This window comes from Phyllostomus hastatus, unplaced genomic scaffold, assembly GCF_019186645.2.
Source record: "Phyllostomus hastatus isolate PE091 unplaced genomic scaffold, TTU_PhHast_1.1 phas_scaffold_21, whole genome shotgun sequence".
Classification (NCBI taxonomy): Eukaryota; Metazoa; Chordata; class Mammalia; order Chiroptera; family Phyllostomidae; genus Phyllostomus; species Phyllostomus hastatus.
In genome coordinates, this window is record NW_025334017.1 from 3,567,012 (window position 1) to 3,639,100 (window position 72,089).

At 37.5% G+C, this 72,089-nt stretch overlaps 1 protein-coding gene and 1 pseudogene across 1 annotated transcript; one reads left to right on the forward strand and one right to left on the reverse strand.

Annotated features, from left to right (window-relative positions):
* Positions 1–3,227: 3,227 nt before the first annotated feature.
* BPNT2 (3'(2'), 5'-bisphosphate nucleotidase 2) lies at positions 3,228–38,670 on the reverse strand. The gene is made up of 5 exons (XM_045861042.1): positions 38,016–38,670; positions 25,321–25,483; positions 23,905–24,000; positions 10,654–10,815; positions 3,228–9,167 (listed from the first exon to the last, which is right to left on the reverse strand). The coding sequence occupies exons 1-5, from the start codon at positions 38,400–38,402 to the stop codon at positions 8,899–8,901; spliced, it is 1,077 nt and encodes a 358-aa protein (XP_045716998.1). The 5' UTR covers positions 38,403–38,670; the 3' UTR covers positions 3,228–8,898.
* Positions 38,671–45,190: 6,520 nt separating this feature from the next.
* On the forward strand, positions 45,191–54,030 carry LOC123833235 (annotated as a pseudogene).
* Positions 54,031–72,089: the final 18,059 nt, after the last annotated feature.

Here is a 72,089-nt window from a genome sequence, read left to right on the forward strand (position 1 = left end):
AATTTAGAAATGTAAAAATACCACATTACTTTCCTTGATCTTGACTTTTCCAGGTACAACTTTCCAGGCACAATTCATGACAAAGCCAGTTTCAGTGCAAGATGCTTGACTGTAAGTAGTCTCTCCAACTCTGGAGGAGATGAGGGCTATAGGAAATGAAGCCACTAGCTTATGCTGTTTTCAAGGAACAGGAAGTCTTCTTTTTCATGTCAGGATATGAACATAGCATAGCAACAGAAATACCTAGGAGAGCCACAGAGCTGCTCCAATATTCCATGAAATGAAAATGTACTATGAAGAAAGCTCTCTTGCATTCATGTAAACTCTTGATATTTTCTGGATAGACGGCATGAATTTGAAGTGCTTGCCAGGGTTTTAAATTTTTTCTGTCTCACAGAGAAATAAATAAAGAGGGGAGGACAGCTAGATACACAAAATATAACACTCACACCTGCCTTTTCCTGAACTGAGCACTTACACTAAGTACAACTATTAAGGTATATTTATAGAGTATCTAATACAAACCCAATACTGGGAAGGACTCAAACAATGTAAAATCAGATATGTCAGAGTTCTAAAAAGCATCACAAAGAAATCTGCTCCTTTATGTAATCAAATAGCTACTTTCTGTCTCCTAGATGAGGTCTGTCCAGAAAAAGTCCAGCCTTTGTTAATATAAAAATAGTTTGCGTGACATCGATGTAACCTGGCAGCCAAGGAGAGTGGACTGGAATGCACATGAACAATGACAATTTCACCGTATTAGTCAGTGGGAGCAGTAGATGCCATTGAGTGAACACGTGTACTGTGTGGCCATCACATTCAAAATGACTGAGCAAGCAGAGCAATGAATCTGCATCAAATTTTGTGTTAAGCTTGAACATTCCTCCGCAGAAACTATTCAGATGATTCAGAAGGCTTTTAGGCACGATGCAGTGAGTGCAGCACCAATAAAAGTGTGGCACAAATGCTTCAAAGATCGTTGAGAATCTGCTGAAAGGTATTCACATGCTGGAAGGCATGCACAAGCAGACCACCTGAGAATGGTGAACGTGTATGGGCTGCAATCAACAAGGATCAGCGACAGACAGTGAAAAAACTGGAACCTGATCTGGGATTACAAAAACTACTTTTGATGAGATTTTGATGCAGGGTCTTAGCATGAAACCTGCTGTGGCAAAATTCATTCCACAGCTTCTGCTTCCAGAGCAGGAGAAACATGGTGCTACAGTTGCTAATGCGTGATGCAAACCACCACCAATGAACCAGATTTCCTCAAGGTCATAACTGGAAATGAATCATGGATCTACGACTGTGATCTGAAAGTGAAGGCCTAGTCACCCCAATGGAATTTACCTGGTTCTCCACATCTGAAGAAAGTACGGCAAAGTCCCAGCAAGATCAAGGCCCTTTTAATTGTGTTTTTTGATTGGGAAGGTGTTGTCTATCACAAATACACCCCTCCAGGTCAAACAATTAATGAGTACTACTTCCATGTTCTTTGTCCATTGAGAGATGTAATATGACTAAAATGGCCACAGCTATGGGCAACTGGTGATTGGCAGCTTCATCATGACAATACGCCCACTCATGCATCATCTTGTGCAGTTTTTTGGCAAAACTTCAAATCACCCAGGTGACTCAACCCCTTACAGCCCCGATTTGGCACAGTGATTTCTGGCTTTTCCCCCAACTAAACTCACCTTGGAAAGAGAAGAGATTTCAGATGGTCAATGAGATTAATAAAAATATGACAGGGGCAGCTGATGGTGGTTGGGAGAACTCTGTGAGGTCCCATGATGCCTACTTTGAAGGGAACTGAGGTGTCATTGTCCTGTGAACAATGTTTCTTGTATCTTCTTCAATAAATGTCTCTTCTTCATAGCACATAGGTGGATATGTTCTGGACAGACCTCATATATAAATGTAGCCTAGAGAGACCTGCTGAACCTGGAAAGAGTGGTAGAACATTCCAGAATATCAACCACTTACAAATTCCCAGCCACAACAAGGATCACTACCTTTAAGAGCAAGCCCATATAGCCCTGGCTGGGTGGTTCAGCTGGATGGAGCATCTTCTCGTACACCAAAAGGTCCCAAGTTTGATTCCTGGTCAGGGCATATACCTAGGTTGCAGGTTCAATCCCTAGTCAGGCTATGTATGGGACACAACTAATTGATGTCTCTCTCTCACATTGTTTCTCTCTCCCTCACCTTCCTCCTTCTCTAAAAGCAATAAACATATCCTCAGATGAGGATTAAAAAAGAGCAAGCCTGCAAGCCCATATACCTCCCCTGCTCTGCCATTTAAAAAATACTATAGTTGACATATTACACACATATACTCAGAATATCGTAATAACGTATGATGACAGATGATTACTAAACCTATCATGATCACTTCATAGGGTATTTAGATGTCAAATTATGTTGTACACTTGAAACTAATATTTTGTATGTCACCCTGTCATTTTTATAATCCACTTTGTCAAGAGGAAAATGCTAATCTGCAAAACTGACAATATTCAATACTCAGAAAACATTACAAGCAAAATTTTATAAAAATTATGTAGCATCTGAAAGAATATCAATATGTAAGTGTAGCTAAGGAACTTAAACATTGTAGCTAAAAGCAGCCCAGTAGAGGGTGATGTGTGGTTTGCCAGTGATAGAATGAAAGGTCCTATTGTTCTGAAGTTTGCTTTATTTTGTCCTCAGAAGAAACTAAAAACTAAGACATCTTAAGGGATCTGGATGACCTCTTATCATCTCCAAGATTGAGGAAAAGGAAGGCCTTGGATATCTTTTTCATTATACGTTTTTTCCTTACCACCTTCCTATAATTTTGTTTTCTTCTTTTGCTTTTTCTATCTTCCATTTGTTATTTTTTTAAAAAATCTAATAAAGGATTCAAGTTATAATTTTGTTATAGCTATTTTTGTCACATACACAGTCTCAAACACGAATTTTGTGAAAATGGTGAGAGAAGACAGAGAATCCCACATAATTGAGTTTAAAAGTAGATGCATTCATGGAGGCAGAAAGCAGGTGTTGTGGGGGCTGGGAAAGGGTTTATTAGGAGTGACTGTTTAATGGGTACAGAGTTCGGGATGAGCAGGTTCTTCAAATGGATAGTGTGACAGTTGCACATGGTGACTGTATCTGATGCCCCTTGAACTGTATACATAGCTAAGAAATAAAAGGAAAAAAGCAGATGTGACACAGCATTTCAGACATGACCAATTTATTCAGAAAATTCAAATTTGTTTGGCAAAGTATATCCAAGGGCAGAGTTTGGGATAACCGTTTCATTGGAGGCAATCACATTTTCTAGAGCTAATTGGCCGAGAGGTAGTATCCAAAGCAAAACTTTAAAAAGTAATTTAGTGTGTGGGGTTGATAATCATAAATATTTGCAGAGAAAATAAAACAAGCAACCAGCTTACACAACTGAACCAAGAGATGCTAATGCTAGTAGGAACCCTTTATGCAATTTAGTTCAACATACATTAAGCACCTAATTTGTTCAAAACACTGGGCTACCAGGGTTGAAGCAGAAACATAAAATTCACCAAGGTACATAATCCCTATCCTTGACAGTTTACAACAGCACGTCTACAAATGAGTGTGATAGGTGAGGAACAATAAAACAAAAGCAAAAAACAAATGCTCTGAAAACAGGGAAAGGGGAGAGTTCTACTTCCCAGTAGACACTGAAGTCTGAGGTTGGGACTCCCCCTCCCTTCCTTCAAATTGGTGGTGCGGGCGAGGCAGGGTACAGCATGCCAAGTAAACTCTGGTGTCTAAGCATGTCTTGGCAATAGGATGTGGCCTGGTTCCTCTACAGCTTTAAATGTATGAAGGGGTAGGGGTGTTCAAAGATATTTTTACTTTAACCCTGTCATCAATAGCCCATTATATGAAAGAGACTGACAGAAAGTGAGGGTGATTAAAAGCAAAGTCTGAAGTGGCAGGAGCATAGGCTGGAAACACCACTTCATAGTTTTAGTGTAAATTCAACCCCTTGCATACATGCATCTAGTAGTGCAAGTAACACCATCAAATGGGGGAAAGTCACTGGCAGCACCACAGTTCATCGTGGCAGAACGTGGTCTCTCCTGTTGGGCTATGAAGCTACCTTTAGCTACTGCCAATGGTGGATGTAAGGGCAGATGAATTTGAAGTCCACATTTTACACATAAATCAAATCCCATAAACATTCTCTCTTTAACTTAACATAAATGAAGAAGAGGGCTTCGCCTTTAGGAGAAAGATGAAGTCTTCGTAGGCTAATAGATCTAATGGTGATTTGGTAATCTATATTTTCTATTTAAAAAAATACAGACTCTTCCTTGAATAATAATTTACTATGTGTATAACATACACCTCAAAGAGAATTTTAATGGAACATTATAACAGTCAAAGATCAGTTTCTGCTTTTGCAATTACACAAACTACCTTAATTATAATAGTTTGGGAACCATTACAAACACAATATATAACAAGATGTTTTAATACCATTCATCATCCTTAACTCCTGAAAGTTTGGATTATATTATTTTATCTCAAAGGAAAACTGTATTTCACTTTCCCACAAAATTAATTCACTACCAAACCTTAAAATTAAACAAAAGAAAAAGCTTCCCTGAAGCCTTTACCAATGAAAACTTGCAATAAGAACATCTGCCAGGCTTTGAGGAAATAAAAATCAACAACTTACATAACCAGCACCTCAAATCACAAAAGCAAAACCTCCTTTTGAAGTATGAAGTTTAATTCTTCTTGCCCACACAGTAACTGGTAATCAGAACCCTCCCCCACCTAGAAACTGCTCTGGTTTGTTATGTAATACGACATATAGTATTTTTGAACATTAATAAATTACTGATATGGCACAATGAATAAAGAGCTATTTTTTTAATACCGAAGTGACTCAATACTAGGAGAACATATAATAGCATACTAAAAGTGATTTAAAAGTAAAAACTTTAAAAATGTAATATATTTTGATCTTATATTAATTAAAATTAAAAACCAAAGGATAAAGTGTTATTTCAAACCTATATATCAAGATAGATGCCAGTTATAAAAAACGTACTTTTGTTGTAAATGCTAGATTATGCAAAAATAATTTTATATCAGTTTTATTTAACTTTAATGAATTTTCCCAACTCTAATGTTAAAAACATTTTAAAAGAACTTAAATTTTAATGGCAAAAAGTTCCTATTTTCCCTATCCGTTAAAAAAAAGGTTTTGTTTTCCCTTAACATACAATGCCCTATTGTTAAGGCACATTTTTTTAGGATAAAAATAAAACCATAGATTAGGTTTATTTTATGCAACAGTTACAAAATAGACTTTTGTAGGCATATACAGAAAATAATCAAAATGAAAAATTGTTTCTATCCGGGAGCAATCAGCACATAACTAAGTAATTGCAGTTAGAATAACCCAAATAGTTTCCATTTTTAACTTGCCAAAAATGGTATCCATAAGGCCATTTTCAAGGTGTAATCTAGGAGAGACAAGCTGGGTATTCTCTTTTCTGAGGAATGGGAGTGCACTCCTGCTTTCCTTTATGCTTGGGCTATCAGGGATAGTTGTCACCTTCAATGCCTGAGTGAAATCCAATATTTCAATTAAATATCTGAGACAAGGGCTTGAGACAAAGGCAGAGTTCCTGATCACAAGGGTCAGGGCAGATGTGTGCTTTGCCTCCTCCCTCTGCTACCCTTCCCCTGAGCTGTCTTTCCTCTTTCCCACCCTTTTCTTAGCCACTGACCCTCCCCCACTTCTCTGCCCCAGTTTGCACAATATTGAAAGGGAGCACCCAGCAGAGTTTGCACAATTGTTACCTAAAACACACCAAAATGCTTATTTCATTATACAGCTATAAACAATTCACTTGAATATTAATTTAAATTTTTTAAAAAACCCTACAATTGAGGAAAAGGGGACAATTGAATACCAAGGACAGACAGGACCTACCTTGTAGGTCCTTGTCATCTCAACTGAAATAAGGAGTCAAGCATGAAAACTAAAAGAAAAAGCAAGTTTTCTCAAACAGGCTTATATACCCAACTCTTGTATTTTCTGCATTTCCATTCTTTGAAGGATAGGTTGGAAGAATTGCTTTATAAAGACAGAGGCACTGGATTAGATTTAACAGCCCAAAGCTCTGTGGTTTTGAAGTGATTTTACTTCACTTTTTTCAGGGAGTCTGAAAATGGTCAGCTAGGATTCCATCAGGATTGATCTATCACTGGGAACTACCAGAGTCTCAGTTCTACTGTAAGATTCCAGCAGCCAATTTTAAGAAAAATATGTCTGTGAAAGAATTCCTGGATAAGGTTTGGGGAAGAGTATATTGGTTAAGAAAGAAGAGCAGAAATAAAATGATAACATTAGGGGCTAGGGAGAAAGGGAGCGAGGTAGAAATGAAGAGAGGAAGAAAAAGGGGATAGCTGATGGCTACTGAGGTTATTCATGCTGCAGCTTTTACTAATGTGATGTGTAAAACTCAATTTTAAGGGAAAATGACCCTCTAAATAAGGACAAAGATGAAGGAAAGGGAAGACCAGGAGTTGGGGAGGTGAGAGTCACTAAAAGTAAACTCTAGTTATTTTGCTACATTTTAGAAATAATTTATGTAATCCTAGGTGGCAGTACATGCCTCACTTATTCATGAAGGTGTTTGGCTATGTGCTGGCAAATAATGTCTTACATAAATAAATATAAATACTGTTCTTTGTAGTTATATTAGTTCTGTGATGTATACTGACTTTCAGAAACAAAAAATTTAAAGACTTTCTATAAAAGCACTTGCAAATCATTAGTAACTAGACTATACCAAACAAATTATAAAAATAATGCATTTAACTGACAGCCAATATCTTAATTTTTGCACACAATTCCTTCACAAAGTCATTATCTACATGCAATTAATAAAATTAAAAATAAAACCAAAACAATTATACTTACTAAAGTTTCCATATAATATTGGGTAGAAAACCCCAAATCCAATTAAAGAAATTCCATTTCCTACTACACTAGTCTTATTTCCCTAAGTTTAATATTACACTGACAAAAATACTTCTATACTACAGAACTCTGGAAACACTATATGCATTTTCTCTATGTCTCCTGAGAAAAAAAGGATTTTCTCATTTCGTTGCAAAGTAAAAAGATGAAGTAAGTTTTCAATGATCTGTTCAAAATTCCTAAGTCCTGTTTAAATATCAAGTATTCCAACTACCCAAATTCTTAGATAAATTTTCATTAAATAAAAGCCTATGTAGTGAGGCCTATCAGATTCTTGGCCAGTCACTAGAGACTGGGTGGAAACATGTGCATCATGCTATATTCAATTTCCTAATGAGGAATTAAAGGGCTTTGGATGACAGTGTTATATGCAAACCTAAAACCGTATGCACATTCCACCAGGTGAGGCTGTTCCTTCTTTGGTCAAGTTTACCTCCAAGATAGGAAACAAATGGAAAATTGCTTTAGGGGAAGGAAGGGTGCGGGGAGGAAAGAAACTGTGAGAAATTCCTCTCCTTATCAGTGTTACAAAATACAAGGATATCAAAGTCACATGAAATCATGGTACTGCTTGCATACATGAAGTTTTCAGATATCACAATGAGAGAACTCAGACGTCCCAACGGTAATTCACAAAGCAAGGTTCTAATTACAGTGACACTGTGAACATGCCATAACTGTTCTTCCAACCACATCCTGCATACTGACTAGAAAAATAATGCTTCAAAAATTCATTTTAACCTGCATTATTTTAATCTGAAGGGCAATTATAAAATAGCTCAAAATTTACTACTTTGAGTTTGGTTAGGTTAGATCCATTTATTAATGATAACAGCAACCATAACTCATTCTTGATGATGAGAGAATATATACAGACCTGGCAAAATTTTTAAAAAGTACTTAAAGCTTTTGAAAATAATGAAATCTAGCCCAATTTATATAGTGTCAACTTTCAATTAGTAATAGAATTCCTTATATTTTTGTAGTGCCTTATAGCATATTTTGTCCCTAATGAGAAAGTGTACCAAAAAGGAATGCTAACCCTGAAGTCTTAATCCAAACCTTACGAGTAAAAGGCTAAAATGTTGGTCAAGAGGGAAAGGATGGAATCATGCTCTGTCTATAGGGCAAATGAAAATCAACAGCAAGATGTCAGAAAAGTTGAACCTATGGGTACAAACCTATTGTTCATTATAGAAACAAAACACACACACACAGAAATTACAACACAACTACCATACATCTATATTCTCTACCAGCTGGTGAACCTGCTATTGAAATTTCAAAGAAAAAAAACAATTTAAGCTTTTTCTATTTTAATCCATAAGAAATATTCAGGAACAGATAAATAGAGCATTTGTTGCATACTAACGAACATGTGGCTTCTTGTGCTTTCCATCTGAATTAGGGGTTAAAAACCCCAAATTACTTTATTTTCAATGAGATATAAGTATAAAGTAATATTAAACATCTATATGAAATCAATCCTTTCTTCAGCCCAATTCTACATGAAAGTACTAACAGTGAAGATTCATGATGTTGTGTGAAAATGGTGACTCATCACAATGTAGACTCAGTTATAGATTAATTCACAAATATATATATGTCTTGTGTGTGACAACTGTACGAAAATAGTCTCAAAAATAAAGACAATACTTGAGACACGAAGCAATCCATCTTCCCTGATCTTGCATCCTATTACAGGGAAAAGAAGTCTCCAATGCTTCATAAATACTTTAAAAAGTTTGGGATGGCCTTAACCATGCATAGTTTCCACTGATCGTTTGAAGCCTCCACCGTGTTAGGCTGACCATGTCAGCTCTGGAAGAGCTGTGATCTATAATCAACGTTGCTTATTAATGTCCTGTCTTCTCTAGATCTGGGAGTTTTCTGACTAGAGCTTGGTGGTTCATTCTGATGCTAGCCAGGAGCCCTCCTTCGATGCCGTCAGAACCAGTATAACTGATTTCTTCACCACTCAGGGTAGTCATATGCCCCCCAAGGGCTTTTAAGATGGCATTGCCAGCACATATATCCCACTTTTTGATGTATGTCACATGAATATATAGATCGGCTTTTTCTTGACTCTTATCAGGCACATCCAAGAGCGCTAAAACTTTATAACCTAAAAGATAAACACAAGAATTAGGTGATTGTGGGAAAGATTTAAAGAAAGTAGCTTCATTTTCTTAGTGCATTGTTAAAAATAGCAGCACAGGGTGTGCAGGAACTCTTTGTACTATCTTTGCAAATGCTAAGTCTAAAATTATTTTAAATAGGTATTTTTTAAAGTAACAGCCCAGAAATTAAACCCAAATGAAAAAAATGTATAGTGTAAAGTAAATAACTTATTTAGTTATTCTCAAGTACAACCAAATATATGTCTACAATTTTTAAAATTTACATCCATGTTGTGGCTGTTTTCTATGAAATAATACATTCAGTACATATCATTTCCTATTGAATATTATACTGAAATTAAACACACACAGGTTTCACTTGAAAATGTGGTAAGGCTGGATTTGAAAGAAGAAAATACAAAATAACACTACTATCTTATGTCCTCTTTGTAAGAAGTAGAATTTAAAAATAAAATAATAAAAAGACCATAGAAGAAACTAGATCATCTACAACCTAGTTTATCCTATTCCTACTGAGCATTTTGGCCACTATTGTTCTTAATCAACCTAACAGACAGACTATTACAAAATGATAAAATTGTATTAAGAAAGGCAATTATATGTGATCAGTAAAGTAAAACTATTAGGCTAAAAGTTAGTAAGCATTATTTTCCCCTTATTACTGTGCTTAAAAGGCTTTCAAACACAAATGTTCTTGACCATTATTTTCATTAAATCACTTTTATAATATTAAATTGTATTCAAAATAAGGGTGGGCAAACAGCCCATGAGCCAAATTCACATTTATATAGATCTCAAGCTATGAATGATTTTTGTATTTTGGAAAAGTAGTTTAAAAAACAAAAGAAAACAAAGACCTTATATGACTTACAAGGCCTAAAATATATACCATCTGGACTTTTCTGAAAGACTAAGCCCAGCTAGCCCCTGATGTATAATTCGGGCAATATAACAATACAGAATATACATTAAGCTAGCTGGGTGGGCACCTGACTCTCTGGCTCATCCCAGACATGCAAGCCAAGAAGTTCACAGGTGTCGAAAGTCCTCCATAGATGAGCCATGTAACAACACTTATGATGATTCCTGGCATCCTTCTGCCATATGAAGCATCATGAAGTACTTGGAGCTTTCTTTCTCTCTCTAATATTCCTACAGTTAAACTAGTAGGAGAGTTATTTTTGAATCAGATCATATATTTAAAAAAAAACTGACAGTACATCACTGACAGGAACAGAAATCACTACTGTGAAATCGATTGTTTCTACTGGAAGAGTGTTTCTTAACAAGAAGGCAGGTATGACTGAAATCCCACTCTAGACACAGCCAAGCAGGAGACCATGTTTCTCTTGAAGTTTCTTCCCAAATGCATGGCAACCAAACCTTTCTCCTGACAGGAGCCTTGACCTGTCAAGGTCCCTGCCAAGGCTGGGAATACTTTATAGGCATCACAGGGGAGGACAAACATACCAGCACCACCAGCCGGGATAATTGTTGTCTGGTTTCCAAAAGTCTGAAGAGCAACCTGTTTGACCATTCCTGAATGGGAGCGAGACACAACGATCCGTGGGGTCTTCTCATTGTAGGCAGTGCGGGCTTTCACATTTGACCCACCATCTACCATTGCCCAAGCTGAAAAGCAAACAAAACCCATTAATAGTACTTGAGTTTTTCCTTGTACCTTTATTCCAAAACAGAAGTTTTGTTTTCTCAGTAAAGAGAAATATTATATTGTTTATTATATTAAGACAAAGCTTAAAAAGTTCATAAAACCCTGCCCGGCCAGAGATTAATAACTACTAAACACTTGGCTTAAGAAGTCTTAGTCTCCAGAGCTCCCTGTGGGGTGGAGGCTGAGTCTTCACTGGAACTGCACAGCAACGCAACACGTACCTACACCAACCTCCTTACCACCCTTCCCAGGGTGAAGCTCAAGAGCACCCCTAGAAAACATTCTGCATGCTAATCTCTATCTCAAAGTCTGATTCCTGGAGAACCCAACCTGTGACAACCTATGACACAAGCACAACTAATTACCTTGAATAATTTAAATTTTAAAATTGTTAAAGAAGTTAGGTTTACATATCTGCTTTGTCAGACAGTATAAAAAGAAAAAGTTCTAGGTTTCAAAGTAAAACAGAAGTTTTTAAGAAGATGGGTAGACCCCAGAGATGACGTGAAATGTTTTTCTTGGTTTAGAAGTTTTCTTCATTGTCTATCCAACTACACAAGAAAACAAACTTGCTCAGAATGATCCCAATTAGATTGTTGTTCTAGCAGTTACTCACTGTGGGCTAAAATATAGTCAACCATGGCTAGCAGTGACAGCAGCTGCATTACTACATATTCCTGGATGCAGAAAAAGAAAGATCAAAAAAATTAGTAACGTCTGCACTTCTGAGTTCCTTAAGGACAACGACAGTCTCCCAGACTCTTCTCACCTTTCTTTATGAAAACCCCACATAGCATCAAGGAGGGAAATACACACAGCCTTAATCAATATCTACAGGTAGAAGAGAGAAGATAGCTCTCAACCAAAATTTCTGAGGAAGAAGGGGTTCAGCTGAGTAAGTGCTGTAGGTGACCCCAGTGTGGAGAATACAGCAGGAGCTTCACAGAGGAGCCAAGAGGTCGGAGGATCTCAGTGGTGACAGGACATCACACAGGATTTCTTCGCAGGAGGAAAAGACCCCATCTAAAATCAGAACTGCTAAAAGCAGGCCCAAAACTTGGCAACAGAGCAATGAGAAGAAGAGGCTTGGAGAAGACATGGAACCAAAAGTGATGTCTCAATAATAACATACTGGATGATGTACAATATATTTTAGGATGTCTCTCCAAAACAGAGACAATTTGGAAGCCAGTAAATAGAACTAAAGAGAAGAAAGGAGTTGAAAAAGATTGGATTAAACAAGAGGAAATGTGAAAAAAAAAAGACACCTAATAATAAAGATAATGCCTTCTTCATGCTAACAAAAGATGGCTCTTAAATTGAGAATCATTAGCCTCCAACTGATTCCAGAAGCTGGTCCAAATATGAAGAAGAAAACCAAAAGTAAAACCACAATGTCCATTGAAAAATATAAGAAGAAAACACACAAAATAAAGATCAGGGGACTAAATGGTAATGGAAAAAATATAATAAAGATTTAAAAAGAAAGAAAATAAAGGTTAAAACATTTCAGGCTACTTGAAAATTTCTAGGAAAACGATAACATTCCAACATGATTATAAAAATAAGCAACAAAAATAAAAAAGAATGCTATGATACAAGCAATAAACTCAAGAAAAAAATGAACAAACAATACAAAGACGTGAAATGGGAACTTGTAACACAAGACAGAAAATAAAGACAAAATCAATGAAGACTTAGCACTCAATTACAGAATATACAAAGGACAACAGACTTGTCGAAAAGCACAGCAAGCAATGAGACAAGCAAAAAGTGAAACAAGTAAATAGACAAAAGGAACTAGAGAGAAAGTGATAGATACAAAAGTCAGTGAAAAAGTCAATAAACACACAGTAGGAGTCCCTGAAATAAAAGACCTAAATGTTCATACTGAGAGACATGCTATGTGGACACCTGTCCAGATGCAAACTCTGAACCTGAAATATATCATAGCTCTATTATTATAAAGTTCTTCATCACTCCAGGCAAAAAGATCAAGCCCCTTACAAAATCAATTACCAGCCTTTTTACCAAGTAGAATTAACACGTGCCCACACTGATCACAGCAGTTCGACAGTCTCTATGTTAACCAAAAAAAAAAGGGGTATATGATGGGTGCACTGAATAAATTTAACTGTGAATTTTATAGGAAACCAAAGATAGGAAAAAGGTGGGAAAATATAGATGTGTAAATGTTATATCACAATTGAATGGTGAGAGTCAAAAGATACCACCTTAAATCTGAAAAGTAACATAACAGGCAGATAAACATCAAAAAAACCCATGACTGATTAAAACAGAATGGCGGTTGAGAAGGAGGCTAAAATAAGCTGACTTGATTTTTGGAGAAAACCAACAGATGCTACCTAAAGAAAAGGAACACATAATGGTGAACAAAGTCTGTCCAGAAGGTATCCAGCCACGTACTATGAAAAATAGAGACATTTATTGAAGATATAAGAAATATTGTACACAGCACAATGACATCTCAGTGCCCCCCAAAGTAGGCACCTTGAGACCTCACACGATTCTCCCAGCATCTCTTCCACTCTTCAAAACACTCTGCAAAATCCTTTGTTGGAATCGCCATGAGCTGCCCTGTTGTATTTTTCTGAATCTCATCGGCGGTCTGAAACCTCTTCCCTTTCAAAGGTGATTTTAGTTTTGGGAAAAGCCAGAAGTTGAAGGGCACCAAATCTGAGATGTTGTGGGACTGAGTCGCCTGAGTGATTTAAAGTTTCATCAAAAACTCTGCACGATACATGATGCATGAGCCAGCGTGTTGTCATGATGAAGCTGCCAATCACCAGTTGCCCACAGCTGCGGCCATTTTTGTTGTATGGCATCTCTACACTCACTGCATCGTCCCCAAAAGCCTTCTGAATCATCTGAAGTTTCCACAGACGAATGTTCAAGCTTAACACAAAATCTGATGCAGATTTGCTCTACTAGCTCATTCATTTTGAATGCGATGGCTACACAGTACACATGCTCAGTCAACAGTGTCTACTGCCGCCACTGATTAGCACAGTGAAGTCATCATTATTTATACTAGTGCATTTCAGTCCACTCTCCTTGGCTGACAGGTTACACTGAAATTGCACAAACTGTTCTTATATTAACAATGGCTGGACTTTTTCCAGACAGACCTCGTGTATTAAGGTGTTAGTAAAAGTGAAGAACAACAGAAATTTAACTTAATAAATAATAACTCTAGTTTGAATTGCACTGAATATAAATGTCCATGAGATCATAAAGCTATATAAAAAAGGAGACAGCCTGCTCTTTCCCCTAACCTCACAATAATATTTGTTCTCATTGGAGATAGTTTCTACCCTAATTCCTTAATTGAAAACTAGTGCAGGAAAAGAGTTAAACGTTTATCTTGTTAAGAACAACATTTCAAGATAAACAAAATTACTTTTATTGATGGAGAAATTTCCCTTATAGAAGAATTCTAGCTAGTATACGTAGGGGAAAAAAGGCAATTATAAAGTCCCATTTTACATCTTTAATGGATCATAAAACTACTATGTAAAAAGTTTAATAGAAATCTTGATTATTCATTGATGCTAAAATCTCTCCAGATTACCCAGTTTGGTAGCAAGAGAATTAAAATAATTTTATAACAGAAATTTCATCATGACCCCCTTAACTATTTTTAGCATTATCAATGATGATATTATATGTCATGTAATATTATGCAGCAGGAAGTACACAAAGAATATCTACAATGTCTTAACAAAAATGCTTAACCTTAATTCAATTAAGGCCCCAGAACTAATTTGCACTTTATAAGAAAAAGAAGATGTAATAAGTTAAATGACACCCTGAGGAAAGAGAACAATCCAAAAGGTAGGGCATTTTATAAAAATTGACCTGGTCTTCTCAGGGAATCAGTGTGATGGGGGAAGGGAGCTGGAGGTTGTTTGTCCAGATAAGAGAATGTAATGCAGAAACCTAACAACCAAAGGAAATGCTTGTCACTTGACTGGATCTTGGTTTGAAGCAATCAGTTGTAAAATTATCTTTCGAACAATTGGGAAAAATGTGAATATTGGATCAACTTAGGAATGATTTTTAATTTTATTATTATATAAATAGCTCTGTTCTTGCACAGAAACATATTTTTTAGAGATGCATACTGAAGTGTATCAGGGTAAAATGTCATGATCCCTGTAATTTTCTTTAAAGTACAAAGGTCAAAAAAAAAAAGTAAATATATAAGCCCTGGCTGGATGGCTCAGTCAGTTGGAGCATTGTCCGATACACCAAAAGGCTGTGGATTTAATTCCAGCCAGGGCCCATTCTAAGGCTATGGGTTCAATCCCTAGTCAGGGCAAATAAGGGAGGCAACTGATCAATGTTTCTCTTTCACATCAATGTTTCTTTCTCATGCTCTCTCCCCACTTCTCTCTAAAGAAACCAGTAAAACAACAACAACAAAAACTCATATTCTTGAGTGAAGACTAAAATAAAAAGCAAATATATAAAAATATTACCAACTGTTACATCTAGAAGAAGGAGTACAGCAGTCTGCTCTTATTGCCCAGGACACATCCCAAGACCCCCACTGGAAGCTTGAAACTGCAGGTAGTACAGAACCCTTTTTATACTATGCTTTTTTCCTAGACACACATAACTAAGTTAAGTTTATAAATTAAGAGCAATAAGAGATTTACAATAGTAACTAACAATAAAATAGAACACTTAAAACAATACACAATAGTAAAAGTTATGTGAAAATAGTTCTCTCTGGCAACCGAGAAGGCTACTAAGTGACTAAACAGGTTGAGATATACAGTGTGGAAAAAAAGGATGACTCACATCCTGGCTGCGACAAAGCAGAACCACAAGAGATTTCATCACACTACTCAAAAGGGAGAACAATTTAAAACTTACAAATTGTTTAGTTTTAGAATTTTGCATTTAATATTTTTGGCCTGTGAGTAATCTCAGGTAACTGAACCACAGAAAATGAAACTGAGATGAGGAGAGACTACCATATATAAAATTTATTATAATTTTGTGTTTGAAGTTATTTATAGTAGAAGTTTAAAAGAGAGAAATGAAACAGAGAAAAAGACAAAACCTCTAAATTCATTTTAGAAATGATCCCAAAATTTCTTACTAAGAAGTGAATTTACACTGCTGTACCTCTAGAGGTCAGTATTGTGTAAGAGAATAAAGAGAACATTATCTCAGTGTATAGACAATACCAGAATAATTTTAGATAATTGTAGTTTAATATTTAAAAAAATATAGTTCATGTTACATAAAGTCAATACATTCAGTCATAACACTTACTACAAAATTTTTTCAATCAGCTTAAAAAATACAGGAGGTACTTAAATAAATATTAATGATAGATGATAAGGTAATAGTGATAAGGTAAAACAACTATTAGAATGTGTTTATTCTCTCTATAAGATATGCTAAAAAAAAGGTTCAGCACAAAGTAAAAAGAAGTTGGTACTTTGCTCTACAAACTTCAGACATTATAACTTATTTTAATAGCTACAAATTATTGAGTGGATATACTACCTATACACTTATTATACTACTTCATTAAAATATTACTGAAGTATTTCTCTAAGATTTTCAAACCCAATGAATTCATTCTAATTAAATCTGACAAGAATTTTGGTTAACTTTGCTCTAACTGCTGCCAACAGTATCTACTTCCCATTTTTATAGTCAAGTGTTGCTAAATTCTGGTAAACATACAATATTTGATGGTTGGTGCTCTGCCGACATCAATATACAGTCTAGATCTGAAAATATTAATAGTCCCCAAAAAGGACATGCCAAACAAACCTTTGATCCAGGAATAGAAGGTCAACCTACACCTGGTTAAGAACTTAGTGATTCTAACGAATATTCGCTGACCAGCAAGCACCTTATGTTCCAGTACACTGGGCCAGAAAGCCACATCACAGAAGGACAGGGCATTTTACTGGTAACTTACAAAGACATTTTTGAAACATGGCTTATTCATACAAGTTAGACACTTTTGGCTTTTTTATTTTAAGGGATTAAGCCTACGGGGAGAAATACATATTCTTATAAAATACAGATTTTAAACAATGGGCATTTTATTATGCCAGTTTCACCCCCTAAAATGAACAGATGTGAAAAATAGGACCCAAATGTGAATGTATTTGCCTATCTGATACCAATTTCCTCTGCATTCCCTTTATTATGGTTCTAATTCTCTTTGAAGTAGCAGTCTCTGTTTGTAGCTAAGGGTGATATGTGACATCTGGCCAATGAGAGGAAGCAGAGGGTTGAAGTTAATACAAAGAATAGCTGATGTAGATCTAGATCTTTTGTCTTTCCCCTTTCCTTATCTTGCCTAGAACATACCTATGGTAACCGGAAGCACTCATCTTTGAATATACAATTAAAAAGCCATCTTCTAAGAAAAAGCTAAAACAGAAAAGTCAGCTTAACAGTATCACAAAGCCACTAAACAATGCCTACTCTCTGGCCATCTTATTAGGTGAGAAAATAAACAGCTAGCTTGTTTGACCACTATAATCAGATTTACTTTCAATGTAGCTAAATGCAATCCTGATATAGAAGAGGCAATGAGAGACACTGTCAAAAGAAAGAGAGGGCTTCAAAGACTTAAGTCCTGTACTTAACTGTTATATGTTTTATTTTTTATTAAAAAAATCACTATAATTCCTGTTTTATATTCTTTCCAGAATTATTCTAAGCCTGAAGTGAATTTATGTTAATACACTTCATTAACTGTGAAAATACTAAACAAATGTGAGATATTAAAAATATATTAAAAATGTTAGCTCTTATAGTAACATTTTTAAATATATGATTTCCATGGTAAGAGCTGGTAAGCCCCTTTTATCATCTATAAAAGACAGTAACATTTTTCCTTGTCACACATAATTATTGAAAAGTTCAAATGAGACATCAAAATTGAAACTTAACTACTGGATAATCATCATTCAGAACCACCTGAAATCTAGCTGACTGAGCTGAATGGAAAGTCCTACAACTAAGGATATAAAGAAGCCACACTGAGACTGGCAGGAAGGGCAGAGACACAGAACAAGCTGATCCCACACTCACATGTGGCAGATAAAAATTAGGCAGGATATCCTAGCTTCAGAGGTTCCCCCTGAGCATCAAGGGGTCTTAGCCCCACACGAGACCTACCAGTCCAGGATTCTGGTGCCAGGAAGAGAAGTCTCCATAATTTCTGGCTGTAAAACCAGCAGGGATTGTGGCTGAGTGAGATCAAGGCTTCTGGAGTCCCAACACTGGGGCAGCAACTCAAGAGGCACCAGGAATATATAGGGAAGGACTGAATTTTCTGACAAAGAAGTGAGGGCTGGAGGGGCAGTTTTATCCCAGACAGAAGTATTGGCAGAAGCCACTGCTCCTCTTCTGAGCCCATCCTCCACAGAGCTGGCAGGCAAGGTCTGTATCTATTAACCTGGCTATGATTGTTCACACTACCTTGGGGATTCCTGTAGACCCTGGCCCACCCAACTTGCAGAACCATCCATGCTGTTTCCAGTGACTTTTCCATACAGACAGCCTGTCTTACCTAAAATCTCTCAAACAAGCAGCATCTGGACTCAGCATGCCCTATACCTCTTGCTGAGTGACCCCAGGCCTAGCAACAGCAACCCCAGTTGGCCTTGGTTTATAGCTTGGCCTCTCATGGGCACCCCTAAATTCTCATCTGCTGATCACTCTGTAGTTTATGCTGGATGGCCCTTGGCAGGACACAGGTGGTGCTGACCTTAGCGTGCACCTCCTAGGAGGACCCAGAGTCAGTGCACTCCACGGTCAGCTTCAGACCACATTGAAGCACCACCACCCAACCACCTCCACAAGCAACACACTCAAGGGACGCACTCAGTGAGCAACAGAGACCCGCTTAAGTAAGTCCTGCTCTGTGGGGTTTACCTGTGCACAGCTGATCCTCCATGGTGGTTGTAGCCAGTCCTTGCACCAACTGACTTGGGGGTAAAACCCTCCCATTGACGAGCCAACAGTAATCAATGTCTCAACTACATACAACAGGAAAGTGTACACAGTCCATACAGGGGGTTGGGGGTGCACCTAGAGTACCCAGCTTGGGTGATCTGGAGGCTGTGACACTGGACCCTACAGGACACCTACTACATTAGGACACTCTACCAAGCCCAGGAGACATGGTAGCTCTACCTAATACAGAGAAATAAACAGGGACGCTGTCAAAATAAGGAGACAAACATGTCCCAAATGAAAGAACAGAAAAAATCTCCAGAAAAGGAACTAAAATGGAGACAAGCAATTTACTATAGATATAGAGTTCAAAAAACTGGTTATAAGGATGCTCAGTGAACTTAGAACTTCATTAGCATGAAAATGGACATGGAAACCATAAAAAAGAACCAGTCAGAAATGAAGGATACACTAACAGAAATGAAAAATAATTTACAGGGAATCAGCAGTACAGTATATAGGCCAAGAATCAAAATAGTGATTTGGAGTATATAAGGAAGATAAAACACCCAATCAGAAGAGCAAAAAGAAGAAAAATCCAAAAACTTGAGCATAGTGTAAGGAGCCTCTGGGACAACTTCAAGCATACCATATTCACATAATGGGGGGTACCAATAAAATAAGACAAAAAATTAAAAACCTATTTGAAAAAATGGCAGAAAACTTCCCTAACCTGGTGAAGAAAATACATACAAGTCTAAGAAACAGAGAGAGTCTTAAATCTTGAATAAGTTGAATCCAAAGAAGACCCTACCAATACAAATCATAATTAAAATGCAAAAGGTGAAATACTAAGAATCTAAAAGCAGCGAGAGAAAAGCAGCTAGTTGCTTACAAGGGAGTTCCCATAAGACTGTTAGCTGATTACTCAACAGAAACTTTTGTAGGCCAGAAGGGACTGGCAAGAAATATTCAAGGTCATGAAAAGCAACAATCTACAACCAAGTTCACTCTACTCAGCAAAGCTATCATTTAAAATTGAAGGACATGTAAAGAGCTTCCCAGAAAAGAAAAGGTACATGAGCTCATTTTCACCAAACTGGTATTACTTGAAATGTTAAAGGGTTTTCTTTAAGAAGAAAAAGGTAAAAAATATCCATAAAATGGCAATAAATATATATCTATCAACAACTGAATCTAATAAACAAAATAAACAACTAAGCAGAACAGAAATAGACTCATAAATACAGAGAACATTTTGATAGTTGCCAGACAGCAGGGAGGGTGGGGGATGGGTGAAAAAGGTGACAGGATTAAGAAGTACAAATTGGCTGTTACAGAATAGGCATTAGGACATAAAATACAGCATAGGGAATAGTCATAATATTGTAACAACTATGTATAGTGTCAGATGGGTACAAGTTTTATCAGGGTGATCATTTAAAAGTTATATAATGCCTTTTCACTGGGGTACACATGAAACTAATAATGTTGTATGACAACTGTAATAAAAAAAATAAATAAAATATAAAAGCAAAACTAATAAATAAAACCATGAAAAATTAGAAAAGAAAAAAAGATTCAAATGAGATAACATTAAGTGTATAGCAAATTCTAAATATTAGGTTAGCCAAAAAGTTCATTTTTTTCCATAAGATGGCTCCAGTAGCACTTCGTTGTCTTTAACTTCACTCAAAACAAATTTTATTAGATTGAATTGATATAACTGTCATATCAGCATGCATTTTAAAAGAACTTATCAAAATTGGTGAATTTTTGTGTAGCCATTTTAATATTGAAGATGAAATAAGATACACAACATTTTTGGCACATTATGCTTTATTATTTCAAGGAAAATAAAAATGTAACTGGAAGGCAAAAAAAAATTTCTGCAGTATATGGAGAAGGTGCTGTACGGATTGACTGAATGTGTCAAAAGTGGTTTATGAAGTATCACACTGGAGATTTCTCGCTGGATGATACTTCATGGTTGGGTAGACAAGTTGAAGTTGGTAGCGATCAAATCGAGACATTAATTGAGAACAATCAACATTGTACCATGCAGGAGGGAGCCAACATACTCAAAATATCCAAACAATAAAGTTGCTGGTGAAAATTAGAAATGTGTCTTTTATTTTACAGAAAAAACTAAACAAACTTTTTGGCCAAACCAATACTAACAAAAGTTAGGAATCGTGGAATTATTATTATAAAAGTGATGTGCTATACTGATTTGTCTAATAGTCTTGGGTTGATTTCTGTTCCAATTTAGATGGATGCTCTTAAGAAATGTAACAATTTTCTGAGTCTCATTTTCTTATTTCTAAGTGGGAATAGTAATTGTAATTGTGTCCCTCACAAATGAGCTATACTGGGTGTAGTAGTAGTGCTCAATTGTACTCCAAATACCCACTTTTACTATTTTCTCTGAGTGACAGAATCCCTGAATTTTTAGCTTGCATGGCCTATGAAATAACAAATACATTTTTCAGCCTTCCCTGAGGCTATGTTTTGATCAATGGGATGTGAACTGATGTGTGAAATTTACAGATCAAACCCTCAGTGCAAAATGTCCTGTAAGTCTCTCTTTTTACCGTTTCCAGTGGTGGAATGTGAAGCAGTGAGCCACCCTTAGCCATGCAGAGGAGGGCAACAACTGTTAGCACAGCAAAAGAGAGAGAGAAAATGGACAGTGTGCCCAGTACCAGGAAGCTGTCATGGCTGCCCTGATCTGCTTATATACAGGCTGTTAGAGCAATTATATAATTAATATTGAGGAACATTATCACATCAATAACATAAAACTTTTGTGCTCATCAAACTGTCAACATTAAAAACTATTTGAATTATAAAAATGAGATAAAATGTCAGATACCACAAAGATGTGGTTTTGAAATTCAGAGCCAATGGTCACATATTTAGCCTCAGAACAAACAGAATTAGGGATAGAAGGTAATTCTGCACAGCAAATAAATTTAGAGTAATCAAAACTTAACCTTGTCTCTGTTTCTCTCCACTTCACAGTCTTTTTATGCCATGTCAGCCACACCACTGAGGCACAAAAAAGATGCTAGAGTAAATGACAGCATCAATCGTAGGGATGCCTGTGTATTGGCTTCCTAGAGCTGCTGTAACAAATTACCACAAACTTGGTGCTTACAATTGGAAAAATTTACTTTCTTAGAGTTTTGATTGAGGATAGAGAACACAAATCAAGATGTTGGCAGGGTTTGTTCCTTGACTGGTCTAAGGGAGAATCCATTTATAGCTTCTCTCCTAGCTTCTGGTGGCTGCTGGCACTCCTGGTGTTCATTGGCTTATCCGCGTCACTCCAATCTCTTTCTCTACCTTCACATCACTTATCCCGTGTGTCTGTGTAGCCTCTTTCTTACAAGGATACTTTCATTGGTTTAAAGGCTGACCTTAATCCAAGATGATCTCATCTTGATATTTACCTTAATTACATCCACAAAGATCTTATTTCCAAATAAGGTCACATTCTGAAGTCCACATTGTTATGGGCTGAATTTTGCTCCCCCAAAAGATATGTTGAAGTCTTAACCTCCAGCACGTCATAAACTGACCTTATTTGGAAACAAGGTCCTTGTAAATGTAATTAGTTAAGATTAGTTAAGATGAGGTCAGGCTGGAGTAGGCAAGGTTCTTAATCCAACATGCCTGGTGTCTTTACAAGGAGAGAAGAGACAGAGTCACAGAGACACCAGGAGAATGCCATGAGGGAGGCAGAGATGATGTGCTTACAAGCCAAGGAACACCATGAATTGACTGTCAGCAAACTATAAGAACCTAAGAGAAAAACATGGAAGGATTTTCCTCTACAGGTTTTAGAGAGCATGGCTCTACCAACTTCTTGATTTTGAACTTCTAGCCTCCAACACTGGGAAAGACAAATTTGTTTAAAGACACACAATTTGTGTGGATTTTTTTTTGTTTTTGTTTTTTTGTGGCAGTCCCAGGGAACTAGTAAGACATGAATTTGATGGGGACATTATTTAACCTACTACACCTGATTATTGGGGCTACTTAGAATGCTGGCAAAGAGGATAGTGTCACCATCAAGAACCTTATCATCTTAGAGAATAGTGGAACCAAAAGAGCATGATCCTTGCCCCATGGATTTCAAGGGAGTTAGGGAGTTACCAACAAAAAGTATAATAATTCCCTTCAGACTAGCAGTATTGCTTACATCAGTAATTATTTCCCTCAACTTCTTCACTATGACAACTCCCAGTATCACTGTGGACTTTTGACCATAGTCCATGCTATTACTGCTACCCACATGATCATGACTAACCTCTCTACACAGGCAAACTACAGCATAACAGCTGCAGTGACACCAAAATGCATTGGGGTAAGGCTTTAGGCCAGATCAATCCTAAACTACATGGGAAGCTCTTTGGCATGCTCGACCATACTCTTGCTCTTACACGATCATCAAGGATCTGAGCTGCCATGTACGGGAGGCTAACAAATAGGACTGCATTTGTTGGAAGCATTTGTTGGAATGTGAGGAAACAAGGGTCTGCAGGAGTACTGAGGAGCATCCAGGGGTACAGAGGGGTTAGCCTGATTTTTGATACTTTCACAGTGGCACCACCCACTTTTGATCTGAGGTTGTCATCACTCTTAATGACCTTAACATGCCCTTAACCACCACAAGATCAAGCTCGTTTCCTGATAAAACAACAGATTTTGTTAAGCCTAGTTCATAGTGGACCCCAAAATCCACATAGAATCCAATGTTAAAGAGCCCTGGACCTTATCCCCAGCAACAATGTGACAGAAACACAGAGCTGCTGGAGAGTACATACCAGTGGTGTTCCCCGATACACTAAGACTTTCTCATCTTCATTAAACAGTTGCAATCCTCTAAAGGTAGTTTGGAGAGCCCTGCTGTCATGTAGTCTGAGTGCCAATAGTAAAATCCTCACCACATTCAGTGAAGAGGTGAGGCAGCGTAAGGGAGTCACTCTGATAATTACTGACCTACAGTAATTATTCTGACAGGACAGTTTTATAGACAAAAGATTTAATAATAGTAACTCTTGCTTTAACATATTTCTTACCTGTATATTCAGAAAATGGCTTATGTATTACTCCTAGGACAGGTTTACCATTTACAGCCACACAAACCATAGTAGTGACATACTTTCGGAGATCCTCTATGAGAAATAAACAACAAATACAACGGTAAAGTAACATATATAAATTCAGGATACAATGTTGTACTTTATTTCATTAAAAATGTATGTACATTTTATAAAATGTTTTTCATAGCCAACAACCTCCTCAAGTCAACAAAGTCTAGCAATGAGAATCAGTTTAAGTGAGTTTTGGTTTTATAAACAAAGTACCTGGGTTATTATCCTAGTCTACCCTTTTATGAGCTGCATTCCTTTGGGCAAATTATTTATATTCAGTTTCCTCATTTGTAAAATACAGACACTAATTAGGTACCTACCTTTAAATATTAAAATAATTTTTCATTTTACTATTTAAATTTTAAAAAATTAAAAAAATTTAGAATAGTCTCTGCACAAAGGATTAACTCACTAAATATTATCACTATTATATGATCAGGCCAATCTCAGTTTAAGAAAAACTTTTTATAAACAAACCCCTCAATATTTTCTATTTCTATTATCTACTCCAACAAAATATTGTTTTATAATTACAGTTACTACTAGATAGACAACCTAGTGTCTTCTCCCTGTTCTCCAATTAGTTTCCTTGAGTGTCTATTAAGAGTCAAGTTCAGGGCTTAAGCACTAGAATACCAAGATGACAAAGCAGAAGTCCCCACATTCAGACAACTTACCATCTAGAAGGGAGACAAATATACAAGCAACCGCTTTCAATATATATATCAAGATAACAGAGAAAAGGCAAAAATTAGGTTTGTCTGGGTAAGACACAAGGCATGGGAGAGGATCAACAGAATTGAAATCTGAACTGAGACTAGGTAAAAAGAATGATAATAAAGGGTGGGGTGGTGATTCTGTTTTGCTAATTACGTGTTCTCTGGGCAACTAGGGTTTACTATTTTGAATTACAATGATAGATGTATATGCACTAAAATCAAAATTCCCACTATCACAGATAAATATTATATTCTGACTATACAAATAAATACCTCAATAAAACATATCTCGATATATAAACACCTCAATAAATAGGTGTCAAATAGGGACCATTTTGCTGTAACTGCTAAAACTTCCTTTCACTGAAGAATCAGTGACATAATGAGCCACTATCACCATTACGAGTATGGCATGAATACATTGGGGGGGTACACTAAGAATACAGTGCAAATGGTTCATACAACACTGCATTAATACAGTTCTCTGTCTTAAAACCTAATGGAAAAGTTGTCTGAGATTGGTAAAATATGTACAACCATTATAAACCACCTGCCCTCATTCTAGTTCTCTGCTATGTAATGGTAATCTAAAGCGTGAGATCAATTTTAATTTTAAAATTACCTGTATACTCCTGTGTAGCATCAAGTGGGTCAATCCAGACAGTAACACTTTCTGCTGGTACCTCTTTAGGGGTGGCTATTTCCTTCAGGATGTCCTCAGGAATTTTATGATCCCATAAAATAACTTCCTGATCAGTTGCATCCACATGTTCCTCCGTATTTATCTGTATCAAAAAATACATGATAGTTAAAACATTTTTAAAGGAAAAAATCACTACCTGAGAAACCACAAAAGAGAAAAACATTTCAGACAAAAATCACATAAATGAAAAGTAGGCAAAACAGTATTTTTGTTTAAGGCATTTCATTACAAAATAAAACTATATAGCCCTGGCTGGCGTAGCTCAGTGGATTGAGCGCGGGCTGGGAACCAAAGTGTCCCAGGTTCGATTCCCAGCCAGGGTACATTCCTGGGTTGCAGGCCATAACCCCCAGCAACCGCACATTGATCTCTCTCTCTCTCTCTCTCTTTCTCTCTCCCACTCCCTCCCTTCCCTCCCTAAAAATAAATAAATAAAATATTTTAAAAACAAAATAAAACTATATTGTAAAAGGAATTCCATCAACATCTTGTATTTAAGGACTTCTCAGTTAAATATTCAAGCTTAGGTTGTCTAAGCAAGACAAAGAACCCAAATATAAAGAAATATAAAGCAAGCCTCAAAGAAACAAGCAGGGTACTGTGCTTTCTGACAAGCCCCCTTTTCAGAGCAGATCAGTGTATATATACTAAATGTGATGCCACGCCTAGACCTCATAGTACAGGGTCAAAGTGATACATGTGGCAGTATGTAAACAAAAAGGCATACAGGGTGAAAACCCACAACTATCAGCAATCTCTGGAAAGCACCCTGAAATATCTCAAATTGCCATCAAAGAAGTTAAGAATAGTAATTCCTGAAACACCAAGCCACTTAAATCAAAATATTTTTATTGTATTTTAAAAATTTTTATTGTATTTTTTCCATTACCATTTAGTTCCCTTATACCGTCCACCCCTCCAGCAATCACCACCCTGTTGTCCATGTCCATGAGTCCTTTTCTTTCTTGCCCAATCCCTCCACCTAACCTCCCCCCAGAGCTGTCATCCTGCTCTCCATCCATGAGTCTGTCTCTATTTTGCTTGTTTGTTCAGTGTGTTCATTAGATTCCACACATGAATGGAACCATACAGTATTTGTCTTTCTTGACTAGTTTATTTCACCTAGCATAACGTTCTCAAGGTCCATCCATACTGTCAGAAAGAGTGAAATTTTCTTTTTACAGCTGAGTAGTTTTCCATTGTGTGAATGTCCCATAGTTGTTTCATCTACTCATCTATTGATAGACATGAAGGTTGTTTCCATGTCTTGGTAATTGTAAATAATACCGCAATGAACATAGGGGTGCTTATGTTACTTCAAATTAGTGTTTTGGGTTCCTTCAGATATATACTCCAGAAGTGGGACTGCTGGGTTGAAAGGCAAATCCATTTTTAATTTTTTGAGGTATCTCCATACTGCTTTCCACAGCTGCATCAATCTGTATTCCCACCAATAGTGTAAAAAGTTTCCCCTTTCTCCACATCCTTGCCAGCACTTGTTATTTGTTGATTTATTGATGACAGCCATTCTGACAGGTGTGAGATGATATATCTCATTGTGGTCTGATTTTGCATTTCTCTGATGATTAGTGACATTGAGCATTTTTTCATATGTCTACGGACCATCTGTATGTCCTCTTTGGAGTAGTGTCTATTCAAGTCCTTTGCCTATTTTTAATTGGGTTGTCTGTGTTTTTTTTGGTGTTGAGTTTTGTTGAGTTCTTTATAAATTTTGGATATTAACCCTTTATCAGATGTTTTGGCAACTATGTTCTTCCATTTTGTGGGTTGTCTTTTTATTTTGACAATTTCCTTTGCTATGCAAAATCTTTTTGGTTTAATGTAGTCCCATTTATTTTTTCTTCTGTTTCCCCTGCCTGGGGAGATATATCCAATAAAACAGTGCTATGAGCAATGCCCAACATTTTGCTGCCAATATTTTCTTGTACGATTTTTATGATATCAGGTCTATCATTTAGTCTTTGATCCATTTTGAATTTATTCTTATGTGTGGTGTAAGAAGGTGGTCTAGTTTCATTTTTCTCCATGCAGCTGTCCAATTTTCCCAACACCATTTATTGAATAAACTATCTTTAGCCCATTGTATGTGCTTGCTTTCTGTGTTGAATATTAATTATTAAGGCGTAGGTTTATTTTTGGGCTCTCTATTCTGTCCCATTGGTCATATTTCTGGGTTCTCTACTCTGTTCCATTGAACTAGGTGTCTGTTTTATGCGAGTACCATGCTATTTTGATTACTTTGGCCTTATAGTATAGTTTGATATTAGGTAGTGTGATTTCTCCAACTTTGTTCTTCTTTCTCAGGATCTCTGTTGCTATGGGGGCTTTTTGGTTCCCTATAAATTTTTGAAATATTTGTTCTAGTTCTGTGAAATACATCATTGGAATCTTGATAGAAATTGCATTGAATCTATAGATTGCCTTGGGTAGTATGGACATTTTAATGATATTAATTCTTCCTATCCATGAATACAGTTTATGCTTCCACTTATTTGTACCTTCCTCAATTTCTTTCTTCAGTATCTTGTAACTTTCCAAGTATAGGTCTTTCACATCCTTGGTTAAGTTATTCCTAGGTATTTTATACTTTCTGAAGCAACTGTGAATGGGATTGTTTTCTTTTATTGGCATGTACGAATGCAACTGATTTCTGGATATTAATGGTTTTATCCTGCTACTTTGCTGAATTCATTTACCAGTTCTAGTAGTTTCTTGGTGGAATCTTTTGAGGCTCCCTATATACAGTATCATGTCATCTGCAAATAAGACAGTTTTACTTCTTTCTTTCCAATCTGAATGCCTTTAATTTCTTCTTGTCTGATTGCTACAGCTAGGACTTCTAGTACTGCGGTGAATAACAGGAGTGAAAGTGGACATCCTTGTCTTGTTCCCAATCTAAAGGGGAACACTTGTAGCTTTTGCCCACTGAGTATGATACTGGCAGTGGTTTGTCATATACAGCCTTTATTATGTTTAGATACGTTCCCTCTTTGGGGAACATAGATAATCCCACTTTGCTGGGAGTTTTTATCATAAATAGGTGCTGGATTTTATCAAATGCTTTTTCTACATCTATTGATGTGATAATTTTTTTAAAGCTTTTATGTATTTATTTTAGAGATGGGAAAGGAGGGAGAAAGAGATAGAAACACCAATGGGTGCCTGCGTCCCACATGCCACCTACTGGGGACCTGGCCCATAACCCAGGAATGTACCCTGACTGTGAATCAAACCATTGACCTTTTGGTTCAAAGGTCAGTGCCCAATCCACTGAGCCACACCAGTCAGGGCTGATTATGTGGTTTTTATCCTTCATTTAGTTTATATGGTGAATTACATTTATTGATTTGTTAATGTTGTACCAACCCTGCATTCCCAGAATAAATCCCAGATGATTGTGGTGTATGATCTTGATGCACTGCTGTACTCAGTTTGCTAATATTTTGTTGAAGATTTTAGCATCTATGTTTATCAGGGATATTGGCCTATAATTTTCTTTTTTTTGTAATGCCTTTATCTGGTTTTGGAGTTAGGATAATGCTAGCCTTGTAAAATGAACTTGGGAGCCTTCCTTCCTCTTGAATTTTTGAAGTAGTTTGAGGAGAGGTGTTAGTTCTTTCTGGAATGTTTGGTAAAGTTCACTTATGTAGCCACCCATCCAGGGCTTTTGTTTGTTGCAAGTTTTTTGATTGCCACATCAGTTTCACTAGGTGTAAACTGTCTATTCAGATTCTCTGATTCTTCCTGATTTAGTTTTGGAAGCTTGTATGTTTCTAGGAATTTTTTCCACTTCATCCAGGCTGTCCAGTTTGTTGGCATATAGTTCATAATATTTTCTTACAATTGTTTATAGTTCTTTGGTGTTAGTTATTTCTCTTCTTTCACTTCTGACTTAATTTATTTGGGTCCTCTCTCTTTCTTTTCTTGATGAGTCTGGTTAAAGGTGCATCAATCTTGTTTATCTTTTCAAAGAACCAGTCTTGGATTCAATGATATTTTATATGGTTTTTTAGGCTCTTGTTTATTTCTACTTTAATCCTTATTATTTCCTTCCTTCTACTCATTTTGGGCTTTGTTTCTTGTTCTTTTTCAAGTACCTTTAAGTGTAAAGTTAGATTGCTTATTTGACCCTTTTCTTGTTTTTTTTTGGAGATAGGTCTGTAATGCTATAAACTTCCCTCTTATGATTGCTTTCCTGTGTCCCACTGATTTTGGATTGTTGTGTTCTCATTTTCACTTGTTTCAAGGTACCTTTCAATTTCTTTCTTCATCTTGCTATTGACTCATTCATTGTTTAATACCATGTTACTTAGCTTCCATGTCTTTCACAAAATATTTTTAGTAGAGTGTCTAGTGAATATCCTATTCACCCATTCACGTGTTCCTTTATTAATTTAGCAAATGTTTGCTGATTGCTTACTATATGCTAGACACAGTGCTAAGTCATTATGTACAATGGTGATCAATGTGAGAAAAAATTTCTATCTGCAAAGCTTAGATTCTAGTGAAGACAAACAATATACAAGATAAGTAAGCAAACCGTGTTGTAAGCTGGAGAAAAGAAAGTAGGGCAGAACAGGAATTGTGTTTTAGGAGAGTATAGGATTTTACTTTAAGATAGGGTTGTTAGAATTATTCATAATGGCTCCAAATTGGAAAGTACCAAATGTCCATTAACTGATAGATGGATCAACAATGGAATATTAATTAGCCATAAAAAGAAATGAAGTAGTGATTCACACTATAGTGTGGATGAACCCCAAAACATTATACTAAGTGAAAAAAACAGACACAAGAGACTATATACTGGATGATTCCATTTATGCAAAAAGTCTAGAACAGGGAGATCTATGGAGACAGTAGATTTGTGGTTACCTGGTACAGGGCGTAGAACAGCCATCAGCACAAACAGGCACAGAAATAATATTAGGGTGATAAAAATTTTCTGAAATTGTTAATGACAATGGTTGCACAACTATGCAAATTCACAAAAAACTAACGGGACATCTGAAATGGGCAAATTATATGATATGTAAAATATGCTGCAATAATGCTGTTTGTTTTTAAAAGACAGTGTAGCTAAGAAAGGCAACACTGAAAAGGTGGTATTAAAGTGAAGATTTAAAGGAATGAACCTAGCAGGCATCTAAAGGATGCATACTCCAGCCCATGAAATAAAAAATAAAGGAGGCAAGCATGGCTAGAACAAGTGAGCTAAGAAAGGAGCCAGAGATGAGGTCTGAGGTCAGACAGTAATGGAAACCAGACAATGAAGGGCCCTACAGTACACAGAGCACTGCACAGAGTCAGTTGTCCTCCATCATAATCACTATTAACAATAGACAGGGTCTTAGCCATTGTGGAAAGCTAAAGAAGGGCATGGGAGAGGTATGAAGATTTGAAAGGAAGAAGCAAAATAAGCAACTGATATCTGATCATTGGAAAAGTTCAGAAGAACTTGTGGATAAATTATAGAACAAAATGTAGCCAAGTTACTAGATACTAGGTAAAAAATTATCAATGAACTGCATTTTTATATATCAGCAACAAATATTTAAAACATTTAACATAAAAAAAGAAAACCACTTACACTGACAACAGAAATAAATGACCTGGCAGTAAGTGTACCCAAGATGTTCAAAAGCATGATCAAACAAATATATTAAAAATATTAATGCATCTTTTTTTTTCTCCAGTGATGTGCTGTAACTTGACCCTCAGACTCCAAGAAAGGTACTCTTGCCCAGCAGTAACAGCCAAAATCTATTTTCTGTGAGGGCTTAACAGTAGAGAACTCCTCTTCTGCTGTCTTGCAGACATCACTCTATAAAGTATTTTGGTTTTAGAGCACACACTTTTAATGACAATGTTAGGCTAGTCAGATGAATGAATGTAAGAGTATCACTGTGCAAAAACCATAAAATAAACTATGTGCCATTATACTAAGAAAATTATGGTTTAAACTGCCATCTATCCCTTACTTGGATGCCTATAATAGCCCTTGATTGCTCTTGCCTCTTAGTGCATTCTCTGATTCACTCATTCATTCATTCAACAACAACTATTTCATGACAACATACTCTGAACTGCTTTGGTTACTAGGACATAATAATGAACAAAACAGACAAAAATAACTGCTTTTATGGAGCTTCCCCTCTCAACCAGGCAACCCACCATCTCCCTAAATGAGATTATATAACTCCCTACTTAAGACCTCCCAATGATTTCTCCTTACACAGGAAAAAATCCGGTCAACAAGGCAAGTCCTGGATGATTTGGCCCCAGCAACCTTTCTCTATTTGCACCCTTATTTTCTACACTCCAGATGTACTTGTTTTCTGGTCCCTTGACCTCAAGGCCTTCATACTTGTACTCTTTTGGTCATATACCATACTTCACCATGTATAATGTGTACTTTTTGCCCAAATTTTTGCAGGGAAATATAAGGATGTGCATTATACATGGGTAGTACTTGACATATCTTGTATCTGTTCTTGTATTTTGTAATGATTTATTACATAATATTTCTTGTACCATATCTGTCCAAAAATAAATGCTAAAATTCCTTTATAATACAAAAAAGTATTTAAATATAAATACATAAATGAATTAAAAAATTAAAATGAAAGATTTTTCCCCTAACTGTTTGGGTTAAAAACAGGAAGTGCATTATACACAGGAACAAATGGTACAGGGTAAAATGCGGTAATACTTTTTTACCAAATCTCTGCGTGATGATCTGCTTCTTATCATTCAGTTCTCAGCTGAAATGACAGACAGTGCCTCAGAGTGGCCTACCTTGATTACCCATGGCCAAAGCAGGATCTTCCCATATGTTCTTATTTTTATTTCTTCAAAGTCCTTATGAGTATGAAGTCAACTCATTTGTTTACATGTTATCTATCTTGACCAACTAGAACATAAGATCTGTGAGTTCAAAGACACAGTTTCTCCTTCATTACTGTGGTAGCCCCATCTCTACTGTCTAAAAACAGTGCCTTAACAATAGGTGCTAAGTAAATACTTCTTGATTGACAACATTATTCTTCACTAATACAGTGTTATTTCTTCTTTGTAACCTTTTCCATTCAATGTACTCTCCCTCCCTCATCACTACTGCCTATCCGTACCAGCCCTCAACAGGGAATTAAAGAATAAGAAATCAATATTCCAAAACACAATTAATGCTATTTATATGACAGGTCAGTTACTTTGGGGTTAAAGAGAGTTTTGGTTAATACCTTAAGAAGGTACCATTTACTGAATTTCTCCATAGATCACTAGATCCTAATAAATTTTGGATATAATATACTTATCACACCGTTGGCATTCAATAACTATTTCCAAAACAGGTAACGTTGCTCTACTTGTGTTATTCTTTTACCTTTTCAAAAGCCTTTACTATCAACTACTACCTTTCAAGTATAGCCATATAAATAATTAAACAGGCTCTAGTGTCTCACATGTTAAAAACAAACATACCAAAAAAAGTCATTGAACCTTATTTTAACCCCACATAACACGCTAGCCAAGTTCCTCAGGAGCACAATTTTTGAAAGACTTACTGCCTCCTTTTCCTTCCTGGCATCTTTTTCAATTTTGCTTCCTTTCCATCAAGCCATCAAGCAAGCTCTCACAAAGTTCACCAATGACCCACCCACATATAGAACCATTATTATGAGTATGTGTACTATCATCAGAACTCCAGCTCCTCGATTTACTGGGTATGTGACTTATCTAGGATAGTCACCTAATCTTTCTGAGTTGTAGTAACCCATTGCTAAAACTGGGTGACAAATATATCTCCCTACAGGGTTCTTTGGATGACTCACTGAAATAGAAAAGTGAAACGGTACACTGCTTAACACAAAGTATTTAATAAAGGTTGCCTGCTATTACTACTCTTAAGTGATTCCTCTCAAGTCTTTTTTATCTTTGGTCATAGGTCCTCATCTTCTACTTTCACACAACATCCTTTCAGTAAATAATCCTGTCCACAACTGGTTTCAATTATTATCACAACACCGATGACCTACAAATTTGTAGTTCTAATTCAGAAATCTCAGGAGCTTCAGACCCACATATATTCAACTACCTCCTTAACATGTCCCCTTGAACATACCAAAGGCATCTCTAACTTAACCCAGCACTCTTAACCTGCCCCCTGGTACTTGTCATGTCATCCCTCACTCTCTTTCAACATCAGCAAAACACCAGTTGTGAAAGTCAGAAATAGAGGAGTCATTTTTGACACATCCCTGGACATTTTCTCATATCCTTCCACATCTAACTTCTCTACAATGATAACTCCAATTCAGTGTATCATCTCTCACTTGAAAAAGCCTCCTAACTGATCTACCCGCTCTAAACTATTCTCCAAGCATCTACCCTGAGTCCTTCCAATCCTTCAAAAAACTGTCATTTAAGAGTATACTTCAGTTATACCTTTTATAGTACCTTACATATAGAATTAGAAAGACCTGAGATGATTCTCAGATTATCAAGTAAATCTCTATGAATCTAAGATTATTTTCTAGCTGTATAACCTTTCACAAATTATTTAGCCCCTCCAAGCCTCAATTTATCTGCAAAATGGAGGCAACAATACTCACCTCCTGTTTTTTCAAGAATAAATTAACAGTGGAAATAAGAAACTTAATTAAGTGCTTGCCACTTACTGAGGACTAAATAAATGTTAGCTACTGAAACAAGCTGAGTATAACTTTCCCATTGCCAAAGTTCTGGTGCTTAGGTCTCACCCCACCTATTTTAAAACTCTCCTAACCAGTCTCATCCATCTTCAAATGCCCACAGCCAAAACAAAGTATGGGATACTTGTAGGCACACTTTACCTGACTTTTATTTCAATAATAAAATTACTGAAATAAAAGGTAAATCTTTTAGTACTCTAGGATTAAACTAAAGATCAGGCCCAAACTTCTTTAAGCTTGGCATATGCTATAGCTCTTGTCTACCTTTCTAATTTCTTCATGTGCTTCTGATTCAGACTCATCAGACTACTACTGCAGCAACTTTACTACAATTGTAGTAAATTCATACTACAGTACCACCTCAAATAGGCCTGCCCCATATAATTTGGGATGCAATGCTTATTTCTGCACTGATTATCACATTACTAGTTATCTCATTTTTAAAGAAAAGGAAACTATAACTCAAAGAAGTTAAATGACTGCTCAGAATCACCTAGACTGGAGACTGGACAAGGTGTCAAAGCAAGTGTTCTTTGCACTGTATTAGCAGTTAAGCTCTTCTAAGTGAGTACTCCCATCCTAAAGGTCAAGGAAGGCACAGACACAAGCTGCTCTTACCAGCTTGGAATACTATGCTTTATCTTTAAATCCCTGTCAGAATTCTAATCCCAGTCAAGGACAAGAGCACCTCAAACAGAGAATTCCCTTTTCTTTAAATCAAAACTGTAACTGTTTGTTCTGTATTTGCCTGCAAATCCACTCTAAGAAACTACCTTCAGCCTTCATTTTCATCATTATCCACAAGGATATGAGATAGAGGTCGTACCAATGCCACAGTTACTATTATTGTCATACAGTGAAGTCAAGCATAGCTAGTATGTTTAAAAAGAGGACTGTTGCACTGAGGACTCCCCCAAGCTCCCTAACATGACAGGTTGAAAACAAAAAGGAATCCAGGGATCCTAGCCCAAACTTGATTTTTCTTAAGACAACATTCACTTCTCTAGAGTAGGGCTTCTCAATAGGGGCACAAGTTGAAAAATTAGGGCAGATAATTTCTTGTTATGTGGGTCTTTATATGCATCGTGGATATGTTTACCCTTTCCCTACTCGATGTCAACAGCATTCTAACTCCCAATTGTGACAACCAAAAATCTCCATACACTGCCAAATGTCCTCTGGGGGCAAAACCATCCCCAGTTTAGTGCTCTAGAGTGACACCTGGTATATCATTTTTCTGAGAGGGGAACATTAAATTGGAAAGCTTCAAGCACCTTATTCAAGGAAGTTGTAGGAGAAAAGAAAAGAGACCTTTCTCCATTTGCACAGGGCACCATTACAAAAGAAAAGAGTAGCTGTGGCTTCTCGATGATAATTTTCCATAAGGAAATAAACTAAGTAGGATTCAATTTAAGTTCCCTACCAAAAATTTCAGGTGAGGCTTCAAAAACCACCAGACATTTTAGACTGTACTTCTGGGTGTGGAGAGAAGGCAGTGAAGAATCTATGACTGCCCTGGCTGGTGTGGCTCAGTGGATTGAGCGCCCGCCTGCAAACCAATGGGTCGCTGGTTTGATTTCCGGTTAGGACACTCGCCTGGGTTGCTGGCCTGGTCCCCAGTGGGAGATGCGTGAGAGGCAACCACACACTGATGTTTCTCTCCCTCCCTTTCTCCTTCCCTTCCTCTCTCTCTAAAAATAAATACATAAAACCTTTAAAAACAGAATCTGTAACTGAGTTTCTACTTACATGGCAATGACTTTTGGCCTCTAGTCTAACAACCTAGTGACAAAAGGGGGATAGTTCAAATGACACTCTTCTATATTGCCATTGCTATTGTATAAACGAACATAACCTCCGCTATTCCCTCAATCACCATCAAACATGCACACTAAAGATGTACATGCAAATGTTCAAACAATCCGGGAAAACAAAAAGTTATAAAAGGCATTGACTTCAACATCTACAATGCCAAAAGCTTACCTTTAATGTTTCATAAAACGCAGCTCACTACCCTTAGCAGCTATTCCTTAGTGTTTGCTAATAAGTGAGAAAGCAAACAAACTCAGAATCCTGTGGTAATTACCCAAGACAAAAGCTTTGGCAGAGGAAGAGTGGGGTGGTGTTTGCATGTGAACACACATCAACAACCAGATTTACATTTTCAATATAAGAATATTTTTATCTTTACCTTAACTTCAACTCTGCTTGCTATATTTCACTATTGTTGATTTCACTTTTTCCCTAGGAAACCATACTATAAGTTGTGTGTTAAATAGCCTCCTATATGCCCTGGCTGTGTAGCTCAGTAGGTTGAGCGTGGGCTGAGAATCAAAGGGTCACTGGTTCGATTTCCGGTCAAGGCACATGCCTAGGTTGTGGGACAGGTCCCCAGTAGGGGGCCACATGAGAGGCAACAACCACTGATGTTTCTCTCCCTTTCTTCCTCCCTTCCCCTCTGTCTAAAAATAAATAAATAAAAATCTTTAAATAGCACCCCATAAAGATTGAGCTGGAATGAAAAGTAGATAGTTGACATAAACTATATAGTAAAGTGTCATGTCATGAGCATCGGATTTCCCATCTGTAGAGTGGGCATAAATAAAATTTACTTATAAAGTTTCTGTGAGGGTCAAATAAAGTCCTATGTGGCCAGTATTTGCGCACCTAGAATGCACTCAATAAATTGTTACTATTGCTACTGTTACAACTATTATACACCAACCTCTCTGAAACTCGTTTATTCCTAAAAATCTAGGGAAAAATGCTATTTTTTGGAGAAGAGAAGCTCACTGTGATAAAGCAGGGTGGGGCAAAAGAAAAAGTGAAGATGTGTGTTTTGTTTGAGAATTCTTGTATCAATTACATCTGTATTCAGCAGCTAATAATATGAAATTCAATACTCCTTGATACTGCAAAAAAAAAAAAAAAGGAGAAAAGGTAGAGGAAGAAAAAAAAAACACACAGGAATAATAAGATAGGCCAGAAGGGTTACTTATGATAAGTAATTCTACAATGACAATACTCTCCTAACTCACTCAAGAACAACAGTATTAAGGTCAAATACCTTCCAAAGAAGCTCGGAGTTAGATTTCACTGTTTATCTAACTAATTAAATTCCACTGGAAACAATTTTTCTTCCTAGTAGTTAAAATGTCTGAATTTCCCTAAGAAAATATCAATTCCTTACCAGAAATGTACCCAAGGCAAGTACTCTTCAATTTCTATTTTATGAGGAAATAACGGATAGACAGTTGAAGTTACTGAGAAATATACTTCCAAACACTTCCTTGAAGGGTCCCCAAAATATGTGGCATTAAGAGGGTCGTGATAATGACAACTACAGTTAATTCATAAGCATCCACCCCACAGAGGCCAGGCAGCAACACGTTCACAGTTGCTGGCCTTCATTTGGCTCCTGGTAGGTACATGGGCCAGAAAATGTGTATTGTACAGTCACAAACGTTCCAGTAATTAAATCGATGAAGGCTAGAGGACCTTGGGGGTTCTAGTTCAACACCTTTCATTTTACAGAAGTGCTTAACCTTAGCATTTTGATGTGACAGCTCTCCCAAACCCAAAGCTCCAGATCTCAGGTGCATATGCCACACACACCCTCCAGCAGGGACCAGGGGGCATGGGGCATGGGTCAGACTGCCTGCAATCTCACCTAGCTCTTCCAACTAACTGTTTGTGTGACCTTGAACACCTAAAGTTCAGCGTCTCAATCTCCATCCACATCTGCAAAATAGGAGCCAGAACCCCGAGATCTAGGGCAGTTGGGAAGAGTCTCCGTGATGAGCCATGTTCCAAAGCTCCCGTGATCCCAGGCCTGAGCGCTCCGCTCGCAGCCCTACTGTGCCCGGCGCTCGCAGCACCCACCTGCACATTAGGGAAGGCGGTCTTAAGTAAGTAGTACATCTTGCGGTTGGACAGTACGTCCCCGCTGGTCATCTTGTCGTCGGCTCCCTCGCGCGTCTTCCCCTTGGACTTCTCCTCGAGGACGTTGCTTTCGCGGACGCGCCTCACTTCGTCGCCACCACGGACGGCAGCCAGCACGGACACGGCCAGCATCTCGCGCAGGTCCACGGTGCCGCCGTCGGCCACGGCCATGGGTCCCGCCGCCGCACCGCCAGGCTCGCTGCCCAGGCCGAAAAGACTGAAGCGACCGGCCAGGAAGCCCGAATAGAGGTGGTAAAGGACGCCGAGCCCCAGCAGGCAGAACACGGCCACCCCCAGGGGGGACAGGCGGATGCCCATGGGGGCCATAGCGCCAGAAGGTGAGCACTCCGGACCGCGGCCTTCAAAGGCCTCCCAGCGCACGCCACCGCCGAGCTCCCGGGCCAGGAACCGTGCGTACTACACAGGCGCCCGCTCCCCGGCGCCCGCCCGCCCCATAGCTCCTTCTGGGAAAGATGAGCTGCGCTGCGAAGCACACCTTCGCAGTCCCGCGCGCCCAACTCCCCTGGGCGGCACACCCCGACTCCACTGCGGGCCAGCGGGTCTCCAGTCCACGTTAGCCAACTGCCGGGAGGTGAAAGGGTAGCGTGGGTGTGTATCCGGGTTACGGAAGGGGGCGGGGTGAGAGTAAGGGGCGGGGCAAGAGGGACTCCTCCCTTGGGGCGGGGCGGACGGCTATGTGCCTTTACACGCGTTGGACTGGCTGCCTGTTTTTGTTGGGGTCCCGCGTTATTTCAGTTTTCGAATCACTTCTGGATGTGGCGAAGCTGCTCTCCACACAGGAAAGGATAATGAGTGTCTTGTGAAAATGTAATCTATCTTTGAAAGCTAATGTATGCCTGAAAAAAAGCTATATTGACAGTCTTGACTGTTGAAGAACGAAGGAAAATAAGTCATTTTGAGAGAGGTCTGCAAGCTTTTTTTCTTCAGCGCTTGCCTTTTTAAATTGCTTCTGCGCTCTTGCAGGCAGAACAGGAGGTGAGAGGTGACCGGAGGAATTTTACTTGCTTCTTTATTCTGTTGGCATCTCTTGTCGTAATCTAAATGCTTATGCATTTATATCGGTATGCATCGATATCACGCATTACTTCCACTTGACAGTATAAACCATCCTCTATGTCAGTGATTTTTAACCTTTTTCATTGTATGGCACACCAAAAAATATGTATTTTGCCGATCTGACCCCCTCAAAAGTATAATTTTGATTCATTCACATAGAACGGCTATCGTTGTGTTGGCTGTTGTCTTTTTTTTATTTGACAGTCGAAGGGAAAAGAGGTCAGTGCCCCTGACTACTCAAATACTGCATGTTTTAAAAAGTATTTTCACCCCACCAGTGTTCTGGGAAACACCAGGTGAAAAGCACTGCTTTATATGGCTGAAAAACATGCCCTGATGCTGGGCTTTCATAATGAAAAAACACTCCAGCCTCTTTTCACTTCCAAGGTTAAATACACCTTCCTCCCACAGGTTGAGGAAGGAGAGGAATTGCCTGAGCAAGGACATTTGCTATCAAGGTTGTCCCAGGACATTCTTTCAAACTAGAATACATAATCTTGGGAGTCAATGTAGGCCTTCCAAATGTACTTACAGAAGCATTTAATAGGAACAACTCCCTTCTACTATGCCACTGATCTTAGCAAGAATAGTGAATACTTAAATTTTAAGTAGCATAATTAGTATTGATAAGTTTATCCTCCATCTTAAAAGCAAATATCATGAGGTGTAGTATCATTCTAAAATGTTAGAATATTTATATAAAATGGACTTAAAATGCAGCCTATTTTACTGTTAATAGCCAAAAGTCATTGGTTTTAAGTGGGCTTTAATATTAACAACCTTAAAAACTGTAAGTATACAGAATGCATCCTGAACTTCTATTGCTAAGCAAGTCATTAGAGACAGCCAGATTTTTACCACTTCCTTAGAATTCAGGGCACCTGTAGAATTTGCATATGGTTATACAGATAAATAAACACGTGGTTATACAGATACAATAAACAAAAACTATTGATTGCTTGGTTTCCCTGCCAGCAATCTGTAACCAGTTTAAAAATAATCACAGCACAAAATCCAGTACAAATACAAATCAGTGAACAGTTCCTGGAATGTTGGCAGCACCAGATCTTAGGAAACTGGTACTGTCTTTGTCAGCTTTGGGAGCATCTTCAAAATTAAACAAATCTCCTTTAAGTAGGAGTCTGAAAGTGAAAGTCACCAAATCCAAGAATAAATATAAGGACTAAGGGTTGAAGTATAAAGGCCTGAGTTCAAAAGAACCACCTGAAACTGCACTATGAGACCCGCAAAATGGATGAGTTGGGTAGTAGTTACAAAAATATTAAAAGCATCATTAGAAAACCATTCAGTAAAAATAAACCAAATATTGTTTTCCAAGGATATTGGAAAGAAATCTTAAGCCTTGGTCGCTGTGACACTATACAAAACATCAGTGGGACAACAAGATAGATGCTAAAAGCTCTGGAGCATTAACACTACGATAACGGGATTTAAGAATTGAGGGAGAAAATGCCAAGGCATGTGAGAAGAATGAGAGTGAGTTTAAAGATCATAGTTTTAAGAGGTGCTCTAGTACTAGGTAATAATTGATAAAAGATAACATGTAGCCCTGGTTGGTGTGGCTCAATTGGTTGGAGCGTCATCCTGTAAACTGAAGGTCTCAGGTTCAACTGCTGGTCAGGGTGCATGCCTGTATTGCAGATTTGGTCCGTGGTTAGGAGCATATGACAGGCAACAGATAGATGTTTCTTTCTCATATTGACGTTTCTCCTCCTCTCTCTTCCTCCTTTCCCCTCTCTCTAGGATCAATAAGCATGTCCTCAGGTGAGGATTATTAACAATTTCATGACAAGAAGAAAAAGTTTAATTAATTACATGTGGGACAGTGATATCATCTTAAAACCTCCATAGGAATTTGGAAGAAATTTGCTTTTTTAATAACAAGTTGTTAGAACCTTCAAAAATGTATTTATACTGATGAAAATTATATGAAAGTAAAAGTAAAATAATTTATGAATGTGTGGTTCGTGAATTGAAGCAACCTGGTCTTTCAAAAATAACCTTTTCTCTAGTTGTTGAAGGAGATGAGGACAACCTAATATTTCTTCTGTGTAAATACTGATAGCAATAAAAATTGACATATAGTAACAACTTTTTTAACCACCTTCCACTGATCTGGCTTGCCAGACACTGCTCCCACCATTTGGGTGCTCACACCTAGTAAGGTCAGGTGCTTTTCGAACACCTGACTCTTTTCACTGTCACTAGTCAAACTTTATATACTTTTTGAGTTAGTTTTATTTCAACCTCATTTTGCCATTGTGGTTATTATTATAAATATATATAAGTTAAATATTATGTAAAATAACTAAGTGTGAGTGTAAATATAAAGCTGACAGCTTTAGATTACTTGATAAAGGCAAGTTGGTAAAAACAAAAATTGCCATCAAATTAGGTTTGGAGAAAACATTTTTGCTGATTGTGAAGAAAATGAATCAAAAGTTCAAACCAATGATGAAAGCAAATTGCTTGACTTAAAACAACTGAAGCTGGTCATCCTAAATGATGTATTACTTATATGATTGAAGTAGATGAATGAATAAAAAGATGAAGAAGGTGGGGTATATATACAATGGAATATTATTCAGCCCAAAAAAAAGAGAATGAAATCTTGTTACTTGTGACAACATGGATGGACCTTGAGGTCATTATGCTAAGTGAAAAAAAAAAGAGACAGAGAAGGACAAATACCATATGATCTCACTTATTAAATGGAAACTAAAAAAACAAAATACAAATAAAAATACAGATACAGACCTACAGATATAGCAAAATAGCTGATGATTGTCAAGTAGGAGTGTGTAGAATGGAAATAAAACTTTTTTAAGTCACATATTGAATAGTTCCATTTATATTAACATCCAGAATAGGTAAATCCACAGAGAAAAAAAGTAGATTAGTGACTGCAAGAAACTGGTGGGTGGGTGGTTGGGTAGGGAATACAGAGTGACTGCAAATGCACCCAGAGCTTCTTTGTGAGGTGATGAAAAGTTCTGAATATAGAAAATGTTTATGAAAAAAAGGAACTGCAAGTAGTGAATATACTCAGAGAAAAGTCCTTGCCTTATGCTACAAGATAGGCAAACGATAATATATGGACATCCTTTACGTGTTTAAGATGTGTAGGTTTTCCATAATTTCCCACATTAACTGTGTTTTCTCAATTAACTGACCCACTCTAGTCCGGATTGCACCCAACAAAGGACCTCTCCTAAATGGGTTTTGCTACCTTTCTACAAATACCATCTTTCTTTATACTCTCCATATTATGCGAAATAAATAGTACCCATTAATGAAATTATTAACATCTTAAATGATGAAGATATTTTGGTTTGTCTGAATGACCCCTGACCCCCAAATTTACCTTGGAGAAACTCTGTATATGTGTGTGTGTGTGTGTGTGTGTGTGTGTGTGTGTGTGTGTGTGAGAGAGAGAGAGAGAGAGAGAGAGAGAGAGAGAGAGAGAGAGATCTGCCAGTTAGTTTTCCTGTATTTTTCTCCCCAGGTGCTTTAGGGGGACAATATAATTAATCAAAGGTTCAATGAACTTATGGCATTTCTTCATGTTTAAATAATAAACTTCCAAAAAGAGTATTATTTGTTGCCTTCCCTTAAATGATTCAATCCTATAAACACAATAATTCCATGTTTTAACAGACCAGTGATATGGTATTTGGTTCTGTCATTACAGTTGTATCTTTGGCAGCACATAAAATTTTGGGGACAATGGTTTTCATATGTTAGGATTGTGGATGTTCTATTTCTAATATATGATCTACATTCATTCTTAAAATTGTTTTCCCCCTAGATTTAGAAATATTCAACTAAATGGGTAATTTTTTTCAATTAATATAAAATAATTATTTTAGCATTATGAAGTTTTATTGTGGTCCTGGCCTTAGCAACAATAATAGTGAATACTTATTAAATAAAGGCAATGTTGTAGGTACCTACAATAGAAAACTACATATAACTTTTAGCCTAAAAAATTATAATCACTCTAAGCTATGTGACCAACATGAACTCAGAGAGGTATTTTACATATCATTATATCTCTGACATGACTCAGATCCTGTTTCGTATGCAAACTCAGTAAATACTTATTGAACTGGACTTTTAAAACTAGTTTTAACAAAATTTTGCCTATCATGTAAAGGGTTTTTAAAAATATTGAACTTAACAAATACATTAAAGACCCAACATTTATTTTGAGTGTTCAAAACATTTGTTTCACAAACATGTAAGTCAGCTGAAATAAATATTTGCATTGTAGCCATCAAGATGTCAAATATTTGTTAATTTTTGTGTGTGCTTTTTATTTAACTCAGTGCTTGACAAAGCATCAATTAATTCAGTCAGTGATATAAAATTTGCCACATTTTATTCTGTCATATGAATTCATATTACACATTTTGAACACTATCTACCTTAAACCCAAGTTAAAATTATGTTCTTAAAACTCCATTAGGTTAAAAAATACAGCAAAGTATCTAAAATGTTCTAGTCTTCAAAAAGTAATACTTGAATGGATTCACCAACCATGAGTAGAGTATGTAGTCTGTGGAATTATGTTCATAATTTACAGTTGACCCTTAAACAGCATGGGTTTGAACTGTACGTGTTCATGTATATGTGGCTTTTTTCAGTACATATATTAGAAATTTTCATGAGGGGGACTTGTGACAATTAAAAACTGGCAGATGAATCTTACTGTTTTCTTAATAACATTTTCTTTTTTCTAGTTTATTATAAAAATAAAGCATATAATATATATAACATACAAAATATATGTTAATCTACTGTCTCATGCTATCAGTAAGGATTTCAGTCAACAGTAGGCTATTAGAAAGGTTTTTGGGCCCTGGCTGGTGTGGCTCAGTGGATTGAGCACTGGCCTGCAAAACAAAGGGTTGTTAGTTCAATTCCCAGTCAGGGCACATGCCTGGGTTTTGGGCCAGGTCCCCAGTAGGAGGCATGTGAGAGCCAGCCACACATTGATGTTTCTCTCCCTCTATTTCTCCCTCCCTTTCCCCCTCTCTAAAAATAAATAAATAAAATCTTTTAAAAAAGAAAAGTTTTTGCAGAATCAAAAGTGGATTTTCGACTGCAAGGGGATTGTTCAAGGGTCAACTGTATATTATAGAAGGACTCTAACATAATACATACTGCTAGTGCACAGATTTGGGTATTATGTAAACCATGTCATGTGCTCAGAATGTAAGAACTAAATGTATTTAGTAATATGCCAATGGTTCTCAACTTTTTTCCAATGTAAAAGATAACAAAAATTTTTTACATGTAGGCATAACAGAGAAAAACTTCACTAAACACTGTTTACCCTTACAGCATGAAATATACTTTTATATTTTATACTCCCCAAATTCGGGAGAGAATTCTCTGTGACTGTTTCTGCTTGTTTTTTCAGCATAGACGCTCCCTTTTCAAGGATGTTGTATTTGCAGGAATGTTTGCTCTACAAACATCCTTGAATGACACAGATGGTATCTCCCTCCAGAGGAAGGGACACATGTCTTATGTATATCAGGCAAACTTACCACAATTATAAATGATTTAAGTTTCCTATGCTGAAAGTTCTCCTGGAATGCAAGCCCCCCCATGCATGAGTCTCAACCCTTTTATACCCTGTGAGAATTGGGGCTTGAAAACCAGATACAAATGCTGACACCGTGAATACCACAGTTGCTTTGTCTCTGAGCCAGGATACTTGTGGCTTCTGCCAGCATCCACACAACTGACAGGCTAACATGTTAGCTGCAAGTAGGGTAAAATCTCAGACCCTTCAGAGCTCCTGTCAATTACAATTCCCATATCATCAATTAAGTCATAAAGCCAACTTTCCCAATTTATTTCTTCATCTTAATTGCAAACCAAATAGAAAAAATATATATTTTTGCAGCTTCAACTTACTAATACCTTATTATGCAACCAGGTCTTCTAGAAGCACATATTCTTTTAGCAGAATGAAGTCTCTTCCTCATCTGTCTTTATGCATGAGCATGATTCAGTCCGAGAGCCTCCTGCCTGTCCTTGAGGTATTCATAGTTAGAAAAGACAAAAGACACTCAGATTACTCTAGGTGACGAGTATTTATTTAAGAATTCAGGCAGTAATGAGGAACCCTAGGAACATACTCAGCAACTTAGAGACATTCTGTGTCTCAGTGCTTCTAAAACTGTAATGTTCAGCAGATTGTAATGTGCTTCAAGATGACTCATAGTCATATAGAGTACAAAGCAACTCCAGTGACCCATTTTTTCTTTCATGTCTCATGCTCACACCACCACTAGGATCTCTGATTGTGTAACACATACTGACAGTGTTTCACCCCAAGTTATTTGTGTCATGCTATAGTTCTTAGATACATCTCTGTGGGTATCTTTGGCTCTGGTCGAATCATTCAGCCAGGTTAGCAGGGTTACTTTCATTTGAATTCTCTACACGTGGTAAAAGCCATAGCTACTGAGGAAGAATAGCCTGATGTTGTTTTCCTTTGAAGAGCTCCAGGGCAGATACAGCCATCATTGTCCCACTTATTTGAGTTCCTCAAGTAACATCTTAACATCCTTGATAAATGATAAAGCTACAAACACCTGCCAGGTGAACAACAATCAGCAAATTCTAGAAGTTAAAGCACTAGAGAGATAATTCAGCTCCATCTCTTGACTTTATTGGTGAGTAAACTGAGTTCTCCAAAGCTGGATCAGGAACCATGGTCTCCCATTTTCTGCTCAACATAATTCCTACCTCATGCTTGGATATGGGCAACATCACCCTCCTTGGGAAGGCAGTAGGAGTGCTGACTTGGGCTTTCAGCTCCTGCCAAGTGTCTGTTCCATGGTGTGGCACATTTTCTCTCTTTCTCTCTCCTCCACTCAATTGAATCACTTTAGATTTGCATATGATCTGATTCACATTGCAACTTTCCTCACTTTTTGAATGCTTCAAATAATACCATTTAATTTTAAATATTCTCTCATTTCTACTTCATGAATGACTTATTACCACGAACAACTCTGAGAAACAAATTCCCAGGTTTTATACGCTGAACATTTTTCAATCCTGGTCTCAGATCACTGTCTCCAGGTGGCTTCCTGACCAAAGAATAAGCTCCCTGGTTTTTGTGTATGCTTGCATAGCAGATAGCCCTTGTATGTATCTCATGCTATTGTCACTACCTGAATACCTGGCTACCTTCTGTATTGGACTTGTGGGCTCCTTGTAGGCAAGACCCACATCTTATTCTGGTGTGGCATCCCAGAACCTGGCATTATTCTTGCCTTGACCCATGTTCAAAAAGTGGTTTATAATGCATTTTGACCCCACCATATCTACAATGCCATTGCCTATCCCCCATACTCTTTTCTGAACCTCATTCATTACTTTTTATTTCTTCTTACTCCATAGATTAATAGAATAAGTGTAACAATCTTTCAGACACAAAATCTTATCAAAATCTAGCTAGCTGAAGGTAATAGGAAGAAAAATTGCACATCTAGTTTCAACTGTGCCTTTCTTCCCCTTTAAGTTTGGAGTTCTGTGACTCAGCCTCTGAAAAGACATCAGTGATAGTGACATATCTTTGGAAACATGGAATAAATATGTATTTGATGTACATAGATCAAGTCAACAAAGATAGTGAGTCCAGCTGATGGCTCCTAGTAAGTGGGCAAAAGGGAGATGGATTTTAATGATTCCTGATTCTTCAGGATACCTAGTAGGAAATGATCAGAAAAGTGCAATTACTGTGTAGATTGAGAACAAGAAGCCCTTGGGGACATTCACATGTCTATGCTCACATCCCTCTTCATAATGAAGGAAGGGGCCAACTGTGCAGAAGGCAGGGCTGGGAGGAGGGAGCTGGCAGCAGGGAGCCCTTCCATAGCATGATTGTGGGACTGCTCACCTGACTCTATACAGCAGACAAAATTCAGCAAATAGAACAGTTAGAATTTGTGAATTTTATTATATATAGATTATACCTCAGGCTGATTTTTTAGAAGGAAGGAGGGAAGGGGAAGAAACCAAGTTAAGAAATAGATTCCACATACAATGTTAATGAAACTCTCTGGAGACAAAATAGGGTAGAGGGGCGGAGCTCACATCCACATTTCTGCCAAGATCATGATATGCTGTAACTGCATGTCCCAGCAAGATGATCCTAGTGTAATGTTTTAAGAAGATAAGAAATGCCTTCTATTCCTATGTAGCACAGTCTGCAGGCCCATTCTCCCCACTGACTTGTAAAGGTAAAATATCAAATAAAGGAGAAAAGACATCCTTTCCGCTAATCCAACTAGAATGCAGATGACTAGGGAATGGCAAATTGATGTACTTCTTGAAGGAGTACGTGGCAAATAGGCATAAATGATCAGGACCAAGTTTGCAGTCTGGCTGGATTTGTGACCTAAGGTCCTTCAAAGAATGACCTGGATAAGGGGAAACAGAGTGACATTTAAAAGTGAAATCACATGTGGATGTCAATCATAGCAAGACTGCAATAGAAAGAGGGGTAAATGCACACTTCCTAGACTAGAGCACTTAAGGCAGGCTTCAGTCAAAGCTGAGATGTCCAGGAAAGGGGTCCTGTGACTGTGGCTGAAGAAAGAACAAATATTTGAAAGAAAAATCAAGTTTGTTTTCCCTTAACAGTTTGAGATTGTAAGATTGGGTGCATCTTTTGTTTGCCACCGAAGCTGTTTTCCCTTCTGCTGTGCACCCTCCTGCCCTTCTCTGCCTAGCCAAGTCTAAGCAGTCCTCCGAGCCCATGAAGTTGGCCCTCTTCCCATGCCAGCCTACTCTCATCAGCCCATCCTCTGAATGTCTATTGTACTCCAAACCTTTACTGTTCAGTTTAGCACTGCTCTGTCTTCCTAATTATTTATGCACAATATTCACTCCAATCCACCGACATGACCTAGTCTCATGCAATCAAAGAAACACAGTCTAGCAGCCAAAAGGTTGTTTTCCTCAAATGCTTATTCTTTACTAGCATTTCTCACACTGTGAAGGCCACACTTTTCTATGTACTTTCCTCAGACACTTGGTCCATATTGTGTTCCCTGTGCTAGTTTGTTTGAGGAAGGTCCTTTCTCAAGGACAAAGGACTCCGGGTCAGGTTGCCATGATCCATTGACCTTGGACTGGCTGAGACTGGGGGGCTTCTTGGATTTGCACACCAAGTTACCCTGCAGGGAGGGGCAGGCTGCCCCCTGCTTCCTTTCCTCATGCTTGCTCCCTTTGTGAGGCTTTTGTTTTTGGCCTCTGGGCCTCTGTCCTGTGGTTGCTGGGGAATTCCCCTTGACCAAGGATGACATCACCTTCTACCACTTCCCTCCAGGAGCCCTGGCCTCAAAGCCATCTCCCCACCCTGTTTACATTGCCTGTCCTGACCAACCTAACTAGGCAGTGCCAGCTGGCACAGGTTTGCTTTTCACTAAATGTGTTTTATATTAAAGTTATCTGTTTTATTTATTGGAATGATTAGTTAGTTCTCAAGCTTGTAATCTAGTTTTTCTTTATAACTTCCTCAGCACCTGGCACAGACCTGGCCAGATGACTGATTACATGATGCTTTATGCCTGGGAAAACAGAGAGGGGCAATGCCCAGTTGCATTAACCGTATGTAACAGGACTGTTTAAACTAGGATAGTGTTAAAAATGAAAAAGTCATACAAGCATAAACAGCCATAAACCAAAACTCCTGAGCTGAGGCATGTGGCGATTGTACTTTTAACCCCAAGGTGGTCCATTGCATACTCAAGTAATTTTAGCCAGGCTTGATGGCCATCCTGTCACACTGAAATGCTGTTGTCAGTTCTTCACGGCCAGTGTCCACTTGGATGTTTAGAGCACATGGCATGTCAGTTGTTAAAAATTTTAAACATCGTCACCATTTAGAATGATCTGTCTTTTATGAAACCAAAATTTATGACTTAACGCATTGGTTCTAAGCTTCTCTCTTTGAACTGTGCAAAGGCAATTTAATTCTCCAGCACACATTAGGCACACAGCATCCACTTAAATATTGAAGATGGCTATTTGGTGAAGCACTGCTAAACTTGAAATCAACATAAGATTTTAAAAATACTATTATAGCTCAATTAAGAAATTAAATGTACAAAACCCCCCAACCCCCCAAAATAGAAGAAGATATCAATGTATACTGATTGATCTTTTAAATTAGAAATAATTTTCTTAGATTAAAACACATTGGAAAAAAATGGAAGAGTTTAAAATTTTTAAATACACTACAATTTAAAGTTTCTATTAACAGAATAATAAATAATAACAAAGTCAAAGAAATATTTGGCATAATTATGTCATACAAATCAATAGGGAAACACTAAGACAAATTGGCCAACTTATGTAAAAAATAATTCACAAATGTGGAAATATAAGTGGTTAATAAATAAACTTGGAAAAATGGTCAACCTCACTAATAATCAGATACGCAGTTTAGACAAAACAAGATACTAAATGCTAAAGGTTTGATAAAACATGGATTCTTAGGCATTTCCCAGGGGCAGAACAATATTAAGAAACGATTTAGCATATGTATGAGGAGACTATGCCTGTAGATAGTGCTTTGATTCAATGAATTGAAAAAAAAAAACTTCTGCACGCAAATATATATCCCAATGCCATTTACAGTATGGAAAACTTGGAAGCTTTCTAAATCTTCAGCAGCAAGTGAGTCAAAGAGCATTTCTAATAGACCATTTTTCTTCTCCCTCACCTTCAGCTCAGAGGACCAAAGAGTGAAAAGTTGGTGAAGAAACCAACAAAGACAGCTGCGTCAAGTGTGAGAGCCACACGCAGAGACGCCACTCACAGGCACCTGCAGGAAGGGGTGAGCCAGAAGGAAGAGAATGAGGATGACTGTACAGCTGGGCAGTCAGTCCCCTTCAAAGAAAGTGAAGACTGAAACGTGTCCTCGGAAACCTGTTGGTTTTGTGGTGAATGCCAATAATACAATGAGGAGGTGGGAATGAACTAGGACATAGTACAGGTTTTATCTGAGAGAACTGATATCGAATCTTGGAGTTTGTGCCAACATCATTCATCTCTTTAATGGTGATAACACAATTCCCTTCATTGTACATTATTGAAAAGAGCTCATTAATAATCGTGGCACTGATTACTTGAGAGAAGTTTAACAAACCTAGGGAAGCTATGGGCTGTTGCAAAGATTTGTAGTACAATCCAGAAAATTAAGAAGGAGGGGAAGATGTGTGAATGCTTGTTAAGACCCTTGCTGAACTGCAAAACTTTTGAAGAACTAGAAAGTGTCACCTCCATATACAAGGGGGTATCCCCCCAAAACTGCAATTATCTTCTGGAAGACAGGACCCTTGTAGTACAGGCTTCCACCACTAGGTGAGTGTTTTGGGAACCCATCTGCATCAGTGTACCAGCTGGCGTTGTTGTGAGAGGCTGCATCTGTCTTCAGTGAATTTTTTTTTGAAGACTCTTTCAATGTGTTTTCCCATTTCATAATGGGTGATTTATGAGTACACCTGCCCACACTGTGCTGAGTGTCCAGAAGTTTTTGACCAAAACTGGCATGACCCCCATGCCCTACCCTTCCTATTCACCCAATCTCATCCCAAATGACTTCTTTTTGTTTCCTTGGGTAAAAAAAGCCCTCAAAGGGAAACAGTTTGCTGATGTGGAAGAGGCAAGACAAAATATGGCAGAAGCACTAAAAGGCATCAAAAGTGACAAGCTCAAAAAGTTTTTTGAGCAGTGGAAAAAAATGTCTTGATAGGTGTATTGCATCAAATGGAGAGTACTTTGAAGGTGACTAAAGTTTAAATGTGTAAGACTAAGTACACAATTTTTAGTAAATAAATTCTGTTTTTTTAGGTCCCCTCTCCTTGTAAAACTTGGAGCAAAGTTATCAAAGCCCAATGAGAAAGGCAGTTTAGATTGGAGGAAGCAGCCAGGACACTGCTTGAGAATCCACAGAAGTTCAATCTGCTGTCTAACATTCAACTGAAGGTATAAAGGCTTTTGACACTCTAGGACATTGAAATAGGAGTGCAGCATATTTTAGCAGGCATGATTGCTAAAGACAGATATACACATGACTTCAAAAGGAAATTGTGCCCCAATACATATATTTCTATTCCATCATCTCCAGCAAAGTGTCCTTTAAAAAAGTAAATGAGAAAGATAATGATAAGTTTCACCTCTACCAGAATTTTTTCATGCAACATGAAAACTATTCAACATCATCAGATTTTGTCAATTAACTGTGGAGAAAACTTGAATATACTACAGTCAAGGTCAACACTCTTGATGGAGTTAAGAATGAATTCTGCCCAGCCAGTGTGGCTTAGTTGGTTGGGTATTGTCCCACAAACCAAATGCTTGCTGGTTCGATTTCCATCAGGGCACATGGTGGGTTGTGGGTTTAGTCCCCTGTTGGGGGGCAAACAACAGGAAAATGATCCATGTTTCTCTCCCTCTCTTTTTTTCCTCCCTTCTCTTCTCTCTAAAAATAAATAAATGAAATCTTTTTTTAAAAAAAAGACTGAATTCTGTAGGTGCTGCATCCAAAACAAGTGAAGACCATGTCACTTTGCAAGACGGGAGTCAATGAAGATCTTACGCAAGTCAATGGATGATTCTTTTAAATGACTTGTTTATCCTCTCTACTGTAGAGAATTCAGAGCCAAACTAACATTAGATGCAGAGAAGGAGTCAGTAATGATGTTTGGATGGAAACTTTGTCAGCTCCTCTTAAACCTTGTTCCAGGGCTTATGGATCTTGGTTACAAACATGGTTGCAAATTAGCTATAATTTCTCTTACCAGCCAGATGCATTATACTATGTGGTTTGCTTGCATTGTGGACAAGGCTTCAAAGAGGCAGAGAAAATGAAAACGCTTTTGCTGGATTTCAACAGCAGCATGGTGGTGATTGGAAATGGAACTGCTTGCTGGGAAACAGGGAAACAGAAGCTTACTCTGCTGACATGGTCATGAAAAATTACTTTGCACTATTGGATGTTGTCCAGCGTATGGTCAGTGAAGCAGGAGCATTAGCTTACAGTGTCAGCCCTGTAGCTAACAAATAGATGCCGGGACTGGACTCTAATTTGAGGAGTGCAGTTTCCGTAGCAAGATGTATAGAAGATCCATTAGTTGAGCTGGTGAAAACTGAGTGAGACATGTTAGAGTTGGAATGTGTCAGCACGATGCCTCCCAGGCATTCCTCAGGACAACACCGGACAGTGCTGGAGAAGAGTGTGTCAGCTTTGTGGGAGTAGATGTTAACATTTGTTCAGAAGTCTTGTTAAGGCATATTGTAAGACTTGGTGCTAACTGAGCCAAAAATACTCATAGTATTGAACGGCAAGAGAAAAATGGGCCCTTCAGCAACTGAGAACATCTGAAGAAAGTGAAAGGACTGGACCCAAACTCTTTCCAAAAGTGTGCTGGCTTCATCAGAATTATCCAGCATCATATTAAAAAATCTGGCAGTAGTCAGCAACTGAATCTGCAGACCCAAGTCAGGGAGTTGCTGTGACCTCTCCTGCAGGTGTGAGGTCACAAATGAGAAGCAGGGCAAGAAGAGCAAAACCCTAGCAAATGCTGAACTGAATCCAGATCCTTTGGACCCAACTTGTATCCACCTGAAATCATGTGATGTAGCGACAAGGTTTTTTATCATACATTGAAGAAACACTGTGTGAGAGTGGAAAGCCTGAAATGCAAGCAAAAGTAAAGTCCATTCCTTGAAAAGGAAGGAATAGAGAAAATGGCAGAAAGATTACAAACAATTGCACTTACCTCACAGATCATCTTAGGTGATTCCAACCAGCCTGAAAGCTTTGACTTTCAAACGGATTTTGATAAACTCAATTTTGAGAGAAGCATAGTCGGCTTGTCAGATTTGAAGGTTGGGCAATTCTTTTTTTTTTAAAAGACCAAAGGGCTTTTTAAAAAAATATTTATTTAATTTTTTAGAGAGAGGGGAAGGGAGGGAGAAAGAGAGGGAGAGAAACATCAATGTGTGGTTGCTTCTCACTTGGCCCCAACTGGGAACCTGGCCTGTGACCCAGGCACATGCCCTGACTGGGAATCAAACTGGTGATCCTTTGGTTCCCAGCCCTCACTCAACCCACTGAGCTACACCAGCCAGGTGGGGGCAATTCTTACAGGCAAAGTTGAGAATGCCACTTTGGAATTTTTGTGGATATAGGAGTGGGGAAAGTGGGGCTGGTTCCCATAGGAAATATAACAGAGGCAAAACTTTCTAACATGAAGAAGAGAAGGAGTCTGGACTGGGGCCCTGGAGAAAGAGTGGAATTTCAAGTACTCAACATCGACCCCCCCACTCCTTGAGCCCAGATCTAGGATTGCTCTGGAAATCATTCAAATGATTGATTCAAGTGGCCCACTGAAAGCCAAACATTTATGTTATTTTTTCATTTCCACAGATTGGCAATAATATGTCAGATGTTTGTGACTTCTAGAGAGCAGATGAGAAAGAATTCATTTAACGTCAGAAGTATTTTCTGAACATTTCCTTATTTTTCTTTCTAAAATGAATAGAAAGCTGCTAGTTTGATTTCCTTTCCTCTTAAAGAAAACAACTAATAGGCATCCTTATGTAGCTCTACATAGTAACAATTTTCTGACAAAAATTTTACCTTTTGTAACTTACTTTTGACTCTTTTTGCATTTTGTATAAGAGATTATTTCACTTCTACTTGTCATCTTGTCTGGCTGGTCTTACGTGGAATTGTCTTCTTGACTTGAATTGTACAGTGTTTATTCTCCCTTTTTATAGATTTTTAAAAATCAGAACTTTGGAATTTGATTCTTGATATTCCCTTGCCAAGAAAACCAAAAAATATACCAATAAAACAGATCTAGATGTGTTTGTAACCATCAAGTGGATGACTTAAAATTTTTTTAGACAGATACATGTACTGATCACTTCAATGAAGTTTTGTGGACAGTGAAAAAAATAGGTATAAAGGGCTTCGATTAGTGCCTATTTACAATCAGCACTAAGTAAATTTTAGTGTTTATACTAAGAACTTAATATTTCTGTGTGTGAATGAGTAAATCATTCCTAATTTAACTTTAGGTTGTCTTGTATGGTGCCCTATTATTTTGGATCAAGTAGTCCCTGTGAATTCTAAGTTTCTTGAATCTGGAAACCGTGGGCTTTTTATCCTCCATAATACCTACAGAAGTGCTGAGCACACAGTGTTCATTCCATAAATACTTACTGATTAGTTTAATGTTCTAGAGGTATTAAGTACCCCCCCTAATAAAACCCTGCGGTTTGCTGGGAGACCATTCTCTATGGGTCTCTTGTACTTTGTACGTCTTTGGAACATAGGCACTGACAGCTTTTGTTTTCCATTTCTTTTTCAATGAAGTTTGTATAGTTGTTCAGCCTGGGAAATAGCAATAGTGACTCCACCGGAGCAGAGGGCAGGTGTGTTCGCTGTCTAGATAGTAAAGAGAGTAACACCCTACAGGGTAAAAATTGATTAGCTTTGCTTGAGACCCATTACAAAAGATGCAGGATGTTTAAGCCCAAGGTTTCTCACCTCTGATGCAAACCACTGAGTTCTCCGCATCCACATGTGCCATTCCACCTTGTTCTCATGAGACACGAGGGGCAGGTGGAAACAACAAGAACATGGAGTGCAGGCTGCTTGCTGGGCCTTGGGTGACAAGCTCCTTGGTCTCTGCTCCAGGAGTCTCAGTCTCCTGGCGGAATCCATGGCACTGTGGCAGGCTCACTTGGTAACTTGCAAGTACAGTGAAACCTGAGACCCTTCACCATTCCTGACGTGATGTTGGAAAGACAAGCACATTGATTTAATTGCCCAGCTCTATATTTTTCCAACTCCATTTAGAGGCATGGGGGACTAAATAAGCAATACATTCCATTTTTAATTCTCTAGGCACTGCATGTTAGAGTTCTAGTTCCTTATGTTGCCTTTCAGTACTTTATTATTATATGATTCTGACCTGGAGAATAGAGCACAGTGAAGAGATCAAATAATTTTCCTTTGAATTTTGCTCTTAAACATGAGGACTGAGCCTGAGGACACATTCAGAATACTTATCTAGTTACACAGCCCGGTGAATGTACATGGTTGTACATTTACCAGAGGGGGAGCCCAGGGAAGGCGAGATGCTTTAAGAAGAAAGGAGTTGTGTTATACTTGAAGCACAATAGGATAGGTGTCCAGGATGGTGCAGGTCTCACCAATCATGTAGTGCGGTGAATATTAAAGGAAGGATCTAAGGAAGAGTCTCAAAATGGAGTGAATGGCTTCAAGGAACAGTGTTTCTCACGCTGTGGGAAGGAGTTAAATGTGGCAGAATGACTTAATCAGGCAGGCAGTTGAACTGGATAAATTCTAAGATTTCCTAGGAGTTTAAGAGGGCTTAATGAAAAATGACTGTTTATGTTGACTTACGTTAATACCTGTAATGTTGCTGTCCATATAATTAATATGTTTTTCCTTGTGCCTTGATAAACAGAAGAGGTTCTTTCTGTTTGAATTTGCTTAATCTACTGCCAGATGGTTTTGTTGACAAAGGCGCAATCTGTCTCTGACACTATGTCTACGTTTTATAACCATGAGGCCAAGGTGTTTGCTACAGCATCAAAACAAAAGGCTCTCATTGGTCTATCCAGTCTCCAGTGAGGCAATAACAATCCTTAATTCTAGACAATATTATTAACAATTTTATGCAGGCCAGACACTCTGCTAAGCCCTTTTCATGACATACCCCATTGAATTCTCTGAACAAACCTCCAAAGCTGGCACTACAGGACCCCATTTTACAGATGAAAAAACTGAAATACAGAATATCCAGAATATCATGTTGTTACCTAGTCACACAGAGTAAGTACTGGAGGAGAATTTGGGCAGTCTGAGTTCTATGCCAGTGCTCTTAACAACTACATATTTAAAATGCAGAATCAGATGTGGACAGAAAAGAAATCTAGCAAGTTGTTAAGGAGGAACGAAATGTGGTGATTTTTCTAAGGTGTTAGAGGAAAACAGTCACATGTTTCCCCCATGATATCAAAATAACCCAACTGCTCTTTGTTCATTTTTATAAATTGTGATGTTAAAACTGAGACTCTGCAGGTTATTTTTTAAAATGAAGTATTTCACAACACTAACACAATGGAAATATTTTTCCCTTGTAAAGGAAACTTTGTTTTTTTGCTGACACTCTTTTGAACTTGCTGCTCTTTGGGAAAACAAGCAGATTTAGAAAGCTAGAGATTTATAACTGGAGATCAAAACATAAACACTTTTTTAAACTTTATTTTTATTGTTGACACTATTACAGATGCCCCCATTCCTTCCCCTCCCCTTCCCTTTCCTTCTGGCTATCACCACATTGCTGCCTCTGTTTATGAGTTATTCATACACATTCTTTGGCTAATCCCTTCACCTTCTTTCATCCAGCTCCCCCTGCCCTCTCTACTCTGTCAGCTGTTGGTCTGTTCCATGTATCCATGCCTCTCTATTTTGCTCAGGTTAAGGTTTAGTAACATGATATAACTATGCTACGGTTATGTAATATTTTAGTCCTCTTCAAAGTTGGACATGTGGCAGTTCTTTCTCCAGACTGAAGACTCCGGGGTCAATGCTGCTGGATTTCAGAGATATTGCCTTCAGGCTTGGCAATAAGGTAGTTAATTCTCGGATGACTGTTTTTGTGACAAATAAATGATGAAGATCTGTTAAAAGTGGATTAAAAAATAGCAGTGCTACTTTTCTAATGTCAAAAGGTCATTAAATAATGTTGGCTTTAAAAGGGGCACAGCTTTCCATGAACTTAATGATAATTTCAAACCCAATGAAAAACTATTAGGCCCACCTAGATGGTTTATAGTTGAGATGTGCAAACTGGGGCCAGATGGCAAGTATTTTAGGCTTTGTAGGGCACAGATAGTCTTTGTTGTGACCATTTAACTTTGTCCTTGTGGTGTGAAAGCAACCATAGACAATATATAAACCAATGTATGTGGCTGTGTTCTGAAACAACTTTATTTATGGACAATAAGTTTGATTTTCATACAGTTTCCCTTGTCACAATGCGATTCTTTCCTTTGATTTTTTTCAACCATATAAACATGTAAAACTCATCCTTACTGCACAGGCCATACAAAAATAGGCAGAGGGCTCAGCATGACCTGCAGACTGTGGTTTACTGATCCTGGCTTAACCTAACCTCAGCCCGACCATAGTGTGTACAATGAGCATAGCCCTTCAGCGCCGGCAGGTGAGGTCTGTGAGACTGGTCCTGGCATATCTCCACCTCTTCTCTCTGCATCCCCTCTGGAGTCTGCCCACAAATTACTACCTTCCAGTCAGGAGAGTTCATTACACACAGCATGATCAACTGCTTTAACAACATAATTACCAAGTACGGGTGCACTGCTACAGTGTTGTCATCCTTCCTTTAGCTTTGTGTGTTATCTTCTTAGGGCATAATTCAGGGATTGCTTCTGACTGGTCTTCAAGCCAGAGTTACTTCAAACTTCGCTTGGCTCACAAAACCAGAATGCTCTATCTTTTCATCTGTTCAGACACACTGCTCACTAGCAAAATGCAAAACCTAGCCAGATAGATGTTCCATTACCTCTTCTTGGAAGACCACATTTCTTAACCTCCTTCACGGGGAAGTAGAAACTATGGGACTGGTTTTGCTCAATGGAATACAGACAAAAATAATATAAGCCATATGCAGGCCTGACTCTAAAACATCAAGAGTTATCTTTCATATTCATACCTCCCCTCTCTTATCTGACCAGCTAAAAGCAAAGATAGAAGAGATGCTGGAACTCTACCATAGAAGGATTCCTATAACAGAAAGAGAGACCCCTAGAAGCACTGCCTGACCTACACTGGATCTTGACTGAGCTACAGAAATTTTAAGGCTTTTTTTTTGTTAGAGCAGCTAGCATTAACTATCCTGACTAATATAATACTGAAGTCCGACTCAGGGATTTTACTCAACTTCCATTATTTACTTGTCTTTATTGGAGTTTACTGACAATCTCTTGTATATTGCAACAGTTGCAAATTTCTGGATCATAATTATCCCAGTAAGGGGAAATTGTTATAAAAGCTTATAAAACCAAAAATCACAATTCTGAATATTTATTTCAGAGAAATGAAAGTTTCTATCCAGATAAAATTTATATAAGATTGTTCATACATAGCTTTATTTGTAATAGCCCCAAACTGGAAACAATCAAAATGTCCCTTGAGAGATAAGTGGTTAAACAAACTTTTGCATCTGTACCATAGAACACTGCTCAGGAATGAAAGGAAATAAACTATTGATGCATGCAATGACTTGAATAGATCTCAAGGGCATAAAAAAGTCCAATCTCAGAAGATAAAATACTGTATTATTCCACTTATAAAACTTTCCTACAATGAAAAGTTATAAATAGTACCAAACTGATTGCTAGTAGTTGCCAGTGTGTAAACATGGAGGGGGCAAAGCTGGGTGGGTGCAACTTCTGGGTTGTGTGAGGGAGACCTTTGTAGCAATGAAAGAGTTCTGCATTTTGATTGTAGTGGTGATTGTGTGAATATGATACGATAAGATGTCACAGAACTATATCCATACATTGTAGGTATGTCAATTTCCTACCAAACCATGTAAGAAAAGTCATTAAGGGAAACTGGGTAACTTCCTGTGAATCTATAATTGTTACAAAACAACCACCATGATAAAATCCTTATTCTATGTTAGGTTCCATGTGCTTTTCCTGTGTTATCTTATTTAATCCTCACAACTATATTATAAGGTAGGTATTCTTGTCCTTATTTTACAGATGAGAAAACTAAGAATTTGAAAGGTAGAATAACATAGAAAGTGATGGAACTAGGATTCAAGTTAATCTGATTCCACAAATCTTATTCTTCTCATCTATAAACTTACCTTCTATTTTCTTTTTGTTTAAGATTTTATTTATTTGTTTTTACAGAGAGGGAAAGGGAGGGAGAGAAAGAAGGAGAGAAACATCAATGTGTGGTTGACTCTTGCACTCTCCCTACCAGGAACCTGTCCCACAAGCCAGACATGTGTCCCAACTGGGAATCAAACAAGCAACCCTTTGGTTCACAGGCCAGCACTCAATCCAGTGAGCCACACCAGCTATCTACCCTCTATTTTCTAAACAACAGCCTATCACTTTAGTATCACCTGATAAATGGTCATTATTCGTATAAGAAAGCAAAAGAAAGATACGTACATTGAAATACCTTTATGCCAGGTATGAGCCCTGGATGATACCGACACATACAAAAATGTGTGTCCAATGTCTGATCCAGATTTCTCAACTGCAAAATATTCCACAATGAAAGCGGAAGGTACTCGCTCACTCAAAGCTAACAATGTTTGTTAATTAACTCTGGTCCAGCTTTCCTCATCTGATATGTAAATTCTGAATTCCTACCCTGGCCTGGAAATGATTTTGTTTTCACTTTACTTTTTTTGGTTATATCCAGGAGAACATATAAATCAATATTTTTCATAAATCTAAACAAATATTCCTGGACCTCTAAGCATTTCCACTTTTTTTTTTCTTTTTAAATTCAGAGGAATGCACTTAAGAATATAAAATGGGCTATGGGAATTGTGTACTTGTGGACATTTGAGGAATGCTCCTCTCTGGCCCACTTGATCAATGTAGACTGGATTTGGGTTTTGAAATCGCATCCAACACAGCATTAGCTGCCTCCCTGCTGTGCATCTGCACTACCATTTTGGGACCCCTGTGAGGTGCAGAGAGCTAAATGTACTTGTTTCTGAGAGCCCCACAGGGTGAGTGATGCTGAGTTTGATAATTTGTGTGTTGCAGCTCTGCTGCATGAGACAATGAATACGCATTAGGCTGGTAATGAAAATCTGCTATGACCAAGAAATGGTGGGCTTTAATTTTAAGAAAGATGGAAGAAGAAAAATAGCAATAAAATCAAAACTACTCAGGGCTTGTAAGGTCCTACAAAATCTGCCCACTGTATCTCTCTAAACTCAGCACCAGCTCAGTCTGTTTTCAGCACACTGACCTTCTTGCTGTTTCTTGAGTGTGCCAAGCTCAGTTCCACCACAGGACCTCTGCACATTCTGTTCTCTCAGCAGCACTCTTCCATGGACCTCCATATAGCAACTCTCCTACCCTTGATCAGGCCGCTCCTCAAATCACTTCTTTCCATACAGGCTAGCCCTCAAATATAATGTGCATATTTAAAGTGGATGCTTCTTTCCCATTATCTTCATCCCCTGCTTGTTATTCAGTTTTCTTTTTTAGCACTTATCACTACTTGAAATTATGCTTTTATAACAAATATTTTTTATAATTATTTGTTATAAAAGCATAATAATACAAAAGCATAATATAATAAGAAGTTATTTATTTATTATCTGACTTTCTGAATAAAACATAAATTCCTCATGGGCAGGGGAGCTATCTGTTTTGTTCACAGCTGTATCCTCAGCACATAGAATCTATTTTCTGACACCTAGTAAGCTCTATATTTTACTTATTAAATGAAAAAAAAAAGGCCCTGGCTGGGTGGCTAAGTTGGTTGGAACATCCTCCCATGCTCCAAAGGGCTGTGGGTTAGTGATTCCTGGTCAGGGCACATACATAGATTGTGTTATTGGTTCCCCGTTGGGGTGTGTGCAGGATACACAAGGGGGGCAACTGACCAATGTTTCTGTCTCGTATCAATGTTTCTCTCTCTCTAAAGTCAACAAAACTTTTAAAAAAGAAATGAAAAAATGAGTAAGTTTCTGGCCCACAAGTTGTAACTTGTCTTTTTGTTTCAGCCAGGTGTTTATATCATCTCTTCCAGGCTTCTTGTGTTTGGGATTTGGTTATTGTCTTTATGGGAAATCTGTGCAGACCTCTGAGCTACATACGGTTCATTGCCCAGGTTTCCATTCTGTTAGTGCCTCATGTATGCTTTCTGCACCATCTCTCTGGGCTCATGGCCTCTTGTTTCATTCTGGTTCTTCCCACCTTTTCTGTTTTTCTAGGTTATAAGTCCCTTGCTGCTCATTCAGATGCTTCACACCTGACTGATCTTGGAACTGGATGTGACGTTTAGGACAAGAAAAGTCTCCACTCTAGACTATGCACTGGACTCACAGTCATCCTAAGTCCTTAGCTTTTGTTTAAATGCTCAGTCCAGCTTCGCTCTCCAAACATACCCCTTCACAGTCTCTTACCCACCCATGTTGATACAGCTACTTCCCAGAGAAAAATTCTCAGAGAGACTTCATTGAAAATTAGTTAGCGCCCTAAGCCAGAAAACCCAGTATCAGAGCAGTGGAAGTACAGCACGTAAAAGTATGGTTTTATCACCTATCACATTCTGTCAAATTTCCTTTTGCTGTTTGGAAGTGAGCCTGTGCTCTCTAGGCCTATAGAGACTTTCCTATGTAGATTTTCAAGTTTCATTGTTAAAACTACCTGAGGGATATTTAGATGGAAATATCTGGATCTGAACATCAGCCTCACCCTTCACACTTATTCTGCTTCAGCCTTCTAGACTCATTGCCTTGAAATCAAGAATTGTGAGCTTTCCAAGCCCAGGTTTCCTACACTGTAATTTTCCATGGAGAGCTTCCAGTAACCTGGGACTTCTTTCTCAGGTTACAGTGCTAAAATTTAAATATTATGATGGATCGGGCAGTTACAGTATTATCTGTGTATCTCAGACAACCTTAGAGAATTATGACGAGAAATACAGGGTCTGGAACAAATAATGCCCCTTTTTATTACAAAGTCATAAACAGGTAATTCTGCAATATAACAATATCACACTCAAGCACACCATGTTGCATTTTAGGTAAAATGTTCAAATTAAAATTACAAATTATTACACCCAAGTCATTACCCTACCAACCACACTCAAGCAGGCATCACTTTTGCTAGACCCTGTATAAGTAAAATTATGAAAAAAATTATGATGGCAACATGAACAGTGCTCTTTTCATTACACAAGAAAAGAAAGTTCAGAAAATGAACCAGAGGTCTCCAGAGGTCTGTCCAAGGCTTGCCAGGCCTCATGGCGCAACTTCTACTAGATAAAATGTTTCAGATCTTGATTATGAAGAAAATGTAGCTATGCTTTATACAATGTAGCTATGCTTATTATAGGACCATTTGCCAGTGCTCTGCCTTGAACATATAAACATGGGAGCTTTGTCCACCATATAGTAGACAAAGGACTCAGCAAATGACTAGGTGGAATTATTGTAAAAGAGACAGTTCATTTGGTATCATGGATTTCAGTTCATTAGATAGACCTGGTCTTTTATTTTTTTTAATTATTTTATTGTTGTTCAGTTATAGTTGTCTGCATTTTCTCCCCACCACTTGCCCCCACCCCAGCCAAACCCACCTCCCACCCTTCCCCTTGGTTTTATCCATGTGTCCTTTATAGTAGTTCCTGAAAACCCTTCTCCCCACTGTCCCCTCCCCCTCCCCTCTGGCTATTGCTAGATTGTTCTTAATTTCAATGTCTCTGGTTATATTTTGTTTGCTTTTTTCTTCTGTTGATTATATTCCAGTTAAATGTGAGATCCTAGTGCAATATCCCTAGGGTTATTTGTCTTCCTGGAGTAGAGTTGTGTGAATTCTTTATATATTTTGGAGATCAAACCCTTGTCCGAGGTAACATTGGCAAGTATGTTTTCCCATATAGTTGGTTCTTTTTTCATGTTAATGCTACTTTCTTTTGCCATGCAGAAGCTTTGGATAGACCTAGTCTTTTAAATTTTGAAGTGGTAATAGCTTAACATGCTTAAGCCTTTAATAAAGTAATTAAAATGTACATTATTGTTTGCTTATAAAACTTAAATCATAAAATTGCTGTGATAAGGAGAACTTTTACAAGTCATTGAGTCTAAGCTCTTATTTCTATATCCAGATAGGATTAGCTCCATGGTATCTTGGCAAATAAGTATTGCTTGTTTAAAAAAAAAGAGGAAAAGGCCCCAGTCATCTTGGTCATTTTTCTTTACATCTATTAAAGGATTCTATCAGACATTTCAGATCCTTACAGCAATATGTAGAAGGAATTATACACCATGTCCAAGTGGAATTTACTATATGGATGCAAGACTAGTTCAATATTTGAAAATCAATCAATGTAACTCACCTTATTATCAGCCTATAAAGGAAAATATTATATGACCATATCAATTAAAGCAGAAATTTTTTTTTACAAAATTCAACATCAATTATTCATTAAAACTCTTAGAAAAATAAGAATAGAGGAGAACTTTCTCAACTTAATAAAGAAATTTATAAAAACCCCAAAAACGTATAGCTGATATCATACTTAATGGAGAAAAAGTGAATGCTTTTTCACTAAAATAGGATGCAAGACAAGGGTATGAGCTCTCACTGTTGCTATTCAACATTGTAATGGAATTACAAGCAAGCTCCATAAGATAAGAAAAATACAGTAGAAGGAATTTAGATCAGAAAGGAAAAAAAATAAAACCATAGCTATTTGTGGATGAGATGATAGCCTGTGTAGGAAATCTCAAGGAATCTACAACAAAGCTAGAACTAATAAGTGAATAAGGTCACAAGATATAAGATCAACATACGAAAATTCACCATATTTCTATATACTAGCAATAAACATGTGGAAATGGAAATAAATAGTACAATATCATTTATAATAGCAGAAAAATTAAAAACTTGGTTGTAAATCTAGCAAAACATATATGGGACCTGTATGCTAATAGATACAAAATGGTGAAATAAATCAAAGATCTAAATAAATGGAAAGATATTCTGTGTCCATGATTTAGTAGACTTGACATAGTAAAAGTTCAAGTCTCCTCAAAGTGCTGTACAGATTTTTCATTCCTGTAAAAATATCAGCAAGGGTTTATATTTTTTGATAAAAACTTTTTTTGTTGTTGATATAGATAAAATGGTTCCAAAATACATATAGAAAGGTGAAGAAACTAGAATAGATGAAGGAAATTTGAGAAAAGAAAGTATTTAATTTTAAGACATACAGTAATCAGAACTATGTGGTATCTGTGGAAGGTGATGTGTATATAGACAGACCCAAGGAACAGAATAGAGAATCCAGTATGGCCAACTGTTTGTTTGTTTGTTTGTTTGTTTATTTATTTATTTTTACAGTGTGGTAGTGCAAAAGCAATTCAACTGAAAAAGAGTAGTCTTTTCAATAGGTGGGACAAGATAGTTGTACATTCATAGGCAAAAAATAATAATAACTTAAACTTTGTATACTATAAAAATTTAACTCAAAATTGATCATAGATTCTTTCTATGATCAATAGAAATAACTGTGGCCATGCTGGGGACACTTATAGGATCATTGTCTTAACCAACAAAATGCTCCCTCAGACTTCTTTCTGAACTCTCAAATTCTGTTTGACTTCTTCCAACAAGCTGTACTTAAGCCATAGGAAGCATAATAAGGTTAAATGATAAAACCTTACCAGCTGACTCTCAATGGAGAGAGCTGCTATAGCTGTAGGGGATATGTGTTCAAACAACTTTTCGTTGATGCTCAGTGAGGAGGGAAACTTTTTTCATGTCTTACTCTCTGCCAATGGATATCTCTTGCCAAATGCCAGCACAGCATGAGAAAAGCCATACCTTTGTTAAATACAGATACACTCTTCTTTAGGATGCTTGGTTATTTCATACAATATTGAAGAAGCATATTGTTTGAAATTCTAGCTTTTCATAATTTGAACAGTATTTTGAGACATAGAAATTTAGTTGAAAAGACCCAGTCCTCAATGTCTGAACTCTGAGTAACTGCAAATTGGAATACAAAATGTTACCTAAAATTGGTAACAGGAATGATCATGATTAAGGGCTAACAATTATTGAGAACTACACAAAAAATATTATGATGTAGGTACATCTATAGTTACTCTTTTACAGATAAAACTGAACTACTTGCCTGTCCAGAGGCCTAGTTAATGGAGAAACAGGATTTGAACTTAGGTCTGCTCATGCTCCTCACCATTGATGAGTACATTAGGAAGCAACCCTTCCCATTCACAACCATGTTGGAAGCAAATGGTGAGAGACATAGAAGCATTTAGAATTATAGTTGCCATATTTTGTATTTCATATACCAATATTATTTAAAGAAGGCAAAAGAGAAAAAAGTAAAAGAAGAGGGAACTAATACAATACAGTGTTGCTAGTATTTATTGTGCCAAATAAAAAATATTTTGAAAAACTACCATCCATTTCCAATATTATTTCATAAAATAAAGAATATTTTAACATCAGAATGCATGAGAATATAATTTTAGAATAAAAGAAAGTCCTTTAAATTGAATAAATTTAGTTTTTAAGAAAACCTTACTGTAGTAATCTTAACATCTCTTCCTCTCTCTACTTTTTTAAATTCGATTATTGATCAGAGTCAATGTCACAGATCAGCAGTGATATACAGACTGGCATTTGGAAAACACTTGCTCAAGGATAACAAAGTTTCCTATGAAAGTTTTAAAGAATCTGGAAAAGAAAGAGCAGCTTCATCTAGTTGAGTGTTTGGCCAGTTCTGTTTGGAGTCATAGAAATCATCTCTCCAGCCCTGTATAACCACTTTATGTAATCCCTTAAAACATTCAGTCTCTGGCTACTGAAAATGCTCTGGGAATCCAAAAAACAAGACTGAAGTCAAGAATCAAATTAATGATTTAGAACATAGGGAAGCAAAAACAACCAATCAAAACAAGAAGAGCCCTGGCTTGTGTGGCTCAGTGGATTGAGTCCTGGACTGCAAACCAAAGGGTTGCTGGTTCAATTCCCAGTCAGGGCACATGCCTGGGTTGCAGACCAGGTCCCCATTTGGGGGCACATGAGAGGCAACCACACACTGATGTTTCTCTCCCTTTCTTTCTCCCTCACTTCCTCGCTCTCTAAAAATAAATAAATAAAATCTTAAAAAAAGAACAACAAAAAGAAAAACATTCCCCCCAAATGAGGACAGAGTAAGCAGCCTCTGGAACAACTTAAAGTGTTCCAACATTTGCATCATAGGGATGCCAGAAGGAAAAGAGAAATAGCAAGAAATTAAAAGTCTATTTGAAAAAATAATGAAAGAAAACTTCCATAATTTGGTGAAGGAAATAGACATGAATTTCCAGGAAGAACAGAGTCCCAAATAAGATGGATGCAAAGAGGCCTGCTCCAAGACACATCATCATTAAAATGCTGAAGCTTAAAGATAAATAGAGGATCTTAAAAGCAGAAAGAGAAAAGCAGTTAGTTACCTACAGGAGAATTCTCATAAGACTGTCAGCTGATTTATCAAAAGAAACTTTGTAGACAAAAGGGATTGGCAAGGAATATTCAAATACATGAAAAGCAGGGACCTATGGCTAAGATTGTTCTGCCCAGCAAAGCTATCATTTAGAATCAAAGGACAGATAAAGAGCTTCCAAGACAAGTAAAAACTAAAGGAGTTCATCATCACCAAATCATTATTATATGAAAAAATGTTAAAGGGACTTATTTTTAAAAAAGATAAAAATATTAATATAATGGCAATAAATACATATCTATCAACAATTAACTTTAAAAAACAAACTAAGCAAGCCAGAAAAACAGAGACAGAATAATGGACATGGATAGTGTTTGGATGGTTGCAATATGGGAAGGGGTTGTGGGGGAATGGGAGAAGAGGTGAGAGGGTTAAGAAGTACATATACGTAGTTACAGAATAGCCATGGGGATGTAAAGTACAGTATCAGAAATGGAGTAGTCAAAGAACTTATATGCATGATCCATGGACATGAACAATGGTGTGGGGATTGCCTGAGGGAGTGGGCGGTGCTGGGCAGAGGGGGGCAAAGTGGAAAAAAATGGGATAACTGTAATAGCATAACCAATAAAATATAATTAAAAAAATACCACCTTATTCCTCCTATTCATGGATTTAATTCTAAATTGGATGCTCTAAATCTTTCAAGAGCTGTTTATCTTGTTCCCTATTTTTAAAGTCTCTAATTTTCCCTTATTGTCTTATTTCATATTGTTCTTGTCAATATAAGAACAACTAAACCTGTAGAGAATTTCTATGAAAATTTATTCGAGTCAAACAGAGGATATGCCTGGAAACAAGATCTCAACATACTGAAAAAACATGTTTTGGAGGAGAAGTTTGCAGTTTCTTTTATGCACTCACAATTAAGGATGAAGTATAAGGAAGATTATATGAAGGTCGGAGAAAGCAAGGTGGGGAGATTGGATTACAGAAACAATTTTCAACCTTTTTCATCTACTGGCACACACAAAATAATTACTAAAGTTCTGCAACACACCAAAAACATATTTTTTGCCAACCGGACAAAAAATAGGTATAATTTCGATTCATTCACACCAGACAGCTATTGTTATATTGGCTTGGCTGTTGTCATTTTTAAATTTGACAAGCTAAGGGAAAAGATGTCCATGTCCCTGACTAAACAGTTAGGTATGACATGTTTTAAAAATTCTTGTGGTACACTGGTGAGCTGGAGCACATCGGTTGAAAACCACCGGATTACCGTATAGTTAAAATTGTGTGCTCTCTTGAGGGAAGGTCATGCTTTAGAAAGAGGGGTCTGAAAAGAGGCATTAATTTTTTTTTTAATTTTATTTTAATCATTGTTCAAATACAGTTTTCTCCTTTTTACTCCCAATCCAGCCCCCCTCCCACACCTCCCCACTTCCCTCCCATTACCACCCTCCCCCTAGTTTTTGACCATGTGTCCTTTAAGTTTGTTCCTGTGAACCTTTCCCAATGTCCCCTGAAATTCCCTCTACTCTCCCCTGTGGTCACTGTCAGCCTGTCCTCTATTTCATTGTCTTTGGTTGTATTTTGCTTGTTTCTTTGTTTTGTTGTTTAGGTTCCTGTTAAAGGTGAGATCATATGGTATTTGTCTTTCACTGCCTGGCTTGCTTCACTTAGCATAATGTTTTCCAGCTCCATCCAAGCTATTGCAAAGGCTAGGAGCTCCTTCTTTCTTTCTGCTGCATAGAATTCCATTGTGTAAATGTTCCATAGTTTTTTGATCCATTCATTTACTGATGGGCATCTTGGTTGCTTCCAGCATCTAGCGATTGTAAATTGTGCTGCTATGAACATTGGGATGCATAGGTTCTTTTGGATTGGTGTTTTAGTATTCTTAGAATAGAGTCCCAGCAGTGGAATTGCAGGGTCAAAAGGCAGATCCATTTTTAGTTTTCTGAGGAAGTTCCATACTGCTTTCCATAGTGGTTGTACCAGTCTGCAGTCCCACCAGCAGTGCACTAGGCACCCCTTTTCCCCACAACCTCTCCAACACTTGTTGTTTGTTGCTTTGTTTATGATGGCCATTCTGACTGGTTTTAATTTGCATCTCTCTGATAGCTAGCGATATTGAACATCGTTTCATGTGTCTTTGGATTTTCTGTATGTCCTCCTTGGAGAAGTGTCTGTTCAAGTCCTTTGCCCACTTTTTAATTGGATTCCTTGTCTTCTTAGAGTGCAGTCGTGTAAGTTTTTTATATATTTTGGAGATTAAACCCTTGTCTGAGGTGTCATTGGCAAGTACGTTTTCCCATACAGTTGGTTCTCTTTTAATTTTGTTACTGTTTTCTTTAGCTGTGCAGAAGCTTTTAATTTTGATGAGATCCCATTTGGTTATTGTTTCCTTTATGTCCCTTGCTCTAGGGGACAAGTCAGTAAAAAAGTTTCTTTGTGAAATATCTGAGATTTTCCTACCTACATTCTCCTCTAGGACTTTAATGGTGTCACGTTTTATATTTAAGTCTTTTATCCACCTTGAATTTATTTTTGTGTATGGTGTAAGTTGGTGCTCAAGTTTCATTTTTTTGCACGTAGCTGTCCAGTTCTCCCAACACCATTTGTTGAAGAGGCTATTTTTACTCCATTTTATGTTGCTGCCTCCTTTGTCAAATATTAATTGACCATAGAAACTTGGGTCTATTTTTGGGCTCTCTGTTCTGTTCCATTGGTCTATGAGCCTGTTTTTATGCCAGTACCAGGCTGTTTTGATTACAGTGGCCTTGTAGTATAGTTTAGTGTCGGGTATTGTGATCCTTCCTACTTTACTCTTCTTTCTCAAAATTGCAGCAGCTATTCGGGGCCGTTTATAATTCCATATAAATTTTTGAAGTGTTTGTTCTATGTCTGTGAAATATGCCATTGGTACTTTAATAGGAATTGCATTGAATATGTAAATTGCTTTGGGTAGTATGGGCATTTTGATGATATTAATTCTTCCAATCCATGAACACGGTATATGTTTCTATTTGTTTGTGTCTTCCTTGATTTCTTTCTTGAGTGTTATGTAGTTTTCTGAATACAGGTCTTTTACCTCTTTGGTTAGGTTTATTCCTAGATATTTTATTTTTCTTTTTGCTATTTCAAATGGGATTTTTTCCTTGATCTCTGCTTCTGCTGTTTTATTGTTGGTGTACAGAAATGCCTTTGATTTCTGGATATTGACTTTGTATCCCGCTGTTTTGCCAAATTCATTTATTAGGTCAAGCAGTTTTTTGGTGGAGTCTATGGGATTTTCTTTGTATACTATCATGTCATCTGCAAACAGTGACAGTTTTGTTTCCTTCTTTTCAATTTGGATGTCTTTTATTTCTTTTTCTTGTCTAATTGCTGTGGCTAAAACTTCCAGTACTATATTGAATAGAAGTGGTGAAAGTGGACAGCCTTGTCTTGTTCCTGATCTTAGTGGAAAAGATTTTAATTTTTGCCCATTGAATATGATGTTGGCTGTAGGTCTCTCATATATGGCCTTTATTACGTTGAGGAATGCTCCCTCTATTCCCACTTTGCTGAGTGTTTTTATCATGAATGGGTGCTGTACCTTATCAAATGCTTTTTCTGCATCAATTGATATGATCATGTGGTTTTTGTCTTTGCTTTTTTTTATGTGATGTATTACATTTACTGATTTGCGAATATTGTACCATCCTTGCATCCCTGGAATGAATCCCACTTGGTCATGGAGTATGATCTTTTTAATGTATTGTTGGATGCGGTTTGCCAGTATTTTGTTGAGGATTTTAATGTCAATGTTCATCAGTGATATTGGCCTGAAGTTTTCTTTCTTTGTTGTGTCTTTATCTGGTTTTGGAATTAGGATGATCTTGGCTTCATAAAAAGAGTTTGGGAGACTCCCATCTTTGTGGATTTTTTGGAATAGTCTGTGAAGGATAGGGGTTAGCTCTTCCTTAAATGCTTTGTAGAATTATCCTGTGAAACCATCTGGTCCAGGGCTTTTGTGTGTTGGGAGTTTTTTGATTACTGCTTCAATTTCTTTTGTTGTTATTGGTCTGTTCAGGCTTTCTGCTTCTTTTTCATTGAGTTTTGGAAGATTATATTTTTCTAGAAATTTGTCCATTTCCCCTAGGTTTTCAAATTTCTTGGCATACAGTTCTTTGTAGTAACTTCTTACAATCCTTTGTATTTCTATGGTATCTGTTGTAATCTCTCCTCTTTCACTTCTGATTGTGTTTATTTGGGTCTTCTCTTTTTTTCTTGATGAGTCTGCTTAAAGGCTTGTCAATTTTGTTTATCTTTTCAAAGAACCAGCTCTTGGATTCATTGATCCTTAGAATTGTGCTTTTAGTCTCTATGTCATTTAATTCTGCTCTGATCTTGGTTATTTCCTTCCTTCTGCTTGCTCTGGGCTGCCTTTGTTGTTGTTCCTCGAGTTCTTGTAGATGTAGGGTTAGGTTGTTTGTTTGGAATGTTTCTAACCTTTTTAGGTGGGCCTGTATCGCTATGAACTTCCCTCTCAGGACTGCCTTGGCTGTGTCCCATAAGTTTTGGGTTGTTGTGAGTTCATTTTCATTTGTTTCCAGAAATCTTTTGATTTCTTCCCTAATATCATTCTTGACCCATTCATTGTTTAATAGCATGCTATGTAATCTCCATGATTTTGAGTGTTTTGGATTTTTTTCCTTGGGGTTGGTTTCTAGCTTCAGTCCCTTGTGGTCCCAGAAAATGCTTGGTATGATTTCAATTTTCTTGAAATTGTTGAGGCTTGTTTTGTGTCCTATCATGTGGTCTATCTTTGAAAATTTTCCGTGTACATTTGAAAAGAATGTATATTTAGCTTCTTTGAGATGGAGGGCTCTGTATATATCAGTAAAGTCCATTTCATGAAGGGTATTGTTCAATGCCACAATATCTTTGTTGATATTTTGTTTGGAAGATCTGTCCATTTTTGATAGTGGGGTATTAAAATCTCCCACTATAATTGTGTTGCTGTCCATATCTTTCTTGAAGTCCTCTAAGATTTTCTTTATTTCTCTAAGATTTGTCTTGCATTTCTCTTAATCCCTCTTCATTCTTTCTGAGCCTCTTTTCCTTTTCTTGCTCTTTCTGGATGTTGTTTTCTACTTTGTCCTCTAGCTCACTAATCCGATCTTCTGCTTCATCAATCCTGCTTTTCATTCCTTCTATTGTGTTCTTCAGTTCAGAAATTGTATTCTTCATTTCCTCTTGGCCTTTGTTGAGAGTTTCTATTTCCTTTTTCATGTTTATATAGTTTGCAGTGAGATTGTTGTAGTTTCCCTCTAATTTCTGATAGCTCATTGTGAGTTCATTGAACTTCCTGATAATCATTGTTTTGAACTCACTATCTGATAGATGAGTTGCCTCTATTTCATTTAGCATTTTTCCTGAGGCTTCCTCGTTTCCCTTCAATTGGGGGTTGTTTCTTTGTTTTCTCATTGTTCGTGGGTTTCTTCTTGTTAGCCTCTGTTTCTTAAATTGATCTGTTCTGGTTCCCTGTAATTATGGTATGAACTTCTGTGGTAGAATACTTGTGAGATTCA

Coding starts and splice junctions, on each gene's coding strand:
- BPNT2 (XM_045861042.1), bottom strand. CDS start 38,402: ATGGCCCCCATGGGCATCCGCCTGTCCCCCCTGGGGGTGGCCGTGTTC. Junction 24,001..25,320: donor TGCTACACAGGAGTATACAG/GTAATTTTAAAA, acceptor TATTTCTCATAG/AGGATCTCCGAAAGTATGTC. Junction 10,816..23,904: donor GCCATTTTCTGAATATACAG/GTAAGAAATATG, acceptor TTTGCTTTTCAG/CTTGGGCAATGGTAGATGGT.